This window comes from Gossypium hirsutum, chromosome A01 (genome assembly GCF_007990345.1).
Source record: "Gossypium hirsutum isolate 1008001.06 chromosome A01, Gossypium_hirsutum_v2.1, whole genome shotgun sequence".
NCBI classification, from domain to species: Eukaryota; Viridiplantae; Streptophyta; class Magnoliopsida; order Malvales; family Malvaceae; genus Gossypium; species Gossypium hirsutum.
The window spans coordinates 56,132,290-56,204,378 of NC_053424.1; the positions used below are offsets into that span (position 1 = coordinate 56,132,290).

At 32.4% G+C, this 72,089-nt stretch overlaps 1 protein-coding gene, 2 long non-coding RNA genes and 1 other non-coding gene across 5 annotated transcripts; 1 reads left to right on the forward strand and 3 right to left on the reverse strand.

The window, feature by feature from the left end:
- Positions 1-13,531: 13,531 nt before the first annotated feature.
- LOC121206316 (small nucleolar RNA R71) lies at positions 13,532-13,638 on the forward strand. Its single transcript, XR_005901398.1, has one exon. It is a non-coding gene; the product is annotated as a small nucleolar RNA R71 (small nucleolar RNA).
- A 1,396-nt stretch (positions 13,639-15,034) lies between these two features.
- On the reverse strand, positions 15,035-16,179 carry LOC107935678 (uncharacterized). The gene is made up of 3 exons (XR_001694239.2): positions 15,840-16,179; positions 15,678-15,738; positions 15,035-15,561 (listed from the first exon to the last, which is right to left on the reverse strand). It is a non-coding gene; the product is annotated as an uncharacterized lncRNA (long non-coding RNA).
- A 1,876-nt stretch (positions 16,180-18,055) lies between these two features.
- LOC107941334 (IQ domain-containing protein IQM3) lies at positions 18,056-20,920 on the reverse strand. 2 transcript variants are annotated; one of them, XM_016874891.2, is made up of 9 exons: positions 20,412-20,914; positions 20,215-20,329; positions 20,031-20,096; positions 19,863-19,951; positions 19,627-19,714; positions 19,393-19,539; positions 19,203-19,295; positions 18,967-19,068; positions 18,056-18,770 (listed from the first exon to the last, which is right to left on the reverse strand). In XM_016874891.2, exons 1-9 carry the CDS (start codon positions 20,768-20,770, stop codon positions 18,180-18,182), a joined length of 1,650 nt encoding a protein of 549 aa, XP_016730380.1. In that variant the 5' UTR covers positions 20,771-20,914; the 3' UTR covers positions 18,056-18,179. The 2 variants fall into 2 exon arrangements, with proteins under 2 accessions (XP_016730380.1, XP_016730381.1); XM_016874892.2 differs by lacking the exon at positions 18,967-19,068 and having other exon boundaries at positions 20,412-20,920.
- A 4,569-nt stretch (positions 20,921-25,489) lies between these two features.
- On the reverse strand, positions 25,490-29,195 carry LOC121228539 (uncharacterized). Its single transcript, XR_005926120.1, has 3 exons — positions 28,720-29,195; positions 28,526-28,606; positions 25,490-26,554 (listed from the first exon to the last, which is right to left on the reverse strand). It is a non-coding gene; the product is annotated as an uncharacterized lncRNA (long non-coding RNA).
- Positions 29,196-72,089: the final 42,894 nt, after the last annotated feature.

The following is a 72,089-nucleotide window of genomic DNA, read 5'->3' on the forward strand; positions in this document are numbered from 1 at the left end:
AATATTCGAACAACCACAACTATACTAAATTGGCAGAATCATTTACCCTCGAGAACAACAACCCATAGCAATTACACTGTTGGAAGAACACTCACAATCTCACAAATCTCCCCTAATTGATCATTAACAATGAAAAAATATAGTCAAATATCTCTTTACTTATAACGAATAATACAAAATCCCCAACCTACTCATCAATTTCAAAACCAAGACTTCACCCACCCTGAATACTTTTCGAATCAAATAACAAAATGGAATTGAACGAAAAAGATTTCCAAGTAGAACTGAATGGACGGAAAGGCAACAAGTAGAATCCAAAATAAACCTTAAAACTTTTTTTGAAAAGAAAGAAAATAGAAACGAAGTGTGAAAGAATAAGAAAAATAGAACGAAAGAAGGAACGTGGGGAAAAAGAAGCTGATTTCTAGGGTAACCAAAATAAAAATAAAATAAATTAAGATAATCTAAACTAAAACAACATAAAATTGAATTTTTAAAACAAAATTAAATCCTAACAACTACTTTTATCACTTACAACTTAAATCATATTCTATCCAACCTCCAACAGATTTTTTTCTTTTGAAGAGTTTAATTAAAAAGCAAACTCATCCACAAATTAATAAAAAAAATAAAAAAAATATATCCCCTACTTACGAAGGGGTTCGAACACCCGACCTCGAACGCCAACTCAGAACACTTAACAACTAAGGCAGGTACTTAGTTATGACTAAATTTAACAAATCAAAACTTAAGATTTTAAGGACGTTACAATGTGGGCCGAAAATCAAAATCTCTCCCTAGGGCTGTAAACGTCATTTGTATCGAACGTAGGCCGTGGGGTTCGTTTTACTTTAAACAAGCTATAAAAATTATTTTTTGATAGTCTGTTGATGTATAATCCGTTATCTGTACGTATGTCTGATATGATATAAGCTAATAAGCATGATCTGTTAGCGTATAATGTGCTTTTGTGTGGGATGTGTTTAAGGTATGTGATTTATTCAGGTATGATCTGTGCTTCTTTAATTTTAATGATGCGTTTATGAGTTACCTTGTTGGTTGTGAACATGTGATATTTGAATAAGTTGTGTTTGATACTGATTCTGATAAGTAACTATACATGTGACTTCATGAAAAATTTGTTATGATTCATTAAGATTTGATTAATTTGTTCTGCAAAGCATGGATTTCCATGCCTTCTATTTCTATTATTGTACGACAACATGTCCTACATGCTTATCATTCTGATTCTAAATATGCATGTCATGACACATTGCATGGGGTTTGGGACGATGTGAAAGGAGAAAATTTCTGGCAGTTCAATGATTTGCATTATCTGGTGGTTTATCCACAATTCTTTCTAGCAGCTTGTCTGGCTTGACCACAATTATGGTAACTTAACCACATACATCTGTTCTGGCAGCTTGGCTATAACATAGTGGCTTGACCACATATATTTGATATGATAGTTTTAACTGCAATTCTGGTGGCACTGTCCATAATTATTTGTTTGTGTAATTTGGTTGGATAAGTTATGGAGAACTCTATTTTGGTGTGTAGCGGAGTTCGGTGGGATGTTTTCTGATAAATTTTCATTCTAATTTTTGAAAAACACTGCATTATCATAACCATACATCTTCTGTTCTGTTATACGATCGTTATAAAAATCTCTCTGATTGTTATATGATTGTTATGAAATTATCTAAGTTCTTCTAATTTGTATATTGTGTTTTGTTTGATCTCTATTTGAATTCAGTTATACACTGAGCTTCATAATTCACCCTTTTGCTTTATATTTATCTGTTCAGATAAACCTCTGACTTAGGACTGGACGACGTGTGAGAGCTTAGATTATTTTTGCACTTAATGTTAAGTATAGTGAATTTCGTAATTATTTGTTTTGATCTTTTGGGGTTTGTAATCTGTTTCTGAACTCGTTATGGGTTTTTCCTTAATTTGTCAATAATTAATATTTGCTAATGTGAGATTGCAAAATCACTTAAGTCAACAAAACAAATTTCTATTTTCAAAACTAAAACTCCGAAAATGGTTTTCCACTACAAATTAAATAAGTTCTTAACTGCTTTCTGAAAGTGGACTAATAGTTTTATAATGACTATTTGCGAAAGTCATATTTTCTAAATACTTACTGAAATAATTTTTCCTAACGAGTAGATGTAATTTCTCTATCTTCAGTTATAACTTCTAGGCCGGGTTTGGGGGGTTAAGCCCACAATTTCGGTTTTCACTATTTTGGTGAATTCATCCATATTCTAAGAAGTTTCAGTTCTCTCACTCTATTATGGTATTGTACTTATTCTATTTATATTTGTTTGTACATTGAGAACAATGTACATCTTAAGTGTGAGGAGGTTGTTATATGTTTATGTGATAAAATCAATAACTTGTTGTTTAAGTAATTTTCTCACATCTATCATTGGAGTTAATTTCTTTTAATTTAAAGTTTGTATTGATTCTGTTTTGGAATATTTTTTGGATTTTTTTGAATTGTGTGATTTATACTTTGAAACACAAGAGAGTCAAACATGATAAGTTTTTTTCATGTTTTAGGTTGTCTCCCTAAACTAAAGAATTATTTTGAAACTTTAAATTTGCAAGTTTGACATCAAAACCATAATTTTTTGTGAGCTTTTGAGCTTATAAAGCATATCTTTTTTGTGTTAATTTTATTTTTGGTTTTGAGTATGTCAATTTGATTTGTTATTTTAGAACTTTCTTCGATTATGCATGTCGAGAACACAGTATTGATTTGATATATTGAGATGATAGAGGCACTTAGGTTTTGTAGCACCCCGTACCCGAGTCCGTCGCCGGAGTCGGACACGAGGGGTTTGCAGACTTATATCACTTCTTTGCACAATCCATTTTAAAAATTTCCAGGCAGTTGGCTAACTGCGTCACTGTCACCTTAAAAATCATATCTTGAGTTTCACAACTCAAAATCAGTTTCATAAATTTTCCCTGAAACTAGACTCATATTCCCATCTACATATTTTTTTCTAAAATTTTTGGTCAGGCCAATTAGTACAGTTTATTAGTCAAAGTCTCCCATGTTACAGGGATCGACTACACTGACCTTTGCAAATTACGACTTGGATATCTCCCTGCACAGAGCTTCAATACTGATGCCGTTTGTTTCTATAGAAACTAGACTCAGAGAGGAATCTATACATATATGGCATGACTCCTAATTATCTCTGGTTAATTTATAATGAATTTCCAAAGTCGGAACAGGGAATCCAGAAACCGTTCTGGCCCTGTCTCACGAGAACCTGAATATCTCTTAACATACTGTCCATATGATTGTTTCGTTACTTTCCTGTGAAAATAGATTCATCAAGGTTCGTTTACATAATTTATTCACTATTTAATTCCATTCCTACTATTTTTAGTGATTTTCTAAATCTACATCACTGCTGCTGTCAGCATCTGCCTTTAAGGTAGACTTTACCTATTTCATAGTTTCCATGATTCAACTAGCCCTTTTAGCATAAATAGCACAAATTATGATAGTGATTAACCATTCCCATGGCCAATCCTTGTTAAGCATATCCACACCTCTCAATAACCATATCCATACCAAATGATTTTAACATTATGCTCAAACATATATAAGCAATTTTCGCATGGCTATCCAAAATTATACAAATCCAAAGGGTCCATGACCCACAACAAAAAGGGTAGTCCTATACATGCCATTTCGAAGTTCAACCAAAATTGTACCAAAAGGGGGGGCTTTGATAGTGTGGCCGACTTCGACTTCAAAATCCCGAGTCCGATAGCTGGAGAACCAAAATCTATAAAACAGAGAATCAAAGAGACGGAGTAAGCAATTTATGCTTAGTAAGTTTTGAGCAAGGGATTCCAGCACAACAAAAGTATAGCATTCATGTAGCTAAACGGATAATTTCATATGCACAATTTTTCAATATCATACTTACTTCACATTACCAACCCTTTTATTCATACACAAAGATCAACTTAGCCAAAGGCCGGTAGCTCATTTATCAACTGAGCGAATACTTATTTGTAAGGGCTCAACTAATTCAAAGCACATACGAAACATACCTTAATGTTGGGATGTTTCAAGCGTATTAACTGAAATTTTTACAGCAAGATCATTCATTCCCAAATCACGTACCTTCGGAATTTAACCGGATATAGCTACTCGTTCAAATGCCTTCGGGACATAGCCCGGTTATAGTAACTCGCACAAATGCCTTCGGGCTTAGCCCGGAATTAGTATCTCGCACAAATGCCTTCGGATCTTAGTCCGGATATGGTCACTTAGCACAAAGCCTTCGGGACTTAGCCCGGACATCATTCAAATAACCATGCACATTTAACAATAAATCATGGCACATTCGTATTTCGTTTTCGTTAGCAAAACTCAAACACAAGACACTTATCATTCTTGCAATTTCGGCTCAATAGCCACACACAAAGAGCATGATTTTGATTTGCTTAAAACATGATCTAACCAAATCATAATTTAAGCTCTATTACTCAAGAACTTACCTCGGATGTTGTCGAATGATTCCGATAGCTATTCGACCACTTTTTCCTTCCCTTTATCGGATTTAGATCCCCTTTGCTCTTGAGCTTAATTAGACAAATAAATTGATTTAATCATTTGAGCATCGAAAAGAGGAACACAAGGCACTTAGCCCATATTTATACATTAGACATTAAAGTCACATACATGTGAAATCATGCATCAACTCAACATATTATCCCACACTCCTTTTAGCCGATTGTCTAAGCCAAGATAAAAGCATCAATATGCTTGCCTCTAACCGAATACATGCAACGCCAATCCATCTCATGTGGCCGAATATGCATGTCTACGTTGAGGCCAATTATATACTTAGTACCACATATAAATGACATACATTTTACTAACTAATGCATTACATATTATAACTCAATATGCATCCATCATTTACTCCATAACTAAACCACCACCATATATAAACATATACCTTGGGATGATATATATATGTATCATACCAATACACCATGTGCAAATATATATATATGCAAGAGCCGAATCACAAGGCTGATTATAGCCATCTCATATTTTTTTTCATCCTATACCCGAATGCACAAGTACATTATAATAGCTTCCAACTTAATTCATCATAAATTTCCCTTTTTTTGTTTTCATGGCCGAATGCTCCTTCTACACCATTTACCTTCACAAAGCATGAATTTCATCATCCAACTTACAAGCTTACAATCTCATGAAGTTTAACCTCATAGTACCTATCAAACTCTCACTCATTAGCTTCTATCATAAACCTCCAACAACACCAACTAAACATATACTTCGTGGGTCTATGGTAGAACCAAGAAAGGAACTCATAGATATCAAGATGTAAGCAACTACCATTATTAATCTAAGTTTAGCATGAAACACAATCATCACCCTTATTAATCTTTTATAGCCGAAAACCATACTCACCCCCAAAATCAAAATTTTAACATGGTTTACAAAAATCACTTGATAACTCACTCAATATCAACTAAAATTTCAAAAGCTAGTACAAACTTCCTTACCTTAATAGTGACCTAAGATGACCGATTGCTTCACTCCCTTTTTCTTCCTTTCAATTCGGCCAAGAAGAACCAAAGAACACAACTTGTTTTTCTTTCTTCCTTAGAACATTCGGCCAAGAGAAATGAAGAAAGATGGACACTTTTTTTTTGTTTTGTTTCTTACATTCACGGCAATGGGGAGGGGAAGAACAATCACACACATTCTTTCCTTTTTCCATTTCTTTATTACCCATACTCCTTATTTTATTGTTCCTAACATACATCACTAACAAAACATGTTTGTGACATGTTTCCACTCATAGCATGGCCGGCCACTAGCTCAAATATTGGGCAATTTGACATGCAAACCCACCATTTCTATAACATGCATTAATAAGCCACTTTACATTTTCCTAGCACATTTCTAAATTTTTTCACATAAGTCCCATTTACTAAAATTCACCTACAAATAAACAAAATTCAAATATGAAATTTTCACACATGCATATATACATACAATAAGCATCAAATATGACAGCTAATTATTTTTATGACTCGGTTTAGCGGTCCCGAAACCACTTCCCGACTAGGGTCAATTTTGGGCTGTCACAGGTTTTACCCCTATTAACCTTTAACCAGCTTACCTATTGCATTATCTCTTAGTAAAACCCCATTGATCCTAACATATTTTTTTTCTAATCCAATTTTATTAACCCGTAACCCATATCTATGATTGTAAAATTATCTTCTTTATTGACTCCTTTTTTTGTTGATAATTGATTTGGTTAGTTACCTAACTATGTTTCATCACATCACTTGTATTGTTGAACTTTACTTTGCTAAAAAAAAAAAGAAGAATAAAAAAAGAAATAAATTGAAATAAAAAATAAACAAAAAAAATTGATTGAGCTTGAATTGGTAGTTTCATATTGTGTTGATAACCTCATTTTCATTCTTTATTTCTTGTTGATGTAATTTTTTTAATTCAACATTTGATTTTTTCTAGTTTAGTAACTTATCAACTCGATCTCGATTGTAACCAACTTTTTTTTTGACATTTTTCATACTCTTAACCTAAGCCCCATTACAACCTTGTAATGACCTCTTGATTGGTATGTTATCTCATTTACATAGTGGTGGAGATTTGATTTCCAAACAAGCTTATGGTAATGACATTTCTCATTTGACTATTGAGTGCATATTACTTGAACCTTAAATACTTTGAGTGCTTTGAGTGAATCTTTAGTAAGGATGTTATTTCTTGTTAAGTTTGAATTTCAAATAATTATTGAGATAGTGGAGATGCCTAATGATTTAAAGCTTAAAATTCTCTACTTGGTTTTCTTGTGTTGTTTAGTATCATTTTAGTATGAATTTCCAATGCATGAATATTTGTAAAATCTTAAGACATTATCGGTAGAAACAATAAACTAAGGGAGGTTAACTTGATTATGGGTTGAAGATTTTGCTTGAGGACAAACAAACGCTTAAATGTGGGGATATTTGATAAGTGTTAAAAGTAACATGTTTTAATCTCATTGTTAATGCATTTTTGGGTGATTATTCAATGTAAATTATATGTGATTAATTCTTGGTTTAATATTTTTAGACTATTGATCCATGTTTGATGTGCTTAAATTAAAGGAGAAATAGACCTTGTTTAAGAGTAGATATTGAGTGGAGTTGCATGCAATCCTAGAAAAAGGACGACATAAATCTACCGAATTAAAGTCAAATCTAATAAGGGAATCCATAGATTGTGTTAATGCGATAATAGGAGTTTTAATTAGAAAGAGATTTCAATTAATCAACCTAGAGTCAGTTGCGCTTACTCTCGAAAGAGGTATTAACATAATTTAGAGATTTCTACAGATCAAGATACTAAGTAAAGAAATTGTGTAATTTAGATTGATAATGACAGATGAAATCTAAGTGGGTTTTTTCATGGGTATTGTTTCGTTTCTTGGTTGTTAATTGTTTATTGTCTTGATTTGTTTGTTGTCACATTCGAAGTTAATTAATTTAGTTAATTTTAGTTTTAATCAATCACTCAAATTTAACGGTTAAATAATAGAAAGTTAGTAATTACTAGCACTTTTAGTCTTCGTGGAAATGATATCTTTGCTCAACGTAGCTATACTATTAATTGATAGGTGCACTTGCATTAATTAGATTTTTAGTTGGTTTCGCGACACATCATAAATCTATTTCTTATTCTATATTCTTATTAATAAAAACTTGTTTTGATTTATTATTAACTTCAGATAAAATATCTTTAGATTGTTATTCAAATCGAACTCAGATACTTCTCCTAAATTATTTTTTTTGTTGTTCTATTTTATTAACATTATTATATAACTTATGAAAATATATAGAAGTAATATCTATTAAACTATTAAAACCTTTACTGATTGATGAAATATTATTTTCGTTTTTAGAGCCAATATGCATAGTATGATTGCAACTTTTTTCCTTATATAAACAACCGATTTCTTCCATAAAATTTATCTTAGGTACCTTGATGTATGCGTGATAAGTTTTATATTTATAATTGATCATACTTGAAAACTAACTATTATCACGATGAAGGCAAGCACACCTATCGAATAGTAGTATAGTTTATAGCAAGATCAGAATGTCGAACCCACAAGAACTAAAAGTACTAGTATTAACTTTATTTTTATTATCTAGCCTAAAAATAAGGGGATTTAATTTATCTAAACTAATTAACTAAACTAAGAATGCACAGGAAGAAGGTTGGGGAAGTACTTTTGGGAAAACTGATTAATTTGGACAATACCCAAGGAAAAATCCACCTAGACTTCACTTGTTACTTGACTCTGAACCAGACGATTTATTCACTTAAATCGATCTGTAGAAATCCCTAAGTTATATTATTATCTCTCTCGATACTAACAACGTCTAACCCTAGGTTGATTAATTGAAATCTTTTTCTAATTAAAACCCCTAGTGTTACATCAACTCGATCTATAGATTCCCTTATTAGGTTTGACCCTAATCCGGCAGATTTATGTCGCCCTATATCTAGGGGTGCAATCAACTCCGCTTAATTATGCTAGATCTACTCTTAGACAGTGACTTTTGCTCCTCTGAATAAGCACATCAAAACTTGAATTAATATCCTGGAATATTAAAACAAGAATTAAGAACACATAATTAAGAATAAATCAAGTATTTATCATATAATTCAGAACATAATAACAAGATCCGTCTTAGGTTTCATTCCTCTTAGGTATTTAGGGGACTTAGTTCATAAGTGTAAAAGGAAACATCTTAGAAGAATAATAATAACAAAACATAAAGAAAACCCAAAAACCTCTAAAGGAAATTGAAGGGAGATCTTTAGTCTTGAAGGAGAATCTGGCTTCTGAGATGGATCAATCGGCTTTCTTCGAGTAATTCCTTGCCTCCTACTCCACGTGTCTCTTAGGTGCCTCATTTGGTGTTTATATAGACTTTAGAATGCTTTAAAACCCTCAAAAGTGTCCTTTTTTTAGTAGAACTAGACTTGGGCTCGACAGGGACACGCCCGTGTGAGGTGGCTTAGGCCGTGTTGCAATCTGTTAAATAGACATGGGCATGTGAACTACCCGTGTGAGGAAGTCCAGGCCGTGTTGATTTCCCACGTTGACTCATTTTCTCCATTTTTGGCCCGTTTCTCGCTCTTTTTACTCTCCTATGCTCACCTAAGTATAAAACATGAAATTAAAGGATTAGGAGCATCGAAGTCCACAAATCTAATGATAATTCATCCTAAAATATGCTAAGCATGGGATAAAAATATGTATAAATTACGACTTATCAAATACCCCACACTTAAGCGTTTGCTTGTCCTCAAGCAAAATCCTCAACTCACAATCAAAATAAATTCTTCTCAACTTATAATTCTCATCAATAGTATCTCAAAATAATCCATAAGTAATCATACATTGAAAATTCAACCCGAAGAACATCAAAGTTTCAAACATTCCATGTTGAGCATTTTATCACGAAAACATAAGTGTCTCCCATCATCTAAATAATCACCTTTGATTCAAAATATCACATAGTTTCACATCCTCACTAAAGATTCACTCAACTCACTCGAGGTGTTTAAGGACAAGAAATTAGCACTCAACAGTCAATATGAAAAGTTATTACCATAGGCTTGCTTGAAAATCAAATCTCCACCACTATATATTGAGATAATACATCAATCAAAAGGTCTTAAAGGGTGGTAACGTGGCTTTGGTTAGGGGGTATGGTCACAAGCTGAAAGAAAAGGTTAGAATCAAGATTGAATTGAAAAATCACCTAACTAGAAAAAATACTAAAATTGAAAAATTACATTCCTAATTAGATCCTAGAATTGAGCTTTTCTTCATGGAATATGGAATTAAATACTTAAGCTCAAAAACAAAAAATTACTACTAATATGTATGTATGTATTTTTTTTTAAGAACAAATCAAAATAACATAGAACTTTGCTAACTATCAAAAATAAAACATAGCTAGGCAATTTATTCAGATCAAATCTCGACAAAAATAGGGATCAAATGAAGGGATTTCAATAATGGGTTATGGGTTAATATTGAGGGTAAATCAATGAATGACTTGTTAGGCTCAAGGGGGTTCACTAAGGGTTAATTATGAGGGTATACTTTTATGGAGTAAGTGGGTTAAACCTAAGTGCCTTTATCATCTCGACATATCAAATCAAATGGTGTGGTCTTGACATGCATAATCAAAGCAAGTTCTAGAATATCAAATCAATATGGACGCACTCATAGCAACAATAAAAGTGAGCATGAAAGAAATAATATATGCTCTAAAGGCTCAAGATCTCACAAAAATTATGGGTATTTGATGTCAAACCTGTAAATTCAAAACTTCAAGATAATACCTCAATTCAGGGAAACAACCTAGCAATTTTAATTTTCAAAAATTTCAACTTGTCATATTTGATTCCCTAATGTCTTAAAGTTTAAAAAATCAATGCACATTTACTTATGATTTAATTCAAAACATATCGATAAAAATCATGGGTCAATCAAAATTTATTCTAATAATGATATGAGAGTATTGTTTGAGACAAGATAAAAATTCAGGGGTTTTCTGGTAATGGTATAAATAATCCCCCCACACTTAAGATGTACATTGTCCTCAATGTACAAAGATTTATAATAGTGATATAAAGATAATATCAAAAGAGAGTGAGAGAAGTGAAACTGCAATGAAATTGTGGATGAAATCCCTGGATTAGTGAGAGCGAGAATTGAAGATAAAGCTGAAGGAAATGCATGATTCTGAGGGATAAATGAGAAGACACCACTGTGAAAGAGAATTAAGGGAATAATTCGATAATAATCATAAAGATAAGCAGAGTTTAAAAATATAAACATGAGTCTTCAAAAATAAATAGAAATAAAAGTAAAAATAAAAATAATATGAGTTTATAAAGAGGCACGGCAGTGTGGCTTGCGTCCAGCCCGTGTTTATCGCAAAAGGAGAAATCGTCACACGGCCTAAGGACACGACCATGTGTCTAAGCCGTGTGGTCACATGGTCGTATCGCACGACCACGTGCGATGTGGTTCGCTTCTCCAACGCTCATGTAAATATGCGCACGCCCGTGTTCTTTTGACATTCTCGACCACGGGTGGTGGGCACGGGTGTGTGGCACGCCCGTGTTAATTTGGAAGGATTGCCCACGGCCGTGACAACATATCGAATCCCGTGTTTTGAGAAAAAATTTACTCTGTTTTCACACGGTCGTATAGCACAACCGTGTCGCTGCCCATGGTAAGAGCACGGCCTAAAGCACGCCCGTGGGCTAGGCTGTGTTCATCCCTGTCAAATGTCAAAATTTTCTACAGTTAAACTATGAACGGTTAAAGAAAAGTTAAACCCTATTTAGTAAGGTTAGTGCTTGGGTTGCCTCCCAAGAAGCGCTTATTTATAGTCTAAGCTAGACTTACCTCTCTACTGCGTAGTCATGGTGGGGTGAGGAGTTTACACTCCTCATTCCTGCTGTCAAATTTTATCAAAATAAGGTTTTAGATGAGTATTATTTACCTTAAATGTGCCGAATTTGGAATGAGTGACCTCGACTGTACCATATGGGAAAATGTTATGTACCGTAAAAGGGATTGCTCTATTAGGTTCAGAGTGGTAATGCGAGGGTCTACTGCATCTAATAGTCCTTTGTCTCCAACCTTAAGTTGATTTGGTGAAACATTGAGTCTGTCATGGCGTGGTTTTGGTTTATCGTGTGTTCTCAGTTTCTGTGCACGCCATTCATCTAGTTCCTCGATTTGTAGCCTTCACTCTTCATAGATAGGTCATTTGTTGTTACTTGAACATGGCTCGTGTATGCTCCTCAAACGTGTTTCCTACAAAGAAAGTTGCATCACATGATCAGTATTAGTAGAATGATTTATACAACCACCCTCGATATTCGATGTGTTACTCGAATTACGAGCTTGAACAGTGATTGTTTCATCACCCACACGAAGTGTGAGTTCACTTCTACCAACATCAATAATAGTTCTAGCAGTTGCTAAAAAGGGTCATCCTAAAATTAAAGGCACGTCATCATCCTCTTCTATGTCTAGAACAACAAAATCAATGGGAAATATAAATTTGTCAATTTTAAGAAGTACATCTTCAATAATACCCTTAGGAAATCTAATTGTTTTATCTGCAAATTGAATGCTCATCCTAGTTTGTTTGGGTTTCCTAAGACCTAGTTGTTTAAACATTTTATAGGGCATGACATTAATACTAGTCCCTAAATCAGCCAAAGCATTGTTAACGTTTAAACTACCAATTAAACAAGGAATCGTAAAACTCCCTAGATCGTTCAGCTTGTTGGGTAGCTTATTCTGTATAATGGCTGAGCAAACTACGTTCAACTCTACATGCGGCGCCTTATCCAACTTCCGCTTATTTGCTAAAAGCTTCTTTAAAAATTTAACTGCATTCGGCATCTATGAAAGAGCTTCAATAAACGATAATTTAATATGTAATTTCTTTAATAATTTAAGGAATTTACCAAACTGTTCATCCGTGTGGTCTTTCCTTGTCGCACTGGGGTATGGCACACGAGGTTTGTACTCTCTACTTACCAGTTTTTTCTTATTTTGGTCCACCTCACCTTTACCTTTACTTACCACAATTCCTTACCTCGATTCTGGTTCAAGATCAACTAACCCTTCCTTATCTCGAATAGTAATCGTATTGAGTTGTTCCATTTGGTTTGATTCAGTATTACTTGGCAAGCTACCTTGTAGTCGTTCAGAAATCAGTTTGGCGAGTTGGCCTATCTGGGTTTTGAGCCCTTGAATCGAAACTTATTGATTCTTAAGTGTTGTCTCAGTATTCTGAAAATAAGTTTCTGACACCGAGATAAATTTCGTTAGCATCTCCTCAAGGTTCAGTTTCTTTTCCTACTGGTAAGGTGGTTGTTGAAAGCCTGGGGGATGTTGTGGCCTTTGATTTCCTTGGCCACCCCACGAGAAATTGGGATGGCTCTTCTGGCCTGTATTATAAATGTTACTTTATGGGTTATTTTTAGGTCTAGAATTATTATTACCCATATATTGAATTTGTTCCTCCTTGGTGCTAGGGTTGAAAGATTGATATTCTGTGTGCACTCCTCCTCTATTTGCATCGCACCTCATTACTGGATGTACCTGAGTAGAACCATATAAATCGTCAATTTTTTTTATTTAAAAGTTCTACCTAATTAGATAGCATAGTAACTGCGTCGAGGTTGAAAACACCAGCTGCTTTTCTTGGCTTTGTTCTCATGACTTGCCACTGATAGTTATTCAATGACATCTCTTCAATAAATTCGTAAGCCTCTTCAGGTATTTTGTTGTTTAAAGTTCCACCAACTGATGCATCGATAAGTTACCTTGTTGAGGGGTTCACACTGTTGTAAAAAGTTTGAACCTGCAGCCATAGAGGTAACCCATGGTGAGGACACCTTCGTAATAGGTCCTTGTATATTTCCCATGCATCATAGAGTGTTTCTAGATCTATCTACATAAAAGAAGAGATATCATTCCTCAACTTAGCGATTTTGAGCCGGGGAAAATATTTAAGTAAAAATTTTTCGGTCATTTGTTCCCAAGTTGTGATTGACCCTCGTGTTAACGAGTTCAACCACTGTTTAGCTTTGTTCCTCAATGAAAAGGGAAACAACTGAAGGCAAATGGCATCGTCAGAAACACCATTGATCTTAAAGGTGTCGCAAAGCTTCAGAAAATTTGCCAAATGAGTGTTTGGATCCTCGTCCTGCAAACCATCAAATTGAACAAACTGTTGTATCATTTGAATTGTGTTAGGTTTCAATTCAAAATTATTTGTAGCAATAGCAGGTCTAACTATACTCGATTCGGCTCCTGTTATAGTAGGTTTAGCATAATCATTCATAGTACGAAGAGCAGGATTCTGATTTATTGGATCTACAGCAACCATAGAAGGAAGCTGATTATTCTGATTTTCAGCCATCTCATCGGTTGTATTATGGATATCCTCCTCTTGTCCTTCCTCTATGTTTCTTAGGTTTCGCCTTATTTCTCTTCGGTTTCAGCGAGCTGTGCTTTCAATCTCACTGTTAAAAAGTAATGGTCCTGACGGGTTTCTTCTAGTCAAAAACTATAAAAACCTGTTAGAAGAAAACAAAAGAAAATTTAGTAAAATTAACAAAACTAAGATAAAATTTAAATTGCAATAAAATAAATGGCTAAATTAATAAAAATTAAGCGTTCCTAATATTTTAGTTCCCCAGCAACGGTGCCAAAAACTTAATGTATGCGTGATAAGTTTTATATTTATGATTGATCGTACTTGAAAAATAACTATTATCACGATAAAGGCAAGCGCACATATCGAACAGTAGTATAATTTATAGCAAGACCGGAATGTCGAACCCACAGGAATTAAAAGTACTAGTATTAACTTTATTTTTATAATCTTGCCTAAAAATAAGGGGATTTACTTTATCTAAACTAATTAACTAAACTAAGAATGCACAGGAGGAAAGTTGGGGAAATACTTTTGGGAAAACTAATTGATTTGGACAATACCCAAGGAAAAATCCACCTAGACTTCACTTGTTACTTGACTCTGAACCAGATGATTTATTCACTTGACTCGATCCGTAGAAATTCCTAAGTTATATTATTATCTCTCTCGAGACTAACAACGTCTAACCCTAGGTTGATTAATTGAAATCTTTTTCTAATTAAAACCCCTAGTGTTGCACTAACTCGATCTATAGATTCCCTTATTAGGTTTGACCCTAATTTGGCAGATTTATGTCTCCCTATGTCTAGGGGTGCAATCAACTTCGCTTAATTTATGCTAGATCTACTCTTAGACAATGACTTTTGCTCCTCTGAATAAGCACATGAAAACTTGAATCAATATCCTGGAATATTAAAACAAGAATTAAGAACACATAATTAAGAACAAATCAAGTATTTATCATATAATTTAGAAAATAATAACAAGATCCATCTTAGGTTTCATTCCTCTTAGGTATTTAGGGGACTTGGTTCATAAGTGTAAAAGGAAACATCTCAGAAGAATAATAATAACAAAACATAAAGAAAACCCAAAAACCCTTGAAGGAAATTGAAGGGAGATCTTCAGTCTTGAAGGAGAATTCGGCTTCTGAGATGGATCAATCGGCTTTCTTCGAGTAATTCTTTGCCTCCTACTCCGCGTGTCTCTTAGGTGCCTCATCGGGTGTTTATATAGACTTTAGAATGCTTCAAAACCCTCAAAAGTGACCTTTTCCGAGTAGAATTAGACTTGGGCTCGACAGGGACACACCCGTGTGAGGTGGCTTAGGCCGTGTTACAATTGTTAAATAGACACGGGCGTGTGAACTACCCGTGTGAGGAAGTCCAGGCTGTGTTGATTTCCCATATTGACTCATTTTCTCTGTTTTTGGCCCGTTTCTAGCTCTTTTTACTCTCCTATACTCACCTAAGTATAAAGCATGAAATTAAAGGATTAGGAGCATCGAATTCCACAAATCTGATGATAATTCATCCAAAAATATGCTAAACATGGGATAAAAATATGTATAAATTACGACTTACCATACCTAAAACCGTCAGTTATCTACTAAATTCTCTTACTTTAAAAAGCCAATCTCCTCAACTAGGAAAAAAAGGCAACAATAAGACAAAATAACAGATATATAAGTTTTAAGATAAATAACCATGAAATAAATAGAAGTGAGAATAAAGTATAAAACTTACAATGAACACTACGATACTATTTCACTAGAAATCGTTAACTATAGCTCTAATACCAATTACAGGAAGGAGGAATAGTTGAAAGATTACAGAAGGAAATTAATAGTAAATGAAATATTTACAAAAGATGGAAAGAAAGAACTTAAAGTTTCTGAAAAAACTTGAGAAGTAACTTGAATCAAAGTTCAATAATATTCCAATTACAAGAAGGACAGACGGTTGAAAGGTTACAGAAGGAAACTAATAGTAAAGGAAAGATTTACAAAAGAGGGAAATAAAGAACTTAAAGTTTTATAAAAAAACTTGAGAAGTAACTTGAATAAAACTTGAATCTAACTTCAATGACATCTTTAGGTTCCTACCCCTCCTTTTATAGGAGAGATTCATAGCTCAATTTGAATTCTATTACAGTTCCGTACAATTTCTTGATAAGAATGACATCTTTTTCTTTAGATAAGGATGACATTTTTTGTCCATTTTTAGTTAGTTCCACGTAACTTCCTTTTTTGTCGTTTAATATTGGTAGTGATTTTTTCCACATAACTTGCTCTATCTTATAATTATCCTAATTACAGAAATATTTCTGAAAATTGATAATTTAGTAAACAATAATAAAAAGACCTATTTAAATAATAAAGTCGTAACATTCAAAAGGATGACATCACAGAAGATAAATGATGTTGGGAAGGATGTGCATAATGAAATTGTGCGCCTGGATCAACATTTGTTTTCCATACATATACGGTAATTATTTTGAGAATTGAGGGAAATCTGCATTTTAAATATTCATACCAAAATTTGGCTACTTCCTAAACGATTGAAACCATAAGTAATTTATAATTTTTTTTAAAAAAAGACATTAAAAATTAAATATAAAATTAAAAGAGATTGACCAGTATTCATCCAATACCACGCGATAATGTTAGGTTTACAGTGTGGAAATGAAAAATCATCACTTAAAACAAGATATTTAATTATAATTGCATTAAGAATAAAAATAAACTTAGAAACTAATGTTACATTCTCTAATATTCTATTTGCCTCCACCTATATTATGGTGTACAAAAGAGTTACTAGCAAATAAACTTCGAGAATACAATGAAGCTTAATGACTGTTGACATTTTGTACTGACGGAAACAGTCCACTGAATATTGAGCGAAACAAAAATCAATTTTTATAAAAAATTTCTACAGTAATTCTTTATAAAACAATTTAGGAATATAAAAGATGGTGGAAGAAATAGAAAGGAACTTTATTTTTGTGTTTTTTTGGTATATCCTACAAATAAAATTCCTTTCCTATTTATAGGAAGTCTAATATTCTTCACAGGGACATAACTATCCAAATGGATAGTCATCTCTTTAGCCATGAACATAATTATTCAATAAGTATCTATTTGAATAATTATGACTCTTGTTATTAATTAAGTGGTATAACTTTTGGTGACAAGAAACATAATTGATTATTATGAATAATGACAACTTTTGCATAATAACGAAATGACATTATTTTTAGGATAGTTGTACATTTTCATTTGTAATTATTGAAAAATATATGTTCTAATGTTAAATTGACTAAGAAGCAAATAAAATGTTAGAAAACACAAAAATTAAAATCTGCCAAGCGTAAAAAAGGAAGTAGTCCACATCATAAACCAATTCTGCCAAAAAGCGAGTTTGATTCAATTTTTATCCAAAAATTGAATCTAATACTTCAAGGGCACGAGTTATTTGTGTGATAGAAGAATTCATCACTTCTTATTCGGGTCATTTGGAAGTTTTTTCTTTGATTTTAAAATTTAAGTTTAGATTGCTTCAAGTTGGAATTATTTCAATCTTAAAAATTAATTCATTAAATCAAGCGAACAGATTCATGTTATTGAATTTTTAATTTTTATAGTCAAATGGTTGTTCATATTTAGATCAAAAGCAACACATATTTGGACAAAAATATGTTTTTTTTTAAATAAACATATCATACATGCAGACATATAAGCTCTTTATTTTACTATCCTTTTTAGTTGACATTGCTGAAATAGCTAACATTTATCAAAATGTTGTCTTGATAATTAGAAAAAAAAACAATAATAAAAAAATTTACCTTGTAATTTTAGTACTAATCCTTTTGATGTTTTATTGGCAGTAAAATCGAGCATGTATCATATCCTACCCCAAATGTAATGTATATATATATGGACAATGAAAAGATTTATCTTCCATAGGGAAACAGTGTTTCTTTATTTATACTAAAAGCCATTCCAAAGAGGCCGAACTGATATAAAAGCATCATCAAACATATTTACATTCACTAGTGCATCAAAACGTAACGATAACTTCATCATGTTATGCTTGGATACCAGGAGTTGCATCCGTGTTTGAGTCATTTAGTGTTGGCCGAGTTGCAATCGGTGGAAGATTATTGGGACGCCTGTATGCCGATGGGGTTGTTGGGGTACGCGGTGTTCTTGGAGTTAGGTAAGGTGAAGGGGTGTTCGGGGTTCTTGGGGACAAGTTGACAAACTCTAGCGCTTGTTGTCTCAGTTCTAGTGGGTAATCAGCGACACACACAATCCTTGGCCCAGCACCGGTTGAACATTTGAGTGACACCCTTGGCCCAGCACCGGTTGACCATTTGAATGACAGCTGATGTCCCAATTGGTACGATTTCGTTGCCTTCTTTGAGTTAATCCTTTGCAATATCGCAGTTTTAGGCACCTCAGTTCTCGGACTCTGAAGACCACCAGATAAAGTCCTTTCGTAAGTATTTGTGGTCTCCGGTTGTTTAGTATCATATGATTCTAATGACAGATTCTTCTCTTCTTTGTTGATTTTGGGTTCAGTCGGCACTGAGCTTGCTGAAAATCCAAAAGTACTAACACTACTGCTGGAATTTCCATCATCGTAGCTATCAGAATCATCGGTTGAACGGCGAATCTGAACACAAAATAGATGTAATTCATCATATATCCAAGAAATACCTAACGAATGGCGGCATGATCCAACTGAAAGTGGAATCAGAGGTTTGACGTTCAAGGATCAAAACCAGCAAGCATATGAAATAACCAAGCAGACATTAATTGATGCAATTTGACAAATCCAACAAATGCAGAAGAGGAGATTGAAAGGTCACCTCAACTTTGTCAAGGTTCACTCCGTTCCCCTTCAGAAAGGAAAGAAAACTGTTGAGACTATCATCCGTTGGCCGGTAATGTCCGCTATATGCAGAGATGGACTGAAAAACAAACAAAATCATGTCTCACATACATCGTATAAGTCATCCGGCCATTCAAATGCAACTATCAATATTGGCAGCCCGTAACAAAATCTGAGTACACTACTAAATCCTAAATTGTTACAAACTTATACCTTTAGTATCCCTTTCTCCACCACCAATCTACCAGCAGCTAGCGTTGCTCCACCAGCTAAGAAGCTAGAATGATGGAACATTCTTTTCTTCTTCTGCAAGGTACCGAAAAGACATTAAAGACATTTTTGGGTTTTCATACATCTAGTAAGTATTTAATCTAAAAGTTGCGGTTCAAGCCAGATGGTTTACCTCGCCGGCATACAATTTCTTCGAGGTGCTCATAACAAATATCCATTTAACTTCTTTCGAGCCTTGGAATGTATCAAGGACATTTCTAGTTTGTTTATGGATAATCTTTCCTTCAACAACAATGTACTCATAATGTTCCCTTTCTTGCTGTTTACAACAACAGGGAATTAACAATTTCATTCAATCTTATTTGGAAAAAGAGATTGAATCTAACATATGAGTTTGCATACATACAGGTCCGAGATACTTGATGCATTGTTTTCGAAGCTTTGATCTTGAACATTCTTCGAGATCGACATCTTTGCCATCACCTATATCTAACCTGTAGGAAACAAAATAAGAAAGAAAGAAAAAAGGTGAAATCATTATTTTTGTCCTAGTACTATGCTCAATTTGAAGATTTAGTCCATCTACTTTAATTTGGTCTTCCTACCAATATTAATAGAATGAGAAAAATGTTTGGGGTTTACCAGTAGAAAAATGGTTGACCAGCATCAGTTTTGCACCATTCATCGTAGTAAATATGTAAGTTATGGCCATAACGGTGTCGTGGATCAATCTACAGTTGAAAAAAAGTGTTAGATTCAAAATTATCCAATATATTTTGTTTAATAAAAAGATACAGAAGAGTAAATTACAGCTTCAATCCAATGTTGAAAAGCCAATTTTTGTGCTTTGGCGTCTATGGACAACCCTTCCCCGACCTGACAAAATTCCCAACTTAATTATTTATGAAAATTAACTAAAAAAAAAAGACAGAACATGGAAACTGGGAGGTAAAAGAAAAAAAAAATAAAAAGAAGAAGAAGAAGAAGAAAATGCCTTAGAAGCATTTAAGCCAACGCGATTCCACCTTGAAGCAGCAGTTTCTGGTTTCAAATAATTAAAAAGGGAAATTGTGCTGTGATTAAGCCTTGCATAATTTAAAGCCAGCCACCTGAAAATAATAAAAATATTTACTATTAGTATTAAATAATATATATTTTGAAGACAGACAAAGATTTTATGAAAGAAACTACCAGAGTTCTTCAGCGACAACAGCGGTGTCTGCTAACCTACGCCGTGTCCGGTAACTCCTATACACCTTCTGGACCTTAACGGCGGCGTTGGAATGAGAAGAACCGCCACTGCGCGTCTGATTCGAACCCGGAGAATCTCGGCCGTCGGATAACGGCTCCAGCAGCATTTTCAAACCACCACCATTAACCACCGTCGGGAAATCCGATTCGCTAGCTTGGTTCGGACTATCCACAGATACAAATTCGGATTCCCCAAGTAAGCCGGCGTTCGTAATGTCGGTGGAGGAAATGTTATAAAACGGAGACTTTGACTGGAGATCGAAATTCGAAACAGCTGCTTGACTTTCAATTACTTCCATTGTTTTTCTTGGTAGCCAAATTTGAAGGAGTTTTAGAAAGAGAGAATCTTAGGGTCGTTGGTTTTGGAGAGAATACTTAAAAGAAAAAACCAGAGCCAAGGACTTAGAAAATCGCCGGGAAACCCACTTGTAAATTTGTAAATAGATTCCAGTTGGATTAAGAGTTAGTGAAGTGCGTGTGTGTTACGCGCTGAGGTTGAGAGTGAGATTTTGTGTAACTCGCTCGAGACAAAACAAACTAGTGACCAAGCATACTCAAAAGTAAAATCAATTATGATATATATTTATGGACTGACATTGCTCCGCCTCATAAATCATAAATCTGGCTTTAACAGTCTTTGAGTAAGGATTTTTGTGATTTTGTTATTATTATTATTATTGAATTTTATTAATCTAATTGAAAAAAATTGAGTGCCATAAATCTATTTTAGTTAAACTAAAAAAATATAAAACAAATAAATTCAACATTGATTAAATTTTAAATAAGACTAAAATTATTTCAAAGTAAAATAAGAGTGTGTTCTAAAAATTTGTATAAATATAAGTTCTAAAATTTTATGTAAATAAGCGGTAATTTTTTAAAATTTCTCATTATTTTATTTTATTTTGTTTAATACGGATAATCACATTATAAGATAAAAACTTCAATTTCAAAAATCATTTTCATTTGATTCTAATGTATGTTTTTAAATTTTCATTTTATTAAAAATTATTTATAATTTTTTACAAATACAATGATATCCTTATTGAATACTTTATATTATTTATTTCTAATATAATTCTTTTATAATTACTCTTTGATTTGTAAAACAAGATACTTTATATGGTCCCACCACTTGAGAAGTCGAGATCGCATTGCAACTCGAGGTCCTAGTTGACGGTGATTATATGGTCATGAGTTGTAGTGTAACTAGGGCTTCAAGTTTACAAATGTTGTACTGTCAAAGGATAGAATGTAGTTGGGGGCCCTAGTTGGCAGTGGTTATACGGGCACGGCAACAAGTTTCACCTTATCAAAGGAGGATGCTTTATAAAATCCATGCAGAAGTCTAAGATCATAGTCATAGTGAAAAGCACAAGGGCTTTTCAATATACCCAATTTACTCATTTTCTCCACCAAAGATGCTGAACTCGTTACATTAACCTATAGCAGAGTTGGCGACAATAAGGTTTCCAGCAGGAAGGAGTTGTTGTGTGGTGTACAAAAGATGAAATGCAAATCGGGTCGACAACGGTTGCTTGGTGAAACCCTAATTCTTTTGGGTCCAGCATTAGTTCTTATAATTTTGGTCCCCTTAGGTATTCATTTAGAAAGGATGTCCTTGTTTATAGTAGTACTTTAACAAAGTTTGCCTTTGAATTTTTTCCCTTTTCAAATATTTTTGGAGAAACTTTGTTAGATAAAGCTTTTTCTTTTTCAAGCAACTCAAGTTGCTTTTAATGATCCTCATTGTCACACCTAATTTTCCTTAAGCCAAAAAATTAGGAATAATTAGGGGTCAAATTGAAAGAAACCATAAGTTGGTGGTTTCTATTGAAAAATAGGAAAATTTAGCGGCTAATTTGGACATAGTTAAGTTTCAATTCTAGTTCCATTGGATGAGAACCAACTAGTTTGATAGTGGGAGACAAAATGATTACCAATGGATGATTTTTATAGGGTTGGTAACCGTACATAAAGTGCTATAAATAGCTGAGAAATGAATTCCTAGGTGAATTCTTCTCAATTTTGTTTAATTTTCTTCTCTTCTTCATATTCTTCTTTGTTGCTTCGAAGAAGAGATAATTATAGGAAGCTCTACATGGAGCGATGATCACGGGGTTTGTGTCTGAAAAATGGAGAATCTAGTGAGCTAGAGAATAGAAGCTTTGATGTTCAGAAAAGCTAAGCTGATAAGGCAAAGATGCATCAGGTGAGTTTCTTTACTCCATACATGGGTGTTCTTTGAATGTTATGACTGGTATGATCTTTGTTGTTTGAGAATGCCTTGTATGCATAAGAGTGGGTAGGTATATGAGTATCCATAAGTGTTTCAGTATGCTCGAAATGGTTGTGATACAATATATATGATTTAGCGTACTCCACGTTATTATGTCTATGTGATAATATGCTTGTGACTGCGTGTTTATGAACTGTGGAGTATGGAGGGAAATTGTTGACGGGATAGATGGTTTGAGATAAATGGTTAGGGAAATTGAAAAAATATGTTTTATAAATAGGAATAGAAATTTATTTTTGAATATTGAAAATATATTTTGTACTTATTTTTCTATAATAGAAACATGAAAAATAAAATAAAAAATTCTACATTTACATAGATTCGAATTAGGGTACAAAATTTAATATTTGAAAGTTTTTAAAAAGAATATTTTAGTGTTTATATAGGTTTGAACCAAGATTAATTCATTTAAAGTTAAAAATCCTTGTTTTTGTCATTTTCAATTTTACAAAACATTTTCAGTGAAAACAATGAAAACAACTTATTATTAATTTCTAGTTTCCACATACTTTTATTTTCATTTTTTTAAAATCATTTTTAAAATTTTCAAAATGTTTTCTATTTTAGAAAACAAAAACAAAATTTACCTCTGTTTTTTGAAATCAAATGGAGACTAAGGATTTGGTTTCTGAAAATATTTTCTATTTTCATTTTCAAAAAATAATTTTTATTTTCTTTTTTTTTAAATTGAAAATATGATTAGTAAATAGAAATAAATAAAATTCTTAATAATGAAAACATGAAATTATGTTTGGTTTTGGTAGCTGTTTTTCTCTAACAAAAATAAAATAAAATAAATTTACATTTATATGGATTTGAACTAGGGTACTAGATTTAATATTAGAAAAACATTTGACAAAAAGAATTTTTTGCATTTATATAAGTTTTAACTTGGGTTAATTCATCTTAAGTCAAAAATCCTTACTGTCATCATTTTCACTTTTATAAAACATTTTTAGTGAAAACAATGAAAATAACTTTTTATTGTTTTCTAATTTTCACATATTTTCATTTTTTTTAAAAAAATTTTAATCAAATACATTTTCTTCAATGATTTTCATTTTCCAATAAAACAAAAATACCAAATACAGTCTAAATTTCTTAGTTTTTAATTTGGTTTTTAAAAGTTGGTTTGAAAAACATTACTAAACAAGGGTATAAGTCTTCCTTTTTTAAAAAATAAAAATAAAATTACCTCACTTTTATTTATTTTTAAGTATAAGTAATTTTTTTTAAAAAAAAAATCTCATTAGCATCTTGGTTAAGCAAAATAATGAAAGGATTGAAAAAGGAAATAAAAAATTGAAAAGAAAATAAATTGAATATGCTTAGTAATACAGAAAGTGAGAGAAAAAAATAATAAGAAATTTCGCTTTCTATTCTAATACGCAAAAATAAATTATTTTCAATTTAAATGATAAGAAGAAAGAAAATGAGAGAGACAGATGTCAGATATTTCAAAATTTTGTATTTATCAAAAGTTTTATTTTCTTTCTTTTTATTTTTTAATTCTATCAAGTAATAGATGAAAGTAAAATTATATTTTTTTAAAATTTTTTTTCTTACCAAGCATTCTAATTTAAAATTAATATACTTTTTTATAATTTTTTTTACTCTACCAAGTAAAGCCTAAGTCTAATGTAGTAAAATGATATATAAAAATATTATTTATTTTGACAAACCCATAAGTTTTTTTTTTAACTTTTTTCTATTTCAGATAAAAATTGGTTATAAAATATTTAGTATAAATTTATATTTATGTGATTAAAAACTGTTGTAACGTATCAAGATTAAAAAAAAACTGAAATAGAATATTAATAGTCTAAATAATATCTTAATGAGTGTTTGATTCTTTTCCAAAAGCATATTTTGTTAAAATTAAAAGTTGTAATGAAGAAAAAATCAAAGAATAGAGGTTTGTTTAATTTTTAAAAAATAATGTAAGTTAAAGAAGAGTTTTAATATTAGAGTAGGGAAGTAAAATAGAATATTTAAAAAATTGATATAAATAATAAATAAGGTTTTCATAAAAAATTATAAAAGTTTACATGTGTATATATTCTATTTTTATATATAAAAGATATAAAATGATCATTTACATTAATGAATTATTAATGTTTTAAAATTGAAGCTTTGTCTATTAATCTTCCAAATAAAAAATTAAGAAAAATAAGTATGTGTTATTTTCATAAAAAGAATTATATGCGTTATATGGAAATGAATAAAATTAAATTTATTTCTAATTTAAGTGGGAATTCAGTCTTTTATAATTGATGGCTGATTTTTTACTTCTCATCGTATTTATATACTCCTAAGAAGAAAATAAAATTCTCATCCACACATTTTGTGGTTCACATTAATTAATATGAGACCCCATTCACTTTAATATTTTGGTAGTACTACACATTATTTAGGAGAATAACTACATTTCTCAAGAAAATTTCTAATTGCATTTAAAATATTATTAAGTTTTTATCTAAATTGACATTAATATATGAGAATCTACACCATTGGATCAGTTCATTTACTAACCAATCATTTTACATTTTACAAGTTTTGAAGTATACTTTTCTGTTTTTGTGACACATATTTATCTTAATTAGCAACATAATTGTTTTAATTAATTTATTAATTATTATAAATGAATAAAATTTAGTAATTACTACTTTTTCTTTTTCAGGTAAACCAAATTTAAATAAAGAAGAAATCAAGGGGAACACTTCTAAACTCAAGTCAATAGGCTTATTTCATACAACCTGTACTATGCATTCCACCCTATTCGAAGAAAGGTTAACATCAACCTCAATAATAGAATTCAACATATTTGACAAATTCATAAAATCATAATATGAATCAAAGGATAAAGCCACTCGAGCTACTTTATTTGTCACTTTTTAGTCCAAATAAAAGATAAATTATTAAAACAAGATTGAAGGAAAAGGTTGTAACACCTTGATACCTGACCCGATCGTCAACTCCTAATTATAAGGTATTACATACATTGCTGAAGCAACTACAACCAGATTACATTCATTTAAAAACTGTGAAACATTCAAATATAACTAAAACAAGTGTATAAAATGATATATAATCGTTTTTGGGTCTTATACGAGCTTACGAAAGCTCTTTTGCTAACTCGAGATCAAAATATGACCAATTTGTAAGAATTCAAAAATTTTGGGTTGACGCTATGACACCGGGGGTCCCTTGTCGCGGTGCAACCTACTATTTGGATTACTCGAGATCAAAATATGACCCAACCGTTGCCACATGAACTTTACTCTATTTCTCATTGTGATGTCAGAGGCTCGTCATTGCGACGTGATTCATTGTTTTCACAAGAACCAACTTGGTACAAGTTTGGAAGACCTAAAATCATATTTAAATACATTCCATACTACCATATCAATTCCATTATAAAGCAGTCAAGTCAAATTATGCAAAATTGATACTTCTAAATACTATTAAATTACCAATTTCTAACATCAACTAATCAATCTAACTTATAGCATTCATATTTTCAGAAACCAACCAAAACACATAAATTTTCATAGCCTTTAACTTTAAGGCTCCAAATCAACTTTAGAAACATATTCAAACATGATTTCTAAACATTTACATAAGCTTACAACTTGACAACCTAACCATTTGAGATATTAAACTAAAATACCAATAGGTATATGCCAAAAAACCAAAATGAACCATGATATACAAACTTTGTTGGGTCGAAAACGGTAGTTTGGATGCCGACTTCAAGTCTTGAGGCTACGAGAAATACTTGAATCTGTGCATAGAGAAAACAAACCATACGCTGAGCAATAAAGCTAATTGGTACCTTCATGATTCAAGATAGCATAAACATTTAAAATGATCATGAATAACACCATTACACAATTTAACCCAGTTATAATCTATCAATCTAACAATATCACATCTTAGATACGAAGGAATATATGAATATGGCAAATAACTAATACATTTGTCAATATTTGCAAGAAAATAATATATACATACCATTTGATAATTACCATTTTTCATACCTTATTAGCTAGCGCTATCAAACATATATCACACATCTTTATATGCTATTAACATTATACTAATATTATTTATCTTGTTTTCATACCATTTGAACTTGTTTTTAGAGTCTACCGACTCATTTATACTTATTTTGGTATCATATTATATTTACAATTCTAGTTAAGATGCAATGGAAACTACACTACACCAGATAGCTCGTAGAAGCTTAAACTACAACACACCAGGGCACTGAAGTGCAAGGCCTGAAGGCATTAAATGCATTTTTCATATGCTAATACATCCCTCCACCACACCATATTATACTCAATGATCTACAACAAATGCTAGATCCCGATAAAACTTTTCACGATCTCCATACAAACACATATCTCGTATAACCTCCCAAACCTTGCCTAGACGTTATGGCCGAATCCTGAAAGTTACATTAGCCATTGAAATGGCCAAGCAAATCTGTTTAGGTTCGAAAAATCACAATTTTGACCAATTTAGAAAACTTAGCATGGTTGCCTCGAGTTTATTAAAAACATTGGTTTGTTAGGTCATTTATGATTTAAGTCTAATTTATTAGAAAATCGTGTCATTTGAAAATAACTCAATTGACTCCATCAAAAAACGTTTTAAAAACTTTAAAAAGTGTTGCACTTAATTTTTGTATAGAAATATGTATTTTAAATCAAATTTGGCTGGTTATTAAATTTGTTTGGTTTTTATCCAAATATTTCATGCATGCAAAATCCCAAGTAAAATAACCCATATCACAGTCCATACGTAATAAAATTTATAGTCCCAAAACAAAACCAAAATAATAAATTAAAATTTAAAAACACTTCACTTAGTGAAAAAAACCGATATGAGACCTCTGTATGCCGAGTCCGCTCCTAGTCTTGCGGGTTATTTGTAAGGAGTAAACTAAAGGGTGAACTTAAAAAGCTCAGTGTGAGCCGAAGAAAAAATAAGCATTTTATAAGCACACAATCAGTTAATGGGGCATACAATTTATCATGGCATATCAAACTTTTGTATATGGCATGCTCAATGGTACAGTACAATAGGCCTACCCATCCATCTACTACACACTACAAGTTTCCTAGAACCCGTCATCCAAAAACCAAAATAGGAAGAGTCGAAACTCGATGTGGATAAACCACCAATAACATTATACAATTAAAACTACCAATAATTTGCAGGCAAGCTGCCAATAAGATGCAACAAGTTTTCGGTACTCCTACTCCACAATACTCCAGGGCGTATATATACTATTGAACAATAAGATTGCAGATAAACCGCCAGTACTCCACGGAACTCCTTCGTCACCAATCAATTCTCAAACTCATGCAATGCAATATGACATACCAATCATGTAGCATATCATGCTAATTAGTAACAGTAACAATATCAGTGGCATAACATGCTTTCAGTTTACCAATTTAGTGGCATGCTTATAGTAGCTTATTCATGCATTTAATAACAATATCATAAAATAAAGTTCAGTAAACATATAATCAATAATTACAATCAGCACCCACACAATCATTTAGTCACAATAAAGGCCCTTTAGCATTCAGTCACTACCCTTTTTTTACTTACCTCAATTGACAATCCCTAATCCACCTCAAGGCCATTCGGTCAAACACAAATCAACATGTAATAATTGGTCAACATGCATTATACGTGATTTTTAACAATCATAAACACCCAAAGGTAAGACCCACACCTGATTATGTTAATTCGAACACTATTGCTTTTCCAGAACGTCTATGTCTTAGATCTAACTAGATACAACTCAGATATGTACCTAACAGAGAGATCGAATGTTAAAAATCAGCCCCTTAACACCCATATAGGGTTCGGCCAAAGCATTAAGATTAACTGAGGTTTTCAGATTTAAATTTGAAAATTATCACTTACTCAATTTAGCTTATGATGAAGTTGCGAGTAGATTGCCAAAACTATTGCTGATCTGAATGGTTTTGATTTGGATCTTGAATAAATCAAAACAAAAGAAAAAAAAAGAACTTGCGAGAATCGACCACGACAGAAGCTTGATTCAACCGTACAATACTTAATTAAGAATAGAACGACATAAATCTAAAAGAAAATAAAATAAAAATTCTGCATTTAGGTACTTGCTCAAATTTGTGATAATAAAAAGAAAAACAAAGAGTAGAATAAGAGAATCAAAGGGGCGACAACAATGACATAAAAATTAACAACAAAATTTGGTTATAGGGGTAGAAGATAAGATGAGCAGAAAATAAAATAAGAAATAAGGAGAGTTGATGATTAATGGGGCGGCACAATTGTAGAATTTAGGGATTTTAGGGGTGGCATAGAGAGGAAGAAAAGAGAGAAAATTGAGAGAAACAGAGAGGAAAAAGGGAGGGGACGACAATAGGGAAAGAAGAAAGAGAAAATAAGAGGCTGAATAGAAAAATATAAAATTTATAACTATGTTAAAAATAAAGGGCGACACTGCTAGGGTTCTGGGGCAAAAGTTCAGTAAATAAAAATTTCACTGGAGAGGGGAATCAAACTCAGATCTCAAGAACAACTTCATAAATTTCTAACCATCAAGCCAATTACTCATTCTTATTATAATTTTACAATATTATAAATTAGAATTTCGAGATGTGACATCACGTACAAGTATGCATACGACCCTTTTGGCATGCAAATCGTATCCAAACATTTTACTAAGTTCACATGGACATAAATTATATATATGTAAACATCTCCATACTTGTAATCATCTTGCTTGTGTATTCATTCACTATATTCGATCACATATGCATTTCGTACCTTGTATATTGTTCTATCGCATAATAATTATTTTGCAATTTAGTACATATATTGTTTCTCGTTCAAGTTCACAACCATAGCCTCATTTCATCATCAAACACACATATTACATATTATAAGATATTTTCAATATAATTTTTATATCACATATCATAATTTAAGTATTTCATATAATTTCCTATTTTATTCATATTAGTCCTCTACCTCAATGTTCCATATAAAATTCAATCAAAACATTTCATATTATCATAATTGACTCACCTCATTAATTCAACAATCAATAAACATGCATATAAAATCAAACATTTCTATCCTAAATCATAAAAGTACAAACTAAGTTTCACGCGTCACTCGTCGATGATTTTCACTTTTCCTTTCCCTCTTGAAGAATAATCACAAAACATATCACATTATCAATTTCCAGCCAAATCAAAATTAAATACCAAGTTTCTCATATTTTACAAATTATTCAATTTAGTCCCTAGAACCGGGACAAACATAACTTTCAATTCAAGGCCACGGGTTAGAATTAGATTTCACCAAAACTTATTAAGGAACCTCTATTTTCTATCCCTACCAACAGTTCATGAAAATTTTTCATTTTATTCAATTTGATCCCTAATGTACAAAATTAACAATTAAGCTTTACAATTTAGTCCTTTTCATAAACTAAACTTAATTTCTAACAATTTCAAACCAAATTTTTTCAATTCTCAACAATGGAAACTTTCAAAACTTTAAAAATTTTACAAACTAGTACATGGGTTAACTAATTCAAGCTCCCATGACTTTAAATCTATAAAATTTACAAGAAAAGAACTTGATTGCACTTACCAAGCTGAAAGATTGAAAGCATAAAAATGGTGTTTTCTTTTTTTCTTTTCTTTTTTGGTTGGTTGGAGAAGATGTATCCTTCATCTCTCTTTCCATCGATTTCTATTTATATTATTGTTTCATTTTAACTAAAATAGTTTAATTAAGTTAACCTTAATTATTTAAGCTTAATCACTAATTAAGTTAAGGAAATGGCATCATCCATCACCGCTCACTAACATATACATATATTTAAAAAAGGTCTATATTTTATTTTATTGCTTTGGTTAATTGCTATTTAAGTCCCCAAGCCTTAATCTAATTAAAAATCTATAGCAATTAAGCTTTTACAATTTAGTCCATGAGCCTTAATTAAACACAATTTCGGCTAAATCACTTATCCATTTTTCAATTCAAAAATAAATTAACTCTGTAAATATTCCTATTTAATATTTAAAAACTTGATTTACAGAAATGGGGTACCAAAATCGTACTTTTTCAACACCACTGATAACTGAGTCGTTACAAAGGCAACTGTCAACAAGAATTCCAAACTCCGACATATTTCTGTAATTAATTCTCAAAGCATTCACCACAGTTGGACAATCTGATTCCATAATCTAAGTATCCAAATGATACCCACGAAGCCAGTTCAATGCTTCCATAATCAATATCATCAACCTGAACATCACCACCCCTATTTCCAACTCTGCATCCTCCTCTAGAAGGACAAACGTTGAAATTCAAGGTCCATAGTCAATTGCACCATGCAAAAAATCAAAGTTGCTAATAAGAAAACCTTGACAGGCAAGAAGGATCCTTGCACAAATAGCAGAAAAACCATGTATGTAGGCACAACTTGCATCGTAGAAAGAAAGAGAAGAGCAGACTAGGGTAAGAACATTAAAAACTTGGAAATTAATTTTTTTTAGTAAAGGAATTTAAAAATTTTTTTGAAACCCAACTTTGTAACCAAATACTTTGTAAAAATCTTAAAAAATTGTACAAAGTATTTGGTTACAATGTTCGATTTTCAAATACTCAAATTCCTATTGGAAACCCAACTTTGTATCCAAATACTCAACTTCCTAGTGAAAAAACATAATTTTGTAACCAAATACTCAAAGTCCTAATGGAAATCCAACTTCGTGACCAAATACTCAAATTCCTAGCGAAATAACATAAATTTGTAACCAAATACTCAAATACCTATTAGAAACCCAAATTTGTAAATTCTTTAAAAATGGTTGGTTAAAAATTGTAAAAATCATAAAATTATTTTCTTTTTGGCACTATAAATTTTAAAATTTTTAATTAACATTTCCCTTTACAATTTTTAAAGAATTTTTACAAAGTATTTGGTTACAAAGTTGGGTTTCAAATAGGACTTTAGTTATTGTATTAAGGATTTTGGAGTCCTTCAAGGACATTGTTATTTCCATATAAGTTTGTAAAGGCTATAACAAAATACGATAATATTTAATGGGTACAAAAATATCTGTACCAAATAGCAAAATTACTCCCATTGTGGCCAAATCTCGAAGCAAATACCAACTGATTTCAAGTGGATAGAAAAATATTAATCAGATACCAAATTATCTTTTCCATTTACACAATTGTTGTTCTTGCAAACACCAACATTTCCAAAAAAAATTCCAAAACTTCTAACCTATAAATAAACACATACCAATATTTGCATCATTTACCAATTTCGCTAAACGCATACTCAACTTAATAAATTCGAAACCCACAAGAATTTGAAATTTCTTTGGGTTGTAATACTTATGCAAACACCATCTTCTCACCATGCAACTCTCAATGATGGATTATTCAGTCGCAATGATGGAGATTTTAATCAGTCAGCAAGTGAAAAACCATATTCAAGAGAGGAGTTGCTTCGATCTCATTCATATTTGTTTCACATTAGAATATTGTGTAACACCTAGATATTAGGTTATTGGGTTTGTGATTTTGGTGTGCTTTAATGAAGTTGTTGTTCCCATATAAATTTGGAAAGACTATATCAAAATACAATAATCTCTAACGGGTACAAAAAATCATGTGCCAAATAGCAAAATTAGTTCGAATGTAATCAAATATCTAAGCAAAAATCAAATGATTTCTAAATAATACAAAAAATATTAACCTAATACCAAGTTCCATTTCGTTTACACATTAATAGTCTTACAAAAACCAACATCTTCAACAAAATTCCCAAAACTCATCTATAACAAGTACCAAAAACCCTATACAAAATAGCAAAATTCTTTTATAACCTATTCTCTGGCCAAGTACCAAATGAACTTTCTTTTTACATAAATTTTGTTATGAAAGAGAGGATACCAACATCTCCATTATAATTCTAGAACTTCTAACTGATATTTTGGTATTCGTTTAATATTATTTTTTTTCTCTTAAATTTTTGTATATTCAATATAATCATTTATGGATACAAAATATTCTATTGGTTTTCCAAAATATTTAAAGTTGTAATCAATTATTATCTATGCTTTCAGTTAAGAATTTTCATATAGAACTACATATGTTGTTATGGATTTATAAATCATATTAAATTCTATTTAATTTATTCAAAATATAAACTATTTAAATCCCAATTTTTTTAAAATGTTTCTTAAATAAATTTAATTTTCCATTTTTATCAATTTTTAAAATTATGTATAAAATTATATATTTTTAATATATATTTTATATTAATATTTGAATATAATCATTAAATTTCAAAATATAAAATCTTATATGAAATTATTTAAAATATTTTTAAATTGTAAATAAAAATGTTTTAAATTATTTCTCAAAGAGTACATTACATAATATGTTTCTAAATTCTATTTTATTTATAATATAAATCTTCAAATTACACAAAACCATCGAAACTAGAAATTTTGTTATATGTTGGAAATGTTGTTATATATATATATATTATTTGTTAACAGTAAAAGAAAAATTAATCTAAAAATAGGGATTCTACGTGCACAAAGTATATAACCATGCATTGCTACAGTAAAACCTCGAACTTGAAAAAATTATTATTTTATCGAGGTTATTAGTTTATCGATAAATGAATATTTTATTAATATTAATTTAGAGAATATTTCATACTTTATGCATGTATTTTTTTATCAAAATCCAACATGCATGTAAGTGCAATGAATCAAAGTTAATTGGTTCAGGTAACAAAGAAACAAAAAAGAATTAATTAATTGGTTCATGTAACCAAAAGAAAAAAAAAGAGTTAATGGTTTCAAAATCCAATACATATATATTAGCTGGATAGATTAAAAATTTTATTATAAATAAACACATGTGCGTATCAAAGTGTTGTAATTCATATAATCTTTTCCTCCATTTGAAAGGTGTAAAAAAGTTTACATTGACAGATGAGATGAGAAAAGCATTATGTGAGTATAAAAATGAGCATTCCTCTTCAAATCAAAAGGATTTGCAACAGTGGGTTCAACAAACATTTGATCTCTCTGTTATCCAATCAACAATATCAAATACTCTTAAAAGATCATCTGAATATTTGTCAAAAAAGATAAATAATAGCAATTTTAAAAGGCACAAATAAGCCAAATATCCCGAATTAGAGAAGGTATTGTACGAGTGGTTTCTCCAATATCAAGAAAAAGTAAACATGATTGGAGAAATGATTCAAACTAAAGCAAAAGAGTTTTTGAAGAAAATGTATGGTGATGCAAATTCCAAATTTAACTTCTCAAGTGGTTGACTAGAATGGTTCAAGGCCAGACATGAGATTAAGTCTTATAAAAGATTTGATGAAGGTGGTTCAGTTGTTATGTGGAATATTTAAGATGTTTTACCTTAAATAAGAGCTAAATCGAAAATTTTTGATTGGAAGGATATCTATAATATGGATGAAACAGACTTATTTTATCATTTGCAAGTAGATCATTCACTGGCTACAAAGCAATTAGAAGGATGAAAAAAGGACAAGGAAAGACTTACTGTTGTGATTTGTTGCAATTTGGATGGTTCAGATAAAGTGCCTCTTTGAGTTATTGGTAATTTTGCTAATTCTAGATGCTTTAAACATGTGAATATTGACAATCTTAACTATCATTATCGAGCCAACAAAAAAGCATGGATGACTGGATTACTTTTTCAAAATTTTATTCGCTGGTTTGATGCTAGAATGACTAGTTGAAAGGTGTTGCTTATAGTAGACAATTGCCCAGCCTATCCCAAGGTTGTTGAAGGCTTGAGAAACATTGAGTTACTCTTTTTGCCTCTAAATTCAACATAAAAAAAATTCAACCATGTGATGCTTGAATTATTAAAGCAGTTAAGATTTATTATTGGCGTCTCTTTTATTCTAGCATCTTGGAAGGTTACAAGAAAGGATAAATAAATCTTGAAAAGATTAATGTATTAGATAGAATCTATTTTATTAATGATGCTTGGAATATTGATGTGAAGCCTACAACTATTGCAAATTGTTTCTGACATTGTAAAATTTGATCCGAGGAGGATATGCCTCTTGAACAAGAAATTGATGATGTTGAAGGCATTCATAAATTAAAAGAAGTAATTTCTGATTTATACTATAGAAATGCCATGGATGTTGAGCAGATTTTAAATTATCCAAGTGAAAATGAATCTTTGGTGGAGTCACCTATGGATGAAGAAATTATTCAAGGACTAATGGATGTGCCAGCTAATGACGAGCAAGATCCAAATGATAGTAGTGTTTTACCACATGCTTCTCCAAAAGAGGCTTTTCTAGCTGTGGATACCTTGAAGAATTATTTAATACAATACGAGAAGAATATACCAGATTTGGTTTATGCTCTTTTAAAAGTTAAAAATGAAATTGAATTTGATTCACATGCAATCACATGCAAAGAAGAAGCAGTTAAATATAGATGTATATTTTAGTTAAAAAATAAAATTGAAAAAAATTAAGAGTTGTCTAGAAAGCACTTTAGTTTTATGTATTGTATATAAAATTTTTAGTATATTTAATGAATTATTATTTTATATTTTCATTAGACCCCTAAGGATTTTTCTAAAACTTATTATCTTATGCATTTAGCGAGGTTATTATTTTATCCCCTTGGCCCAAGTCGGGACCAAAAAAAATTATTATTTAACCAAGCTTGTTAATTTATTGAATACTCATTTATCGAGGTTTTACTGTAGTTGTACCTTTAGGAATTTCCTATTAACTTGTCACCAATTGAATAGGTAAAAGCCTTTTCCACTTTTTTTTCCTAAGCTCATAGTATAACCTCCCTAAATTTTGAAGCAAGTTGATGAAATCTATAATCTCAATTTTGAAAGAAATGTATAATTTTTTTTTGCATAATAATTTATTTGACCCTCTAATTTAAAAAATAGATTTTTAAAATTTTTGCTTCTTTTTGTCCTAAAACTAACATTTTTTTGTTAAAACTAACTTTTTTTTGTCAAAACACCCAAAAATGAATGAAAATTTTAACATTTGTTAACTTTGCTGATGTGACAATCTACGTGCATGTAACACCCCTAATCCATATCCGTCGTCAGGACAAGGTTACAGAACATTACCAGAATTTACATGTAACACCTCAAACCCGGCCTAGACGTTATGGCCGAATCTGGCAATGTCACATGATAGCGTGTTGAAACTAAGTTGTTACGATAAAACCGTTTTCATTTGTTTACTGTTGTTGACTCAAAAATCACTTACTTATTTACTCAATTGTTTTAAAACACAATTTGTGGTGGAAGTTTTACAAATCATTTAATTTATGAAAAACTGAATTAATTAGGTAAATCCGTCCATCTTAGAAAAACCCTTTTATTTTAGAGAAAATCGTTTGTTTGTTGAGTTTGTGCAGTTATTAAATCCATGAAAACAGTCTACAATCAAAAATAGAAGCAAACAACCCAAAAAGTCCAATTTACATAAAAAAAATAACCCAGAAAGTAATTAAGAAATAAATACTAAAACTGAAATTAAAATGGTTTAAAAATACGTGTGGCCACCATCAAGTCCACCGCTGCATTGATCATTCAAGTCTAGGGATTACCTATGCACATTAAACAGAGAGGGGTGAGTTTACGTAAATTCAGTGTGTAATCCCACAGAAAACAAACAACAGTAAACACAGTGCACAGTCAAATACAGTTTTGGGCCTAAGCCCCTTTCAATATCAGTAACGGTTTAGGCCTTAGTCCATCTCAGTACAGTATCAAATATTTAGTAGGGCCTTATCCCATCACAGTATCAGTGTGCATTAGGGCCTTAGCCCATCACAGTATCAGTAGCATTCATGTAGTATTCAATAACAAAGTCCTACCCAACCAGCCTATACACACCATCTCCATCCAACCCTACACTTCATGTGAGGATTAAATCAACCCACCCATCCCTACACTCCAGGTAGTACCGAGTGCGGTACAAAATAGTAATTTGCAGTTGAGTTGCCAGTATATTAGGCTTAAGAGTCTTTCAGTACACTTCCTCCAAATATAATCAACCCAACCCCATGCAATGCAACATATAAATCATGACATGCTATCTCATGATATCAGTAAATATAACCAGTTCAGTATGCATGCATACTATCATCATGCTCAATATATATAAATCAAATAGTCAGTTCACACAATTAGAGGTCTAAGTGATGCTTACCGACCCTACAGTAGGTTCACAATCGACTTGGGCGACTTGTGCAACTTTAGCAATCAATTTAGTGAAAACGGGCTCACAAGCGCCTGTGGGCCCACACGCTCGTGTGGCCCATGTGGGCCCACACACTCGTGTGGCCCATATGACCCCAGTTAGTCCAGCCCGTGTGTCACACACGACCTGCCTGACCATCACACGGCTGTGTCTTGTGTGCACGGCCTGGCTTCGTCGATCACACACCCGTGTATGTCACACGGCCTACCACATGGGTGACCACATGCTCGTGTGGTGTCGACAGTGAGGTTTTCGGCTTTCACCGGAATCTTATTTTTTTGTGTAATTAAGTACACACATGTATCGTTTTTGATGCAAAAGTAACTTTAAACAATCCCGAACCTATAATAGACCAGTATTTTCACTTAGTTAATCACTTAAACAATCGAACTACCAAAACCGGAAATAGAACATTCATCATTTGAGCAAAAACCTTTACCTTCAATTGAATATCAGGGATTCCACACCCTTAAAATGCCGATGAACGATATTCGGCCCCTCGAAAAACCCCTAAACACCAAGCGAACCTTTCTTAACGCTTATCCAAAACAAAATTAAAGTTTAACCAAAAACTGAACTTACCGAATGCGTGTAGTCTATGAAACACCATAGAATAGAGAGAAAAGAACCGAAAGAAGGGAAAGGGTGAAGGAAAATTTAGTAGAAAATTCGGCAGCAAGAGGGCAAAGAATCGCCAGAGACAAAGAAAAGGGAAAAGAAAAGAACAGACTTTTTGGCAAAAAGGAAACCCCAAATCAATTTTTTGGATTTTCACCAAGATTCCCTAATTCACTCCTAACTTCTCTCCATCAAACTCCCACTACTCAGATTTCCAATACAACTCAAATTCTCAGCCACCAAACCGAGCAAAAATAATCTCCTTTTGCTCATGTAGGGATTTGAACACAAGACCATCAGCAAGCCAACACACTACTTAACCTCCAGACTAGCAGGCCCATTCTGATATGATTTTACAGACTTTTACTTAAAAGCCTACTAACCAGAGATAAGGCATTGTTTATAAAAATATCAAAATTCGCCCAAGTCATGGATTGAACTTAAGACCTCCCACACACACCCAGAACACTTAACCACTGAAGCAAATACACAATTGTGGCACACATTCGCAAAACAAAAAATTTAAATTTTGGGGCGTTACATTACATATCAAATACAGTCATTTCATTCAATTTCTAATTCATATCAGAAACTAATTATAATCAATCATAATGCTTAAAAGAGCCCTCGAGGCCCAAAATATGTATTGGAAATAAGTCACCAGGTACTTAAAGAATTTTTCACAAAATGTCAAAATTTTTCCTAGGTGCAAGGGACACATGCCCGTGTCGCCAGGCCGTGTGGTTCACACAGTCAAGAGACACGCCCGTGTCTTAGGTCGTGTGGGTATTCAAAATAGGGACACTTGGTCGTGTCCCAACCCTTGTCTATACCCGTGTAACTTTTTGACTTAGGTTACACGGTCAAGCCACATGCCCGTGTGCTAGGCCATGTGAGCAATTTTACTTGCATTAATTAGGTGCAAGGGTCACACGGCCAAGTCACACGCTAGTGTGCTAGGCCGTGTGAATAATTTTGAGCATTCTGTTTCTCAATTTTTAAGATGCAGGGGACACAGACCAGATCACACGTCTATGTGCTAGGTCACGTGTCACAGACGGTTGAGACACACACCCGTGTCTCTGCCTGTGTGGATGAAAATAGGCCATTTCCAAGGTCACTTTTCTCACCCAAATTATCTTCCACCTACATTAACATTTTAACACATTCACAAGGCAATACCAATCATTCAAATCAAGCTAAAACCATGTTTAGTAAATGTTATAACATCCCATATGTCTAAGTATTCAATTTCCCTTAATTGACCCAATTCACATACATGCATATCTTACCAATTATACTAACTCAATTCAATTAATTATGAGCCTATATAATCTCCCTCATTTAACCAATTCAAAGACTCATCAAAAACATTAAGACCATATATAAACACATCAAAATATGTCATTCACAAGCCATTCCAATGGCTAATTACAACCAAACATTTACATTACTATAATTGGTCATATTTAGCCTATACATGCCTTTATAACCAAAATTAGTTTGCTATATATATACCAAAGAGTCCGAGGGGATAGTGTGATGTAGCTCCGAACAACTTTCAACTTTTACGAGCCTCCGAGTACTATAAGACAAAATAATTAAAACAAAGTAAGCATTTAATGCTTCATAAGTTCGTATAACGGAAATTAACTTACCATTTAATTCACTTTTATGGTAAACAAATAAATATGCTGTGACACCCCTAAAGTGACCCTAGTCGAAAAGTGGTTTCGGGACCACGAAACCGAGTCTTATAAATAATTAAAGGTTATATTCTGTGTTTATGATGTGAGTAAATGCTTGTGTGATAGTTCCATACTTCAATTTGGTCAGTGTATGTGAAAATTATTAGTAGGGACTTATGTGAGATAATTTAGAAATATGCTAGGCAAGTGCTAAAGTGGCCTATTAGTATATGTGGGAAAGTGCTTGTCCTTGCATGTCAAATTAGCCAAACTATAGGTAGTGGCCGGCCATGCTACAAATTGTATAATCAAGTGTGAATTTTATATTAACTTTAATTAACTAGGTGCCATATTAGTATGGAGGATGTAATAAAATAAAGAATTGATAACTAAAGGAAGGGATGGGTGAAAGAAAAAAAAAAGAGATCATCATACATGTTTCTTCCTAGCCGAATCTAAAGAAAAAAAAGGGGAACAAGAGCATTTGGTGATGAAAACAAGTTGTGTTCTTTGGTTCTTCTTGGCCGAATTGAAAGGAGGAAGAAGAGAGTGAAGCCATCGGTCATCTTAGGTCAATATTAAGGTAAGGTGCTCATATTAGTTCTTGAAATTTTAGTTGATCTTGAGTGAGATATCAAGTTATTTTTTTTGTAACCCATGATGAAATTTTGATTTTTGGATTGAGTAAGGTTTTCGACTATGGTAGCTAATAATGGTGAGTTTTGTTGTTTCATGTTAAAGTTAGGTGAATGAGGATAGATGAGTGTTTGAACCATAAAAAGAATTCGGCTACCTTGTTATGAACTAGGGCCGATTGTGAGTTGGTTGTGGTTGAATATTACATGCTTGGTAGAATGGTGGATGAAAGTGCCGAATGTGGTCTTTGGTTTGGCATGAGGTGATAAATAAAGGTTTAAAGGTAGCCTAAGTTAATTGATACTCACTAATGATTTCGAATGGAAGCTTTGTTAAGTGTGAAATGAGTGGCCGAGAGAGAGAACTATAGACTATTGCCGAATGTATGTTGGGTTGATAGAGTCTCCAAATTGATTTTATGTGAGTATGCATGACCGAATATAATCGGCCACATGAGTAAAGAAATGGGTTATTTGATATGTGGTAAAAGTTAAGTGTTAAACGAAATGGAAATAATATCATATTGGAATATGTATACTCGACCACATGAATGAACACATAGATTGGTGTTGCATGTATTCGGTTATAAGTAAGCATATTGGTGGCTTAATCTTGGCTTAGACAATCGGCTAAAAGAGAGTGTGGGTTAATATGTTGAGTTGATTCATGATTTCATATGTATGTGACTTTAATGTCTAATGTATATATATATGGGTTAAGTACCTTGATTTTCTCTTTTCGATGTTCAAATGATTAAATCAATTTATTTGTTAAATTAAGCTCAAGAGCAAAGGGGAACTAAATCCAATAAAGGGAAGGAAAAAAGTGATCGAATAGCCGCCGAAATCGTTCGACCACATCCGAGGTAAGTTTTAAGTGATTAAACGTTGAGTAAATTCAGTCATAATAGGACATAATGAGTTGATTTAATAAGATATGATGTGACCATGATATGTCTTAAACTCAAATGGTAAGTTCATAAGTGTTTGGACTTGGAAATTTAAGAGCAAATTGTAATAATTTGCTTTGGACAGCAGCAGTAACGTGATTTTAGAAAATCACTATAAATTGTTGGTGTGGAATTATAGGCTGAATAAAATATGTAATCAAAGCTTATTTAGTCTAGTTTCTTATAAAAGAGACCGTGGAAGCAAAGAAATTTCCTATAAAGAGATATTTAAAGTTGTGTGGGACAGTGTCAGAATGACTCCGAAATCCCCTGTTCTGTTTTTAGAAAAATCATTATAATTTGTATAAAAATGGTTATAAGATAAAATTTATATGCCTATACTCCTTAATGAGTCTAGTTTCAAATGAAATCAAATAGAACACATTTTTAATTCCGTACAATGAGAAATTTGATTCGTAGTGAAGAGTGGTCAGATTAGTCAAACAGTGAAATAGGGGAAACTTTAAGAAAAATCTGGTATTGATTGGCCAAACCAAAAATTCTGAAAATTTTCTGGATAAGATATGTATGAGTCTATTTCCAGGGAAAATTAACGGCACTCCATTTGGAGTTTCGTAGCTCCATTTACGAATAATTTAATGACTGTTGCTCAGAAAAAAAAACAGCTTGTGCTGAATTTGGGATTTTGTTGTAAACCTTAATAAAACCATTTGAGTTGCTTATAAGCTATCGATTAAACATTGGTAATCAAAGTACCAAATCCGTATTAAAGTGAAGCTATAAGCCACAAATGACTAGTATACCTAGTCAATTTTGTTATGATGAAATTGATGTACAAGTATATATATGTGATAGGGCCGAGTGGCCAATGTGATGAATGTGAAAGTATATATATGCGTGATAAGGCCGAATGGCCAATGTGATGAATGTGAACATGTGTATGTGTGATAAGGCCGAATGGCCAATGTGATGAATGTGAACATGTGTATGTGTGATAAGGCCGAATGGCCAATGTGATGAATGTGAACATGCATATATGAGATAAGGCCGAATGGCCAATGTGATGAATGAGAAAGTGTATATATGTGATAAGGCCGAATGGCCAATGTGATGGATGTGGAAGTATATAAATGTGATAAGTCCCGAAGGGCAATTGTGTCAGTGCTATATCCGGGTTAAAACCCCGCAGGCTTTATGCGAGAATATTATCCTGATTAATGTCCGTAGGCTTCGTGCTCGTACTATATCCGAGCTTTAAAGACCCGACGGCTAAATGCTAGGATTCAAGTAAGACTTTGATATTGAGTATCTGCATTAAGTTACCATCAAATAAGTATTATGTATTCAAGATGTTCAGGTACGTATTACTTACTCATTGGTGGAGTGATTTCGAGGTGAATTATCAGTATCAAAGAGGTAGGTAAATGTGATTAATATTATAACTCCAAATGTGAGAATGATCTAATTGGTAATGGTATGTTTGTATAATAAAGTATGCAATGAAATATTCTTATGTATTAGTGCATATTCTGCCCAAAAGCCTTATGATCTGAGTATGGGTTGGGTTGAGCTAGATGTGCCAGTACAAGGTAAGGATTATGATTTGTAAGCTTACATATATGTGATAAGGAATAATGTTGGTTCTTTATGTGCCTATGGTAATTTAGTACTTGTCATGTTGAAATACTTAAAAGTATGGATGTGATTATGAACAAGTGGAAAGGATTATTGAAAGTTGAAAATCGATGAAGAATGTGCTTTGGAAATATTTGACCATCTAGGTCATTATTATTCGAAAGTATATATGTGGCAGCCAAGTGCTGCGTTTAATGATATTATAGATCGAGATGAAGCTCTAGATTAACTTCATCGAACAGTTGAAATGAATGACCAATAATAGTGATTGAGAACACTTTGTCTTGCTTAAAACTTACTAAGCATTAAATGCTTACTCCGTTTCTCAGTCTCTCTGTTTTATAGATTTTGGCTCGTCAGCTATCAGACTCGGGATTTTTGGAAGTCGAAGTCTCCCACACTATCAAAGCCCCCTTTTGGTACAATTTTGGTTGAACTTTGAAATGGCATGTATAGGACTACCCTTTTGTTGTTGTACCCTTCGGTTTTGTGTAAATTTGGATAGCCATGCGAAAATGGCTTAAATATACTTTGATCATAGCATTATAATCGTTTTGTATGTTGTCCGTCGAGAGGTATGGAAATGTTGGTAACGGTTAGCCATGGGAAAGGTTATTCTTGATCACTTTTGGAATATGTATGACAAACTCTAGTTGATCCATGGAGGATCATGAAATAGGTAAAGTCTACCTTAAAGGCAGATGCTGACAGCAGCAGTGATGTAGATGTGAAAAATCACTAAAAATAGTAGGAATGGAATTAAATAGTGAATAAATTATGTAAATGAACCTTGATGAATCTATTTTCATAGGAAAGTAACGAAACGATCATATGGACAGTATGTTAAGAGATATTCAGGTTCTCGTGAGACAGGGCCTGAACGGTTTCTGGATTCCCTATTCCGACTTTAGAAATTAATTATAAATTAACCAGAGATAATTAGGAGTCATGCAATATATTTATAGATTCTTCTTTGAGTCTAGTTTCTATAGAAACAAACGGCATCAGCATTGAATCCCTGTACAGGGAGATATCCAAGTCGTTATGCGCAAAGGTCAGTGTAGTCGATCCCTGTAACATGGGAGACTTTAACTAATAAACTGTACTAATTGGCCCGACCAAAAATTATAGAAAAAAAATTGTAGATGCATATATGAGTCTAGTTTCAGGGAAAAATCACGAAACTTATTTTCGAGTTGTGGAACTCAAGATATGATTTTTAAGGTGACAGCAACACAGTTAGCCAGCTGTCTGGAAATTTTTAAAATGGACTGCGATAGTAAGCGAAATTAGTCTGTGAACCCCTCGTGTCCGAATCCGGCAACGGTCTCGGGTACGGGGTGTTACATATGCTCAAATCAATTTGGCCAATTTCCTAAACGCATATCCTCATCAAGCATGTTAGTCATGTAATTTACATGTATAATAAGAAACATGTATGAGCTCATCAATATTTAATTTTCACGTACATATATTTATCACATCAAGTGTCCATGAAACATATACATATCATATCTTTGTATTTCAAGTATATACTCGTAACAACACGCCTCAATTTCATAATTTCTTATGTCATAACTTTGCTTATTGATTCATTTATAATATCAATGGATACACAGATGGTACACACGAAGTGTACAAATCTATAATCCGTCAATTCATATTCAGGAATGCTCTTACGAGCACATAAATGGAAAGCTCTTTCAATTCATATAATGGGAAGCTCATGTGAGCCATGTAATAGGAAGCTTTAGAGAGCCATTAACGGGAAGCTCATACGAGCTAATATCGGGAAGGTTTAAGTGAGCCAATATCAGGAAGCTTCAAAGAGCTAAATAATCGAGAAGCTCATAAAAGAGCCTTTAATCGGTTAGCTTCGAAGAGCCATATATCGAGACGCTCATAAGAGCTATGGTGTGTCCATAACACATGCAGGATCACAACCAAACGGGATGCTTTGAAGAGCTATTAACGGGAAGCTCGCAAGAACCATATAATAGGAAGCTCATAAGAGCTAATAATGGGATGCTTTTTTGAGCTGTGGTGTGTCCGCAACACATGCAAGACCAGAACCAATATGGGAACCCTGTATCCATCGAATTTCATTTATTCAAATGAGACTTAATACTTGTGGGATATATTTAGATATGTGTTCAATACTTATACATAGCAATTATACATTTCACACACAACAATATTCAATTTAAAACATTTAAATACACAATTTAGTTACACGAACTTACCTCGACAATGTTCGTGCACACAAAAGTTACTAATACACTACTTTCTCTTTTCCTCGATTTAACTTCGTATTTGATCTATTCGAATCTATATGAATGAATTTAACATCAGTTTAATACAATTGACATTCAATTCAATCCAATTCAATATTAGGTAAAATTACCATTTTTTTCCCCTATACTTTTAATTAATTTTGATTTCATCTCTAGGCTCAGAAAATGAAATTCATGCAATTTAATCCTTATTCCAAGCCTAAACGGTTTTTACATATAACATTAGCAGCCCATGTATTTCACAAAATTCAGAATTTTTTCACAAAATTTTCATCTTTAAAATTTAGTCCCTAAATCACAATTTCATCAAAGTTCACTTTACAAAAGTTGTTTATCTAACAACAACCTTTCATTTTCCACCATAAAACTTCATAATTCATGCATACTCATCCATGGAAAAACTTTAATACCTTAATAAATTTTCAATTTAATCCCTGAGATAGCTAGATTAAGTTATTACAATCTCGGAAATATAAAAATTACTAAAAACGGGACAAAGAAACATACCTAATTAAGCAAAATAAGTTGGCTTGAGCTTAGGTTCCATGGCTAGGTTTCCATGTTGTAATTTTGGGAAAGATGATGAAAATGGTGATATTTTGTTATTTAATTAAAATATCATCCTTTATTATTTCATCTTTCCAATTTAGTCCTTTTCTTTATTTAATTTTCCATTGATGAATCATCATACTTATCTACTAACTCCTTTTAATGGTCTATTTGTCATATAAGGACCTCCAATTTTGAATTTCATAGCTATTTGATGCCTATAGCTACTAGAACTCAACTTTTACATTTTATGCAATTTGGTCCTTTTTATCTGATTAAACATGTAATCGGCAAAAAAATTATTTACGAAATTTTCATACGACATTTCTATCATTATGCAGACCATGCAATAATATTAAAATAATTTTTCTTACGGACTCAGATTTTTGGTCCTGAAACCATTGTTCCGATATCACTAAAAATGGGCTGTTACAGTGCTTGCCACATCAACAATTAATTAATTTTTTAAAAAAATATAAAAATTATAGAATAAAATTATAAAATTATTAATAAATAAATTTATATATTTATATATTTTTATGCTTCTTAAATAATTTTAAAATTTTTTATATTTTTATATTTTTGAATTTTTATATTTTATATATTTTAAAATATTAATTAATTATTGACGTGACATCTATGTGTTTGACATGTTTTTAAAGTTAACATATATCAACTTTTTCATCTATTTTGAATTGATTTGACAAACAACATAAATTAAAAGGCTAAAAAGTAAATTGATGTCTAAAATGACTTTTTTATAAAGTTAGATTACGACAGACCCAAATTTATTAAAAAAATTAATATGAAATCAAGCGTGGTTTTGGTTAAATGATAAAATTGTGGGATAAAAGATTTTGAGTAGGGATGACAATGGAGAAGAGCGGGAGCAGATATTGCCAAATCCACTACCACTCCACAAATGGCACGATCTGTTCCATCATCTGCCTACTTCATTATGGATATATAATTTTGAAAACCATTACCACCTCCATGGATGTTGGTTTCATCCATTACCACTTTGCCTCGCTCCACTTTAATTTAATTTTGTTAATTATTTCTAACATTTTCAAATTTTTAAAAGACAAATAAATAAATTAATATAATTATTCAAAAGAATATTTAAAAATAAAATATATGAATTTTCTAATGACACATTATTAAAATTTTAGCTTGTAATAGTTACATATATATACAAGGGTAAGGTGAAAACTTCAAATAATGGATAGGATGAAGAGGGTCAAACAATTATTGTAACCGATCCATACCCATTATCTGAAAAAAAAATCCACCCCATCTTTTTGCGCTTTACATTTACTTTTTTTAAAAAAAAATCCACTCCATAGGGTAGCTTAGTTCGAAATCTATGAATGATTCAAGTTTTGTCATTTCTAATTTTGAGGTTTTGGATTAAAATCTAATGATGATACGTAGTTTTCTAAATTATAAATAAAAAGATAAAATTACTTTTAAAATAATATTTATTGTTTTATAAAATATTAAATTTTTGATAATTATACCATTGAAATATTAAAAATCGTGTAAAAGTGGTGTTAATTTAATCAAAACTTTAAAAAATAAATACAACGACTGCATATCTTTCTACATCGATAAGGAAAGTTGACTGACTTTGATTTTTATGATTAGAAGAAACAAACAAAAGGTCGGATATATGGTATCAATACATGTGATAAGTCATTTTCTTTCTTTAACAAAATTACTTCAATTTTGAGGAAGAAAAAGGGGTATGAATACGTGAAGAGAGAGAAGAAGGTCTTATAAGTTATCATCATAAAAAATGGTAGACCATAGATGTGTATGAAAATGATGGTCAGCTTCTTTTTGGGGGGTTCAATATAATGAAAGTGACAAAAGGAGAAGAAGACAGCACAATGTGCAAAGAAAAGAAGGGGATTTTGGAAATGGCTAGCAGAAGTGACTCATGCAAAATTTTCTTTGTCCTCTTCCTTTTGCTACCATCTATGCAAGAGGATAAGAGCTATGAGCGTTGGTAATTTTGAAGTTGACATTGAAAACATAATAAGCAAATTTAAGTAAAATATCCAAAAATTATAAATTTAATTGCATGCCATGTTTTTAAATTATGATTCAAATTTTATATTCATCTTAAATTTTATATTGTTCTAATTGAGTTCTTAAAGTATACTTATTGTATTAATTAGGTCTTTCTATTAGTTTAGTTGTCAGTTTAAACATTAAGTGCCAACTTGAATTTGACGTAAAGCATATTTAAAACACTTCGATACAATTTTAAATATGCGTGTAACTATTTAAAAAACAACTTGAATTAATGTATTGAAAGGACCATGCCATTACAATTTAGAAGGATAATTTTTTTTATAATCTATTTTTAATAAATCAGATCTAAACTATCCATACAATAAATATAATATATTTAAAATTTGATTTAAGAACATTAAATATGCTATACATAATTTGGATACACCTATTACAATTAATCCAAATTTATATAAAATATATAACACATCCTTTATGTAATAAAACTATGTAACACATGAATCATGATAATGCTATAAAAACAATACAAATACAAGACTTTTTTTACTTATATATTATAAAAGAAATTATTTAAATAGTATGTTAAATAGATTATGTACCAAAATGGTACATCCAACTAAATGGAGGGTGGTGCATAGGCGGCACCACCCTAAAAATCTAACACCATTGACTAAAAAAAATAAAAAAACTAAAAGTGACATCTAAATAGGCAGCACCTAAAGGAATACGAGTCAATTATGACCCGTATACAACCAAAACCCGACCCACCCAGACCCACTATCGACCCATTGTCATAGTTGGGACAGCACAATTGGTGAAGCCACAGAGAAAGGCGGCACACCGCTGGTCATGCCCATTTCACAGCCGGCACCGCTGGTCATGCCCATTCCATAGGAGTGTCGTAACGTTAATTTTTTTTTGTTTTTGTTGATTTATTTTGGATTTAATTTTTAATTTTATTTTTGTAAGGTATTATTTGGTTAAACAGAGCTATTACGGTATGTTTGTATTTGTTTTATATTTTCATTCATTCATAAGTTATTTTTAATGTTTATTGAAGTAAAAAAGCCTATTTATGTTATGTATAAATAATGTTTTATTTTTTTATGTAATTTATTTGTTATGTGTTTTTAGGTTGATTAGATTTATTTTTTATGTAATTTATTTGGCATGTTATTTTTATTATTTTAATATAAATTTTTTTATTTCTTATGTAGGTAAAAGATGATACCATTGAGATGGAATTTGTGAATGGGACCATTGAGTTGGAATTTTTGAGATAAATCAGGAATAATAGTTTACATGTTATAATTTTTTTAAGATTTTATAATTGGGAATAAGAGTTTATGTTTTTAAAATTTATTTTATGTTTTTTATAAATATTATAAATGAAATTTCTTTTGAATTCTTCTATGCAAAAAAAAAATTATATTTTTTGACAATAATTAAGTTGGCATGTTATTATATATATTATATTTTAAACCAATATATTTTACTTATTATCATTTTAAAATAATAATAACAATATTCGTATTTATTATATTGAGATAGTTTGTGTTATGTTTTTGTTATATTTTTTTTATTGACATGTTATTTTTATTATTTTAATATAATTTTTTTTTGTTTTTTTATGTAGGTAAAAGATTATACCATTGAAATGTAATTTGTGAATGGAACTATTGAGTTGGAATTTAAGTTGGAATTTATAAGATATATTTATTTTGTTAATGTAGTATAAAAAATATTATGTGGACAAAACTGTTTGATATTTTTTGTAATTAAAAGCAATATATAAAATTTAGGTATTTTGATAAATATTTAAAATGCATCAAACTTAGAAATTAATTATATAAATTTGTTTTGAAATTGCAGGTATCGAAGTTCATTGGTTAAGAACGATGATCACATATCAAGCACAGTTAATAATATGGTAATATATTGTTATTTGTTAATCACAGGTTCCCTTAAAAAAAGTTCTACATCATTTACAGAAATAAATTATGTTATAATAACTATTTTTTGTAATTTAATAGTGTTAGGGCCAGTACCAAGAATTGAAGAGTCGAGTGAATGGTATAGGATATCCCCCGGCTGAACGACTGATGCCATACTTGGAGTTAGTCGGATTCGGGTCAGCAGCATTGATCTAGACGTTTGATTTGCAGTACGATTTAACATCCGCATTGGTCTAGTGTTGGGGCTGGAGACTCACAATTTTCATTTACTGTGTGGGAGTGCATTGTCACTCTGTAGGATGTTGCATTGCAACTTGGGCTCCCAATCGACAGGAGTGCCTTAACAGGCGTAAGTACGATACCTAAGTTGGCTGCCCTTTATTATATAGCCTACTAGGAGTCTTACACAATGATGCTGAGTCTAAATTTACGGGTTTGAGATTTTCATGGTTGAAAGCCAATTTTGAACATTTATCAATTAATGCCACTGAGTAGGAGGTGATATGCGTAGCTCGAGCATACATTATGCATATTATAGGCGGTGCACTAATGTCGGATGCAAACAACAACAGGGCTCATTTGATGTATTTACCCCTATTAACTGATTTGTAGAATGTTCGCTCGTATAGTTGGGGTTCTACAGTTCTGGCTATGTTGTATCATGAGCTTTGTTGGACGACAAAGCCTGATGCCATAGACATAAGCGGATGCCTCATATTGCTGCAATCATGGGATCTTTATTGGATGCCATTCTTGGCATTAGTTAGGCACCGAACATACATATTTCCACTGGTGAACATGTGATAAAAATTTACTTGTTATAACAATTAATTGACATTTTTTTTCTAATGATACTATTCTAACAATACTATTCTAACATGTAATTTGTTTTCATAGATGGAGTACCATCCGGGTATCGGAAGGTCATACACTATCCTGATATATCGTCTGATGATTGAAAAATATACTGGGGAAGGGGTAAGCTATTCAAATATTCGTGACATGTAATTACTTTATATATTTAACTCAAACCGTGTTAAATTTTGACCATGTTATTAGTGGTGCAGTTTATCTGGATGTCGTATTGGAGACTAGAAATTGCGGCTGTTATACCTTCGTCTGCCCACATTCATTTCCACCAGTGTGCATTAATGCACCAATTATAAATTTCCAAACAGTCGAGTGGTATAACGGGGATTGAGTACTCCGGCAATTTGGTTGCATCCAGTGTATCCCGGCTTTGCCAATGCAATTGGGGAAGATTCACGAGATTAATAAGAAAGGAAAACATGGAAATAATTTGGGGTTGTACACCAAAAATATATTACAGTGCGGGATAACCGAATGGCGCGGAGACCTCAAATGGATATTTTTTCGATTTGCAGCCATCGTTAGAGTACATACAATGGTACTCTAGTATGGGAAAACCATATTTACTTGGTAGGCAGTCGACTGTAGTCCCCCTGCACATGCATCGACTTGGGGCGTACGAGCCAGAGCTCGAGCTAGAGGCTGAGCCAAAGCTAGAGCCTGAAGCCCAAGCCCGAACCCGAGCTAGAGCCCAAGCTCAAGCTCGAGCGGTCACATACATATTCTGGGGATAGTTCTTATCATATGGAGTTGTGGGTCAATGACTATTTCTTAGGCTCGTCAAGACACAGATATCATTTTGGGTTTGATATCTTCAGTCCAGTACCACTGTAGTACAGCACTCCTTTCAACCCGTATCCACCGCATTACTCCACTCCTCTTGGGTCGTATCCATCGAAGTACGGTTCTCCTCTCGGCTCAAGTTCATCGATGGCGTTCAGGGCATATGATTTTTCTTCTGTGTTTAGCACACCCCTACTTGTGACTGAAGAGAATATTGATCGCCGCGATCACCCACAACGTGAACGTCAACCCCCGTAGAAATATACCCTTAGGACCACATCATCAAACTAATCAATTTTAGGGGTTTCTTGCAATTTAAATATTACAAAGTTTGTACTTTTTTATTCTAAAAAAATATAAATCAAGAAAAAGACAATTTTTGTATTTATTTAATTAGATTAATTGCAACATTAAAACTTGGAACAAACTTTGTGGTCATAAATTAGATTAATTGCAACATTACAACATTAAAACTTGGAACAAACTTTGTAATATAAATTAGGTATATTGGATTACATAAGCTCAATTCCTACCCGATTGTGACGATTGTACAATATGGTAGTTTTGCTGTGGGCATTTACTTCGATTATGACCTGCTAATCTACATAATCCACAATGCTTACCATCGAATTTCTCCCTAATGTCCATTTCATTATGGATTCTGGATGATTGCAGATGACCTTTCAGATTTCTACGCAACCCTTTGTCTGGGACAAGCTCAAAAGTTGTCGGAGGCACCTCCCACGTAGACAAGTCAAGTAGGACAGGGAACTCATTCTCCTAGACACGCAACATGCGCTAAAGGGTGTACACATCATCGATAAATTGTTCAACATTGAGCAAGACTTTAGCACAAACTGCCACGACATGCGCACATGGATAATGAAGTGTTTCAAACCTCCTGCAATCGCACCATCTATTTTGGAGATCAACTCCATAAGAGCTAGGTGGTATACTGGGTCAACGATCGATGGTCTCTATAACTCAAAATGTTTCAAGACATCGTGAATATACTTCTACATTCATCGACCTCGCTATTTGACAATTTGCAACCATTACATCCCTAACATCTTCGACAAACACGTGTCTCACCTCCATCTGGTTGACTTGTTGTTGAACCATTCTTGGCATCAAGGTAGCCAACCTATAGAATGTAGTTGAGAAGACAAATAAAATCGAAAGATGTGGTGTTTTCAACAACACAGAGTTGATCCCTTCCACCAAGTTTGTGGTCATATGACCATAGCGAATGCCCTCATCAAAATTTTGAGCCCATTGCCATGGCTCCATGGTACCCAACCACTGTCGGAAAGATGTGTTCGTTTGACCTTCCATGTCACTCTCAAGTCGAGTCATTCTTTGGCAGAAAATGTTTGGCTCTAGCTCATGCGCTGTATATGTATTAAGAAAAGATAAGTTACAATATTGCCCTAAAACATTAAAACTTATATTGAAAAGATAAGGTTATCCTTTACCCATTTTCACAACTTGTCTCTGCCAATCTGCATTCTTATAATCTCGACGGAAGTTAGTCATGATGTGACGGATACAGTAAACGGATCTTCATGGGGACAATTGATCATTTTCTTCTATCAGAGATGATAAAAATATTATCGTTGCTAATAACATACCTCCACAAGTTCGTAAGAAAGAATTCCCACGATTCCATGTTCTCCTTATCTACGATGGCAAATGCTATCGAGAGCACATTCTTGTTCCCGTCTTGAGCAACCGTAAGGAATAGGATCTATGTATATTTTTCGCATAGCCAGCTCCCATCTACTTGCACAAATGGCTTGTAGTGGGGAAATGCGCACACACATGGATCAAACATCCAGAACATTCGATGAAAAATTATTTTTCTTGGTTGTAGTTGTCATCTGGGCCGTAATAAAGTCGTGTATGTAACTCAATAACAGTCCTCGGAACGTACTCCTGCATAGCGACTATCCATCATTGTAGCTTATTATACGACACATCGAAATCCCCGTACAACTGCTCCATTGCCATCTGTTTATCTATCCACACCTTTCAGTATGATACTCGATACTGTAATCGTGCTTATATTTCAGAAATCAGTACCGAAACTTTAATGGTTGGCATGTCCTTCACCATTGGCATGATACACGTACAGATAGTTTTGGAATTAAGTTTTTGATGATCTTCTATCATACATGTTGACGTGCATGTGTGAGGCCTAACAAATTTTTGTATCTCCCACATCTACAACTTTTAAATAAATGGGGCTCGTACCTACCAATTTCAGCCTTCCACCGACTTCCAACACTCCCCAATATATAATGTCGGTTTAGACATTACAACTTTGTAGTCCACTGATATATTCATGTTATACCGCTGAATAGCAAATAGACACTCTTTCTTACTTTTGAATCTATGGCCAACCGCTGAGTAGGTAGTATTTCAGGGTACTTTGGGAACTCGGCAGCGTGCGCCACGTTGGGGTCTATAAGCAACATGTGTTCTCTAGGATTATTGTGTATCACAATACGTCGAACCTAGTTTCCGACTAAAGACACGTTAATGTTTCCATCGTCATTGATGTCTTCGTTGTCAATATCATCAGAGACCTCGTTCACATTGGGATCACTATCACTATCGACCTCATGATCACAATGATCACTATTATTGTATCCATCATCACCAACCACATCAATATCAGGTGCAACAGTAATATCGATATTGATCCCGTGTATAGTTAATTCACTATCACTATATATGGTTCTTGAGCTCTATGTTCTTCACCTAATGCAATGAGATCTTTAGTTGGCTCCACACCAGCTAACTCAGCAAATAACTGAATTGGTGCATTTTGGTCACTTCGATCCCCAAAATAAAGAGCAATCATTGTCTCTACATCTTCATCATCTACAAGTTCCATTTCAGTGAATTTGATGGGATCTGTCGAAATTAGAAACTTGTAGAAAATTTTCGAGATCCTTCTCCCACAATGTCTAATAATTTTTGCGCTAATTCTTTCCTTCATATCATTGAATGGGACATTTCTATTAAATCTTATTGCTATATGTTAGTGACATTAAAATATACATCCAATGTTGTTGTCAAGATTATTTCATCGAAATAAATGCATACGAAAAACTGATTATCCATCTTCAATACTTAATCTGTTAAAAAAATAAACAAAAATTCTCAAAACAATTTCGAATACTTATATAAAAAATTTAATGAGTAAAAAGAGACCAAAATTATATCAATATGCAATTTTTTTCATTCATAAGCTCAGATTTTTTCAGTTCTCATTTTGTACAAGAACAACATTTATCTTTACATTTAACCACTTAAATTCATTTCTACGTCTTCTTCCACCTCTGATCCTGTATCTTCCTCTAGGAAATTCTCTATATTAAATTTTGATTTCTCTTCAAATTCTTCTTATACAATTTAAATTGGAAATTCCTCAGGGTCTTTTTCCTCTTCAATCTTTATAACAGGTATTGAATTTAGAAATTCTCTTGATAATTTCCTAACAACTAATTTATCCATTCATGGTATGTCAAACACATTTTGCTTCCCAGTCAACTTTCGTGAACCTACACTTTGTTCCGCTATTTTCCTTACTCTATAAGAGATTATAAACTTCACGAAGTATAAAACTAGATTCAAATAGGTTCGTGGTTTAAAATGATTTGATATTCCCGTTCTATTAATGTCCCTCTAAGGGTTAAGTATTGCACTTTATTCTTTCTAATCAGTTCATGACCCTTCCATAACACTTCTTTCATCTTTTGATTTACAGTAATGAGGTGTTGAACCATGTCTTCTTCTAGTTTCAGTCTGTAATCTTGCAATTCTCTCATCATCTTATCAACTTTCTCCCTTTGTGCTGAATTCATTATCTCATCAGATAATATCAAATTTATTGCCATTTTAAACAATATCTGTAATAGAAAAATATTTTTATTTCAATTTTTAGTATTTTTCTATTTTTTCTGTTGTTATCACTAACTAACAATTACTTTATAATAGTTACTAACATAAAAACTTTCAAATATATTAAGAAAATTTATCCTAACAAAACACAATAAACCTTAAACAAATAATTAATCTAAACACAAAACTTATTAACAAAATAACTTAAAAATTAATATAAATTTACATTTATAATCTAACAAATCACAATGAACAAAATAACTTTAAAACAAAACATAGAAGTAACGCCAAACAAACCTTATAATACTAACAAAATAATTTTTTTCTTATCATAATCTATTATATTTGAAAATAACAATAAAAATAAAAATATCTTTTCTTTCTTTCTTTCTTTCTTCTCCCTCTCTTCTTCCTTATGTTTTTCTATTTTTTTACCAGATACTAATATTGACCCGGATGGGGGGGAAGTGGTACTGGTGCCGCCTATCAAATAGGGGTCACCAATGCCGCCTATGAGATAAGGGTCACTGGTGCCGCCTATCAGATAGACATTATATCCCTACAGTATAAAAATACCAATTCTATACTATTCCGATACCAAGTGGGCATGTAACACCCCAAACCCGGCCAAGAGTTTAGACTGAATCTAGAATGCTACATTGATCACCGAAGTGATCATGAGAAAAATTTACAAAACCAGTTGACCTTAATTCTATTTTCCCAAAACATATATTCTATTACGAATCCAAAACATATGTACGTTTAAAATTTCGTCCGCAAGTTTAACAGAATAACCGTACGAATAAAAGTTCTAAATGGAAATTGTACCACAGTCTTATAAAAACTTTACAGTTCAACTTAAACCAAATAGCAATTAAAAAATCGAAATAAAAACTTATAGTTCATCTCCTCCAAAACTGTCCGAGACCCCAAACTAAACTAACACACAACCAACCACCAGACCAGTAAGTCTATTCTGTCACTAAATTGCATGACTAAACACATATGTGCAACCTCCTCATTGACCCTATGCATAAAACCCAAAACTTCTAGGCCTAAAATTCGGGGCGTTACAATTCACCCCTCAAAGAAATTTCATTCCCAAAATTTCCAACTAACAGAACAGTTGTAAAACCAAACTACACCACTACGCTCCTGCTGTGCACTCTAACTCCAAATTACTACCATGCTAAACTTGAACTTGGAACCTCTAACTCATGCCTAGAACACTTAACCACTGAAACAGAAAGATATTTGTAACAAACAATCAACATCCTCATATTCGCAACATACCTGACTCAAAAACGTTGAGGACAATCTCGAACTAGATGCTCCTTAGACCCGCATCTGAGACACACTCCCAACTTCCTCCAACAATCACCCGTATCACGCCTCTTACAATGCTCGCAAGAAGGTACGCTCGTACCACTACCAGCACTACCTTTGCTATTACTCAGATGTGTCCTAGCATGCTTCACAGAATTAGGCTACAACTTCGGAGAGTTACGATCTCTCTTCTTCTCACAGTCCATGCACCTAGCCTGAAGCGCTTCACTTTTCTCCCTTATCCTAGCCTCAAACACTTCCTCTAGCACTTCCCTCACTAACCGGGTTATTGACTTAGTACCAACCTCTAGGTTATCGCTACCCAGAGTCGGTGGACTTACATTGACTATCGGCTCCTTAACAGTCTCACACCCCGGAGGAGTAGGTGACTCCTCGTGATACTGCTTACCTTCAGAATCCATATTAGTCTTGTGTCTAACTTGGGATATCTACATTTTTAGAAAGCAACATAGAATAAGTACAAAGTCTAAATTTCAAGTAACACAGTTTCAAATTACTACGTGAATCAGCATCAAAGTCTCAGATAGTTCATTTCTGTAAACTATTTTGAAAACATAAACCATTTCAACCCTCTGTGGTACAATTTTTCAAATGTTTTTCAAAATCAATTATTTACGCACATGCACATGTAGTAAACACAGGCTGAGCTTTTACAAACCTATCTTTGATACCATTAAATTTAACACCCCAAACCCAGCCTAGCAGTCTAGACCGAATCCCGAATGCTACATTGATCACGAAGTGATCATGAGAAAATTTTACGAAACCAGTCGACTTTAATTCCATTTTCCCAAAAAATATATTCTATTACGAATCCAAAACGTATATACATTTAAAATTTTATCTGCAAGTTTAACAGAATAATCATAGGAATAAAAGTTCTAAAACGAAAATTGTACCATAGTCTTATAAAAACTTTACAGTTCAACTTAAACCAAATAGCAATTAAAAAATCGAAATAAAAACTTATAGTTCATCTCCTCTAAAACTGTCCAAGACCCCAAACTAAACTAACACACAACCAACCACCAGATCAACAGGCCCATTCTGTCACTAAATTGCATAACTAAACACATATGTGCAATCTCCTCATTGACCCTATGCACAAAACCCAAAACCTCTAGGCCCAAAATTCGGGGCGTTACAAGGTACCACTATTAAAATATTATTTTTTCAGTCAAATGTGTCAGTTTTTAGGGATGTGCTGCCTATGCACCACGGGTCAGTTTTTAGGGATGTGCTGCCTATGCACCACCCTCCACTTGGTTGAATGTACCATTTCGATACATAATCTATTTAACATACCATTTAAGTAGTTTCTTGTTATAATATATAAATAAAAAAGTCCAGATACAACATATTCCTCAATGATATTTTTTATTGAAAAAAGTTGGTAGGGAAAGTGGTTTTGGGCTGGGGAACAATTAGATTATAACCATGCAAATGTCCAACATTGATAGATATCATGTTGGAAAATACACACCGTTCGATGTTCTTATGAAATCACAATCATTTTCTTTCCATGCATTATTTCTTTCATTTTTTCATATTTTTAAAAATTACTAAATGAATCATATATGCAAAAAAAGAAGAAGAAGGTTAAATTGGTCGATTTTTTAAAAATTTCAAGAAATAAGTCATTTTTAAAGAGATTGTGTGAAAATACGTTCAGTGTAACAGCCCGATTTTTACCCTAGTCGGAACAGTGGTTTCGGGACCACGAATTCGAGTAAAAAAAATTATTCTTATTTATCTATGTTTTGAATGCATTAATTTGGTTGGCGTGAAATTTTATTTTAAAAATTGCATCATTTGAATGCCGATTTATTGAATAGGGTCTAAATGCATAACATTAAAACTTAATGAGTTATTTGATGATAACCAAATTATGAGGACTATTATTAGTGGAGGGATTTCATAGGAAATTTTGCCATTTCCAAGTGTAGTGGACGGCACTTGTTATTGTTATTAATTTTATATAATGAATATATGCATTCTACCTATTAGTATTATTATATTATATGAAATGAAAGTAATAAAAATAGAAGAAAAGGAATAAAATAAAACCACTTGCCTTGTTCTTGTCGAAATAAAAAGAAGAAGAAAAACAGAAAAGAAACAAGACATCCGGCCTTCCTTGATTCAAAATTTAGGTATGTGTTTAGCTTTAATTTGAAAATTGTTTGCATTTTTGAGATGTTAGTTGTCTTTTGATCATAACCCATGAATTTATTTTCCTAATTGAGGTTGATATGAAGAAATGCTTTTGTTCTTTGTTGATTGTGTTAGAAAATAAAAGTTGGTGTTTGATTATTAAGGTTTAAATTTAGATGTTAGGTGATTTTGTGTTTATGGTATGAAAATGAAATAAATTGTTAAATGGAAAGTTAATTGTGAAATGAAGATATGTAAGGATTCATATAGGCATATGGAGCATTCGGTTATGGTACATTGAAATAAAGAATTGATGTATTTTAATTATTAAATACTTTGGACTATTTAGCAAATGTTGAATACCATCAGGAGCGAATAAGTAAACTTATTAATTATGCATTAAGAATTGATTTGTTTATAAATTAAATTGAATGAGTTGAAATTGAAATTTTAATTAGATCAAGAAACGAGAAGATCGGAAGCGGATAAGGGAAAAGCGAAATTAATTGAATAGCCGAGAAACTTAATCCATCGATAATTGAGGTAAGTTTTAAGCAATTGAGTTGATTGAATTTAATTATAATGTAATTCATGAATTCAATGGAAGTACATAATTATATATGTATAGTTTGGTATAATCGAAAGTGAATACATATGTATGGTTTGATATAACCGAAGATGAATATATATATACATTTGTTTGATCTAGCCGATTGTGGTATAAGTATGTGTATATATATTCAAAAGGGTATAAGCTTGAGATGAGCACTAAGTGTGCGAAGTGAAATTGGTACTGAGTACTAAGTGTACGAAATTGATCATTTGGCACTAAGTGTGCAAATTGAATTTATACCGAGTACTAAGTGTACAAGATCTGTTAATGAGCACTAAGTGTGTGAGTTTATCTTTAAGCATCAAAGATGGAGTTCGATAAATTTAGATATTATGAAATGTTTGCAAGTGAGACATAACTTATATATGGTTGCTTATGAATTATATGAAAATGTATGTGTGGAGTGATTATTTGGAATTAATCATAAATCGTATATTTGAATGGCTTTGTACTTAGAATTGTGGATATACATTAAAAATGAATTTACTTATTGATACAGCATTGAGGTTAGATGTAATATGCGTGTTTATGATTGTGCAAGTAAGTTTTTAATTGGTGAAAACATGTCTAAAACATGCTTGAAGTTATTATTATTATTATTATTAAGAGATTGATTGATAGATGTATTCAATCGCTTTTAACTTACTAAGCTAAAAATAGCTTACATTGTGTGTGGTTGTTTGCTCTTGATTATAGATTTCTTGGTGATCGTCTGGTGCTCGGGGATCGTTGAAGAAGCTCATCATACTATCATTAACTTTTGGTACTTTTGAAAGTTTAATCTTGGTCTTATGGCATGTATAGGCTAATTGGTTTTTTTAGTCGAATTTGAATGTTGTGTAAATTGAGCCATGCGAAAATGGCCAAGATTGCTTATTTGATAATGTTATTGTGAAAAGTGGTTATATATTTTTATTCATGATATACGTGTGATAAGTTTTTCTTTAATGGCTATTTAATTTGTTAATTTAAATGTTATATGCATATGTTTGTTTGGTTTAAATGATTAGAGGAGTTGCAATTAAAATGATTGAAATTGTCGAATGTCATGGCTACTTTTTAACCGAATTTATTTACTTTATCTACATTTTATTAATATAGAACTGAAGTGAATTATTAATTACAATTAAATTGAACGATGTATAAATGTTAGTTATTATCTGATAATACCTCGTAACCCTCTAGTGACAGAAAAGGGTTAGAGTGTTACATTTTATTGGTATCAAAGCTACGATTTAGGCGATTCTCAGACTAACGTAGCGCGTTCGAGTCTAACTATACATGCCATAAGTTATTAAATGATAGTGTGATACTTCTGATGCTTAAAACGTGTTTTTCGTATAGTAAATGGATCAAGATCCCGAGCGAGCAGTAGCCGATGATATCGAGAGTATGGTGCATACTCCCGTTCAAGGGGCCATGCCGGTTGAATCTCGGCCAGCTCCGAGTAACCAAGACGAGGAGGCTAAACAAGCCTTCTATAATATGATGAGTGACTGGTTTAATCATTATATCCGGACAAATTCGGCTGTTAACAACCCTCGAATCTGAATAACCCACCTCTGGTGTCTGTGGTACCACCGACTGCTGATCCTGTGAGATTAAGTAGGCTCCCGGTCGATAAAATAAGAAAATACAGGGCCCAAGAATTTCGGGCTACAAATGATGACGATGCTGAGAAAGCTGAATGTTGGCTCGATAATACTATTCGAGTATTTGAAGAATTATCATGTACTTCCGATGAATGTTTAAAATGTGCCATGTCCTTGTTACGTGACTCTGCTTACCATTGGTGGAACACTCTGGTTTCGGTTGTACCGAAAGAACAAGTCACCTGGATTTCTTTCAGACTGAGTTTCATAAGAAATATATCAGTCAGAGATTTATTGACCAGAAATGTAAAGAGTTTCTCGAGCTTAGACAGGGCTGTATGACTGTTACTGAGTACGAGCGAAAATTTGTGAAACTCAGCCATTATGCCTGGGTGTGTGTTTCGACCGAAGCGGCTATGTGTAAAAGGTTCGAAGAAGGATTGAGGGAAGATATAAAATTGCTCGTTGGTATTCTTGAAATAAAAGAATTCGTGGTACTCGTTGAGCGAGCTTGCAAAGCCGAAGAACTTGGAAAAGAGAAAAGAAAAGCTGAGTTCGAACCTAGAGATTTTTGTAAGAGATCTGCGGGTAAAACTTCTCAGTCGGCACCAAAGAAGTTCAGAGATGATAGCAACCGATCTAAGACTACTGCAGGGCTTTCTATACGTGATCGACCACCAGTAAGTTCACTAGATACCTCGATTTCCAGTGTTGGAAATACTCGATCGAATAAACCCGAGTGTCAACAATGCGGAAGACGACATGTGGGTGAGTGTTGGGGCAAGTATAACAATAGAGCTTGTTATAGATGTGGTTCACGAGATCATTTCATTCGGGATTGTCCAGAACCAATCGAGAAAGATAATGTTCAGAGCACAAGACCGAGTGGCACTGCAACTAGGGGTAGACTACCTAAGAACACGGGAGGTAGGAGTGGTACTCAGAGAGGGGCTTCGGATACAGCAGTTTGATCCAAGGCTCGTGCACCTGCCAGAGCATATGCCATTCGCGCGCGAGAGGAAGCTTCATCCCCTGACATTATTACCGGTATATTCACTCTCTATAATATTAGTGTAATTGCTTTAATTGATCCCGGTTCAACTCATTCTTATGTGTGTGAAACATTAGTATCTAGTAAGACTTTGCCTGTTGAGTCTACTGAGTTTGTGATTCGGGTATCAAACCCTCTGGGTCGATGTGTGTTAGTTGATAAAGTGTGTAAGAACTGCCCTCTGATGATACGAGATTCATGTTTCCCGGCTGATTTAATACTATTGCCATTTGATAAGTTTGATATAATTCTAGGAATGGATTGGTTAACAGTACATGATGCAATAGTAAATTGTAAAAGAAAGACTATTGATTTGCGGTGTTAGAATAATGAGATAATTTGAATTGAGTCTACTGATCTGGATGGTTTATCAGCAGTGATATCTTCTATATGGGCTCGAAAGTATGTGAGAAAGGGTTGCGAAGCTTACCTTGCGTATGTGCTTGATAGTAATGTAACTAAAAAGAAGATTGAATCTGTACCAGTGGTGCGTAAGTATCTAGATGTGTTCCCTGAAGAGTTACCGAGATTGCCGCCTATTCGAGAGGTAGAGTTTGGTATTGAGTTAGTACCGGGGACGACTCTGATTTCGATTGCTCCGTACCGAATGGCACTTGCTGAATTAAAAGAATTGAAAGGATAATTATAGGAGTTGACGGATCGACGTTTTGTGTGACTGAGTTTTTCTCCCTAGGCTGCGCCTGTACTATTCGTGAAAAAGAAGGATGGAACTATGAGAATGTGTATTGATTATCGACAACTCAGTAAAGTGACAATCAAGAATAAGTATCCGTTGCCGCGAATTGATGACTTGTTTGATTAGTTAAAATGAGCATCAATGTTTTCGAAAATAGGTTTACGTTTGGGTTACTATTAGTTGCGAGTTAGAGACTTTGATGTGCCTAAAACTATTTTTCGGACGAGATACGGACACTATGAGTTCTTGGTGATGCCGTTCGAACTTACTAACGCACCTGCCGTTTTCATGGATTTAATGAACTGAATCTTCAGACAGTTTTTAGATCGGTTTGTGGTTGTGTTTATTGATGATATATTGATCTACTCTCGTAATGAAATTGAGCATGCCGAGCACTTGAAATTGGTATTACAGACTTTACGAGATAAACAGTTGTATGCAAAGTTCAGTAAATGTGAGTTCTGGTTACATGAGGTTAGCTTTTTGGGGCATGTGGTTTTGGCATCGGGAATACGGGTTGATCCGAGTAAGATTTCAGCTATACTTGATTGGAAGCCCCCTAGAAATGTTTTAGAAGTTCGGAGTTTTCTAGGACTTGCTGGTTACTATAGGCGATTTGTAAAAGGTTTCTCGATGATTGCAACTCCGATGACAAAGCTACTTCAAAAAGATATGAGATTTGAGTGGACAGAAAGGTGTCAGAAAAGCTTCGACCAATTGAAAACTTTGTTGACTGAAGCTCCAGTGCTTGTTCAACTGGAATCGGTAAAGAGTTCGTTATCTTTAGTGATGCATTCTTGAATGGTTTGGGTGGTGTTCTAATGCAGGGAGGCAAAGTTGTAGCTTATGCCTCAAGATAGTTAAAGCCACACGAAAAGAACTATCCGACACACGATCTCGAAATGGCCGCTATAGTATTTGCTTTGAAGATATGGCGTCATTATTTGTTCGGTGAAAAATGTCATGTTTATTCTGATCATAAAAGTCTCAAATATTTGATGACTTAAAAAGATTTAAATTTGAGACAGCGACGATGGTTAGAGTTGCTTAAAGATTACGAGCTTGTGATTGATTACCACCCAGGAAAGGCTAACGTGGTTGCTCATGCCCTAAGCCAAAAATCACTATTTGCTCTGCGTACAATGAATGCAGATATGACTCTGACTGATGATGGTGCAATTATAGCAGAATTAAAAGCGAGGCCGTTATTTGTTCAGTAGATTTGCGAAGCTCAAAAGGTTGATGATGACTTGATAGCAAAAAGGAATGATTGTGATTCGAATGCTGACTCGGAATTTCAGGTTGATGCTGAGGGATGTTTGCGGTTCAGAAACCGAATATGTGTACCAAATGATCCTGAGTTGATTCGGATGATTTGTAATGAAGCTCATAATAGTAGAATGTCTATTCATCCGGGTAGCACAAAGATGTATAATGATCTGAAACAGTACTATTGGTGGCACAGTATGAAAAGAGATATTTCAGACTTTGTGCCGAAATGTTTGATATGTCAGTAAGTAAAAGCCGAGCATCAGGTACCATCAGGATTACTTCAGCCGATTATGATACCTGAATGGAAATGGGATCGAGTCTCGATGGATTTCGTATCTGGTTTACCATTAACACCGAGCAAAAAAGATGCAATCTGGGTTATTGTTGATAGATTGACGAAGTCGGCTCATTTTATTCCGGTCCGTACAGATTACTCGCTTGATAAGCTAGCTGAATTATACATTTCTCAGATTGTATGATTACACGGGGTACCTACTTCTATTGTTTCGGATAAAGATCCGAGGTTTACATCTCGGTTTTGAAAGAAACTACAAGATGCACTAGGTACTAAATTATATTTTAGCACTGCTTTCCACCCCAAGACGGATGGTCAGTCTGAACGAATCATTCAAATACTCGAGGATATGTTGAGATGTTGTGTTCTTGAGTTCGAGTGTACGTGGGAAAGATACTTGTCCTTGATCAAATTTGCATACAATAATAGCTTTCAGTCGAGTATCAAGATGGCACCTTATGAAGCTTTGTATGGTCATAAATTTCGTACACCATTGTATTGGACTAAGCTCTATGAGACCAAGATATTCGGGATTGATTTGGTGAAAGAGACTAAACAGAAAGTAAAAGTGATCCGTGAAAGTTTGAAAGCAGCGTCAGATCGTCAGAAATCATATGCGGATTTGAAGCGAAAAGACATAAAATTTCAAATAGGTGACTGAGTATTTTTGAAAGTCTCACCATGGAAGAAAATTCTTAGATTTGGTCGCAAGGGCAAGTTGAGTTCGAGATTTATTGGACCATACAAGATTATCGAACGTATTGGACCAGTTGCCTATAGATTGTCGATGCCACCTGAACTAGAAAAGATCCACAATGTATTTCACATTTCGATGCTTCGCCGGTACAGATCTGACCCTTCACATGTGATTAGTTCGTCTGAGATTGAGATTCAGCCCGATTTAACTTATGAAGAAGAGCCGATTCATATTTTAGCTCGTGAAATGAAAGAATTGAGAAATAAACAAATATCGTTGGTAAAAGTGCTTTGGCATAAACATGGGGTCGAGGAAGCAACTTGGGAGCGTGAGGATTCAATGAAGAACGTTATCCAAACTTATTCATCGGTAAGATTTTTGGGGACAAAAATCCCTAAGGAGGGGAGAGTTGTAACAGCCCGATTTTTACCCTAGTCAAAACGGTGGTTTCGGGACCACGAATCTGAGTAAAAAAATTATTATTATTTATTTATTATTTATCTATGTTTTGAATGCATGAATTTAGTTGGCGTGAAATTTTATTTTAAAAATTGTATCATTTGAATGCCGATTTATTGAATAGGGTCTAAATGCATAACATTAAAACTTAATGAGTTATTTGGTGATAATCAAATTATGAGGACTATTATTAGTGGAGGGATTTCATAGGAAATTTTGCCATTTCCAAGTGTAGTGGACGGCACTTGTTATTGTTATTAATTTTATATAATGAATATATGCATTTTACCTATTAGTATTATTATATTATATGAAATGAAAGTAATAAAAATAAAAGAAAAGGAATAAAATAAAACCACTTGCCTTGTTCTTGTCGAAATAAAAAGAAGAAGAAAAATAGAAAAGAAACAAGACATTCGGCCTTCCTTGATTCAAAATTTAGGTATGTGTTTAGCTTTAATTTGAAAATTGTTTGCATTTTTGAGATGTTTGTTGTCTTTTGATCATAACCCATGAATTTATTTTCCTAATTGAGGTTGATATGAAGAAATGCTTTAGTTCTTTGTTGAATGTGTTAGAAAATAAAAGTTGGTGTTTAATTATTAAGGTTTAAATTTAGATGTTAGGTGATTTTGTGTTTATGGTATGAAAATGAAATAAATTGTTAAATGGAAAGTTAATTGTGAAATGAAGATATGTAAGGATTCATATAGGCATATGGAACATTCGGTTATGGTACATTGAAATAAAGAATTGATGTATTTTAATTATTAAATACTTTGGACTATTTAGCAAATGTTGAATACCATCAGGAGCGAATAAGTAAACTTATTAATTATGCATTAAGAATTGATTTGTTTATAAATTAAATTGAATGAGTTGAAATTGAAATTTTAATTAGATCAAGAAACGAGAAGATCGGAAGCGGGTAAAGGAAAAGCGAAATTAATTGAATAGCCGAGAAACTTAATCCGTCGATAATCAAGGTAAGTTTTAAGCAATTGAGTTGATTGAATTTAATTATAATGTAATTCATGAATTCAATGGAAGTACATAATTATATATGTATAGTTTGGTATAATCGAAAGTGAATACATATGTATGGTTTGATATAACCGAAGATGAATATATATACATTTGTTTGATATAGTCGATTGTGGTATAAGTATGTGTATATATATTCAAAAGGGTATAAGCTTGAGATGAGCACTAAGTGTGCGAAGTGAAATTGGTACTGAGTACTAAGTGTACGAAATTGATCATTTGGCATTAAGTGTGCAAATCGAATTTATACCGAGTACTAAGTGTACGAGATCGGTTAATGAGCACTAAGTGTGCGAGTTTATCTTTAAGCATCAAAGATGGAGTTCGATAAATTTAGATATTATGAAATGTTTGCAATTGAGACATAACTTATATATGGTTGCTTATGAATTATATAAAAATGTATATGTGGAGTGATTATTTGGAATTTAGCATAAATCGTATATTTGAATGGCTTTGTACTTAGAATTGTGGATATACATTAAAAATGAATTTACTTATTGATTCGGCATTGAGGTTAGAAGTAATATGCGTGTTTATGATTGTGCAAGTAACTTTTTAATTGGTGAAAACATGTCTAAAACATGCTTTAAGTTATTATTATTATTATTAAGAGATTGATTGATAGATGAATTCAATCGCTTTTAACTTACTAAGCTAAAAATAGCTTACATTGTGTGTGGTTGTTTGCTCTTGATTATAGATTTCTTGGTGATCGTCTGGTGCTCGGGGATCGTTGAAGAAGCTCATCATACTATCATTAACTTTTGGTACTTTTGAAAGTTTAATCTTGGTCTTATGGCATGTATAGACTAATTGGATTTTTTTTAGTCGAATTTGGATGGTGTGTAAATTGAGCCATGCGAAAATGGCCAAGATTGCTTATTTGATAATGTTATTGTGAAAAGTGGTTATATATTTTTATTCATGATATACGTGTGATATGGATTTCTTTAATGGCTATTTAACTTGTTAATTTAAATGTTATATGCATATGTTTGTTTGGTTTAAATGATTAGAGGAATTGCAATTAAAATGATTGAAATTGTCGAATGTCATGGCTACTTTTTAACCGAATTTATTTACTTTATCTACATTTTATTAATATAGAACTGAAGTGAATTATTAATCACAATTAAATTGAACGATGTATAAATGTTAGTTATTATCTGGTAATACCTCGTAACCCTCTGACGACGTAAAAGGGTTAGAGTGTTACATTCAGTTGGACGTTTTCTACACAATTAGCAAGAAAGCGTACCCAGTTGAATGCGCTTTCCCTTTAAGTCACATTTTTGAGTTTTATTTTAATATAATTAGGTTTTTTGGTCAAATGGTTAAAAGCTAGTGGTTTTGTCTTTGAGTCCTAGGTTTGATTCCTATTCCACTCACATTCGTATTTTTTTGATTTCATGTTATTTTAAACTTTTTATTTTTAATTAATATTTTAACATATAAGCTTTATTGGTTAAATGATTAAATAATAATGATTTCATTTTTGAGTCCCAAGTTCAATTTCTCTTCTAAACACATTTGTAATTTTTATTTCAGGTTGATTCAAACTATTTTTTTATTTCTAATTAATAAATATATTATTTTTTAATTTTTTTATTTTAATTCATCTTTTTAAATAATAATTCTTTTATTTATAAAATAAAATAATTATTTCAAATATCATTATTTTTAGTATAATATAATTTTTATATTATTTTGAAACAACATGAAATAAAAATAAAAAATGTGTTTAGCGAAGGAATTAAACTTGAGACTTAAGGATGAAATCATTATTTTTTAACCAAAAGAACTAATATATTAAAAATATTAATTTAAAATAATAAAAATCTTAAAACAACATGAAACAAAAAATACAAATGTCAGTGAAAGAAGAATTGAACCTGTGACTCAAGGTCAAAACCACTAACATTTAACCATTTGACCAAAAAGACTAATTATATTTAAAAAGTTAGAAAATGTGACTTAAAGGAAAAACGTGCCCAGTTGGGCTCGTTTTCTTTCCAAATGTGCAGAAGCTGGGCGCACTTTCACACAATATCTCCAAAAACGGTTTATTTCCCTAAATAAAAAAAATTTACCTATTTGGCCAATAAACTTTTTTTTAGCATATTGAATGGACGGTAATAGACATATATTATATGGTTTTGTTATAATTTTATTAAGGTTAAATAAGTAAATTAAACCATAAGTTAATAAAAGATATGTTATAACATAAAACATAAAAAAAAAGAAAGCCATGTTTATATTATTTCACCATTTTCGAAACTAAAACAAAAGAAAAAAGAAAAGAAACCTAAGGTTCGGCCATTTCTAAGCTCAATCAAGTTATGTGTTTAGCTCGTTTTTAATAATTTTTACGTTTTTGAGATCGTTGCTAACTTATCTTCAAGAGCCAAGCTTGAATTTTTGATTTTGATGAATATTTTGAGTTATGCCATTGATGAGAGCTTGTGATTTTTGTTGTTTGATGATGAGATATGTTTTAGATTAACATTTTTTGTATTAGAGTTTTTGATGATTTTGAGTATTTAGGACTAAATTGCAAAATAATAATTTGAGGGACTAAAATGTGAAATAAATGAAATATATGGACTTGTATGAATACTAGGAATATTCAGCCAAACATGGGTATATTGAAATTTTGCATATTTTGTGTTTTGTGCAATAGGACTAAATTGTAAAAAGTGTAAAATGTCAGGGGTAAAATGGTTATTTGCCCATTTATGTGTTTTTGGACTAAATTGAATGAAAATATGTTTGAATGAACTTAATTTGAATATGTTTAGATCAAGAACTAAAGAAATAGGATTTGGATTAGGGGAAAACGAAAGTTGTCGACTACCTGTCCTGTTCCGTTTTATATCGTCCGAGATAAGTTTATAAGCAAATAGACAAACTTAATTTTAATTAAATTTAATATATATATGCTGAAATGAAATATATGATTTTATACACGCTATATCCGAATGTGAATAAGCTTGGTTATTATATTTCCAAATTTGTTTCGACCGAGTTACGATGTCCGAAAGCCCCATATGAACCTTAGGAATAGTTAGGATACATATGTCATGACATAGGATTCCGATATATGTGTGTGAGTAAGTCCATGGCATCGATATGTGATTTCGATATATGTGTGTGAGTAAGACCCTATTTGAGACAGTGGCATCGATATGTGATTACATGTAAGACCACGTCTGGGACGTTGGCATTGTACGATATGTGTGATTATCCAAGTGTCCTATCCAATTCCGAATGGTTCATCGGGCATCGATAAGTTGTGATCAAAAGTGTAAAATGAGTGGAAACGACCAGGTATGGAATATTTGAATACCTAACTAAAATAAGGTAAGTAAGTAATTTGGTTATTTGTTGTAAATCATTTGTGATGCAAACAGAGGATTTATGTGATCATGATATATGTGTTTGGTCTTATGAATGATTGATACGAATATTCTGGAATTGTTTTTTTTTTTTAATAGGTGTAAACAAGACCATGTATATTCAGCCATATAAATATGTATATATACATGATGTTATATTATGATTTGAGCACAAGTATATAAGTGTATGTATATTTGGTATATAAATGTTGACATTTTGGCTTGAAGGTTGAGTGATAATTAAATTATTTGGATTATAATAGCATTCGGCCAAGCTGGCATTTATGAATGAATGTATATATATCTATATAATATGAACTTTATATGTTTGGATCTAGTTGTGTTATGATAATATAATTTGGCTTGGTTTAGTTAAGTTGATATTATCATTGGGTTGTACATTTGCTTATGACTTACTAAGCTATAAAAAGCTTACTCTGTGTTTATGTGTCTTTTTGTTTTATAGTTTTCTGGATCAAGTTACGAGCTCAGGGATAGTCAGCAAGATCAACACACTATATACTATTTTGGTATTTTTATAAGTTAAACTCGAATTATGACATGTATAGGTTGGAATATGTTTCAAATGATGAACTTTGGTTTTGTATAAAGGCCATGCGAAGATGGCTTAATTTCTATGTTTGAATTCAGTTATGCTTGGTTGTGGTTTGAATTCGTTTTAGTTAACATGTTAAGTACTATGAATGAATGATGTATGAAATAGGTGTTTTATGCTTTGAAAATGGCTTAACTTCCATGCTTAAATTCGATTTTGTTGGACTATGGTTTAAGTTCTTTTTGGTTATTATGCAACGTGCAATGGTTGAATGATACTTGTGATATCTATTTTGATTGCGTTGTTGCTTGGTGATTTTGGATATATGCATTAGGTTGATTCGGTTATGGTATGCATAGATAAACGATTATTTGAATTTTGGTTGTAGTATTTAGTCAATATATTTTATGTGATTTGACATTAAAGGTTGGTTGATTATGTCCAAACATCATATAACTTTGTCTTGATATGCTCATTTTATGGTATGGAAAATGCATGTATATATATATTAGTTAAATGACTATGACTGAAGTAATGGCATTCGGTTATGAGATGGGAGACATAAATATTATTTTTGAGCCACCTATGATTCGGCACTTGTGAGTATACATGTAATGAAGTGGTTTGATGTATTATTTGAATTATATGTTTACAAGATAAAATGATTGGAATTTGGGAAATTGGTTGTGATCTATGTTCGTTGATAAGTATGATATATATATTTAGTTATATGTATTAGGTTACCATGACAAAACATTCATTTAAGTTATAAAAGTTAGTTTCATAAATTAACTATTAGATGGCATTAGCATGAATAAATGTTCAACATTATTATGTGACTTATGTGGTTGTTTTTGAACTAGATATTCGACATTAATTGGGTTAGTCACCCTGTAAATATATATAAAGATATTTGTTTGTATAATGTATTGACATGTGATTTTAAGTATAAATTCAATTGATAATTTAAATGATGCTCGAGTTTGAATTGAATAGTAAAATCACTAGTTAATATGAAAAGTCAATGTATACTCACGTATTATAAAAGTTGGATAATTATTTAGGTTTATGTTTTATCTTTGTTAAAATCAGTATATGCTTTAAAGTTTTGAATGATATATTTTATATTGTTGCATAAGCATGATATTTCTATATATATAAGTATGATATGAAATGTTTCAAATTCAAGAGTTGTGTTAATTTAGGAAATAAATTTGACCGATCTTCGAGACTTGTTCATGTGTACATATAATTGTTCAGAATTGTGCTTTTATTCTGTAATGCCTTATGATCGTAATCCGGCGACGGATATGGTTTAGAAGTGTTACAAATTATTTCTCCTATTATCATTCCTACTAATCACACTCAAAATTTATTTATTTCTCCATATTTTCACTCCATTTTCCACTTAACAAAACACAAACAAAATGCTTAAGTCGTAATTTTCGTTGGATTTTTGCACCATTTTACATTATAGTTCGACTAATCATGGAATGGAACGGAAGCTCTATATCATCCTCTTCAAACTATAGACTAAATTGTTTGCATATATGCGGACTTTTTATAAGCTTATTTTGGAGCTCTTTTTTAATAACAATATCTCAAAAATAAAATATATTTAGAAAAATATTAACATTTCAGTTTTTTATATAAATAACTTAAAATTTTTAATTATTTAATAAAATGATTGGAATTAAAAATTATTTAAGAAAATGACTTGATTTCTACAATAACACTCGATGTCGCTTGATCAACCAACGGCATCACCCACTTTTTCCTTAATCATCACCCAATCAACATATTTAAAAAAAAATTGTGCCACCTCACAATGGCGACACCCGTATGTAATTTTCTAAATACCCGTTAAAAATACGGCTATTCATATTGGAGAAAAA

Bases quoted from the DNA above. Each gene is read 5' to 3' on its own strand.
- LOC107941334 (XM_016874891.2), bottom strand. From the start codon at position 20,770: ATGGAAGTAATTGAAAGTCAAGCAGCTGTTTCGAATTTCGATCTCCAG. The intron at 19,296-19,392 runs GTAAACCATCTG...GGTACCTTGCAG, and splicing joins AGAAATTGTATGCCGGCGAG to AAGAAGAAAAGAATGTTCCA. The intron at 19,069-19,202 runs GTATAAGTTTGT...TTTGTTTTTCAG, and splicing joins TGGAGAAAGGGATACTAAAG to TCCATCTCTGCATATAGCGG.